A 72089-nucleotide genomic window follows, 5' to 3' on the forward strand; every position below is an offset into this window, starting at 1 on the left:
TCTGCAGCAGAATATTATGGACGCCCATTTGGTGCCAGAAAGAAATGGCTTTCGCAAATGGCACAAATAGCCTGATCACACTAACGGCTTACTTCGAGCTCCACAAAAACAAATACATGCACACCACTGCGAAGCCGTTAGCCTTTCTTCGGCTAGTGCGTACGAGGTTTCTAGGCAGTTTATACCCCTCGGACATGATGTATCACGACGTTTCCGACAAGAAGCATCGACATGAAACATGCCGTTTGTAGCAGGCTTATGGGCAAACGAATGAAGCTACAGCCATGCTAACTGTAGTTTGCCGCGAGGAAATGCGATAACTCCCTTTAGCTATAACGAAAACATTCCAAGGTATGACACGATACGCAACTACAATCCTGACCGTTTGCCTTAGAAAGGCGCTCATCTATCTGAATACCAGTTTTCTCGCTCCATTCTATGCAACCATGGCTGTTGTCCTAAAGCAACTCAGTATATTAGAGAGGTCGTAGTGGAGGGCTCCGGAAATGTCAACCACCTGTGCTTATTTAACGAGCACTGACATTGAACAGCACACGGAGGTCTTGTTTCTCGCCTCCATCAAAAAGCGGCCGCCGCGGCCGGGATTCACTCCCGCGTTCGTCGATTCCATAATCTCTGCACCACCGCAGCGGAACATTGTCTTAAGACGAAACCCTTTAATGGCTCAAACTGTCGGCGTTCGTTCGTCCGGTCCCAGTAGAGCTGTCAATCAAATGACGTCATCACCCGAAACCAAAACTAACGTCATCAGAAATATAAAAATCTGGTCTCCAGCTGGTATCTAACCTCCATCCCTGGGATTCCCAGCCGAGCCCTTCAACCAACTAGGCCACGCCTGTGGTCGTGAAACACATATCATAATTCTCCTTGTCCACAGTGAGGATAATAGTAGCGATGACAGTGACGCTGCAATTAGTGATAATGACAATGAAGACATTAGCAATGATAATGTTGGTTCATTTAGTTAATGATGATAATGAGAGCAAACATGATGCACCGTGTGCCGCTGTAACACTCCGTCTTTCGCATTTCTGCAGTGTAGATTCCACAGCGCTCTGGGAATTAAAAAAAAACAAAACGATGCAATCTCGGTACGTGAGGATGTACTTGACCGACATGATTTTACCCAGGAGGACCAGGTGGTACGCCACGCTGCCATAGAAGGCCACGATCCATTGCGCCAAACCTTGATTTCCACTCACCCAAAGTTTACGATGGTGTTCATGGTATGGAGCTCTTTTGACTATATTTTTTGCACCATTACGATACCAGATTTTTTTCAAAATAAAGGACGTTCAGAAGACTTAGAGCTTTTCCCTCTTTGTAGAACTTTCATGAGAGTGTGGCACGAGAGGGTTTTATAAGCAAGTAACGGTTTTTATTGCAGATGACGCGAATAGATTTAAGAGAATGCTAAATAGAGCTGAAAAAACAACAACACTCAGCTACGTCGCTGCCAGTGAAAAAAGTACTGTTCGTCTTCTTAAAATCAGGTCAGTGTATGATGTGGACTAATAAAATGTACATTATATGCAGGGATAATATATGATGTGCGTCGGTAATTCTGATCCTATAGAGCCACGGTCAGCCTGTATCAGCAAATATCTTGATTCTATCGTGGCTTATATTTTTCTGCAGCGCCGCTAATGCTTCCGCTCGATAAATATCGGTATTTCCAAGAGCGATGCTGGGATTGGTAAAATGAGATATTGAACCCCTGATAGGGAGTATTCTCTGGAATAAACATTAGAACACAATTATAAAAACAAATAAAATTTCTAACAGAGGCTGAAGGCGAACTATTGGTATATTTTACCATGGCAGAAATGAAAGTGCTGGCACACACACACACAAAAAAACGAACAGATTGAAATCAGTGATGGGCAAACGACTTTAACAAAGCGTAAATGAGCAAATAACACTGCTTCCAACGATTGTATCACTGCGCGAAATGTTGTAGAAGATAGTTCTCTCCAGAATGGCTTGTGGGTTAGTTGCCACATGTAGAAACAGGTGACGGAGGATGAGCATTTCAGATAATTTACATCAGTCCCTACGCATGTATTGCATGACTGTCTAAAACACGTGTCTCAGTGGGTGCATATATAGTTCAACCGTGAATATGAATGAGAGTAGTTCAGGAGGGTATTAAAAGCCTTAAGGTAACAATTTAAATATTTTATTAAAGCGTTTTACAAAATATCTTTTTTTTTTTCTGCAGCAAGCAATATTCTGCGGTGAAAGCAGCTCACCGGGCCCCTCAACATTGCCTCTCTCCAGGACTGAAGACTCAGCAATGTGACGCTATTAACAGCAGCAACTGTGCGTTTTCGTATATGTCAACGACACGTGCGAATAAATACGTCGACGAAAAACCTTTATGCTGCTGTCACTGTGCTTTAGACACGAAGAATGTGTCATGAAAAAGCACACATCACTAAAGTTTATACATTGTGGTGATAACGGATTAAGTTTAGTTCATTACACTTTTCTTGGAGAGGCTATGCTGGCCTAGAAAATGTCCGTGCGAAGCATCGGATATGACTTTGCTAAGAGCCTGCCAATAGCGCTGTGAAACCAAAATGGGTGAAGAAGTAAACGGCGCAGATTTAAAATAAATGCTCGCGCCTGTAAGGCAAGTAATTGCATAGCCCTCAGCGACAGATGCGTTCTAAGAAAAGACAAGCCGGAAGGGCCACGAAGAAAGAAGGAAAACTTTGATGAGGAAACTCATCAAAAATTTGAGTAATTGATCTTTTCCGGGGGGTTTTAATAAGAAAGAATGAGATTTCTGAGCTAGTGCGGATGTAGGCGTAATAACTAAGGCAGCCAGTAAGACCAGGGTTGATGTCAAGCAAGGCCGTGATCACAATAAAGCAGACAGAACACAAAGGGAATTTTACGAGCGTGGAGAGAAACACAGAAATGCCTCTAAAAAGCATGACTAAAGTGAACCGCGAGAGCGATGAGCTGGAGAGGAAGGGAGGAGTTGGGTACGAGGAGAAATATCCCCGTAATTTTTCAAGGGTGTGAGACGAATTGCCGCCACTCGTTGCTAGCGAAAATAATCCAAACTATCTATATTAATGTCTGAGTATATATTTGAGAGAAATGACATGGATCGAGATGTTTGGGGCCTAGACATGTTAGGTCCCCACTTCGGATAAGTAACTGAGGTTCTCATACGCTTGTGACAGGAAGGTTTTGTGAGTTAAGACAACGCAAAAACTCCCTTATTGTGGAACTACAGGTTGTCGCACATGAGTATTTCCGCTGTAGTGTGGTAATTTTCGTCTTCATAGCCACTGCCATGCATCGCGTGCTCGCGCGCTCGAGGACGAAGAAGTTGGTTGCTGCCTTGCTGATTCGCCACGCCTGACGCTCCGGTGCGAGTTCCTCCTGAGCGCCCCTTGACCTGCGTGTCGGGGGGTGGGTAGATCACCTTATCTGTTGTACATTAAAGTTTAGTACATCCATCCATCCTCCTGAGCGGCTATATCCATCTGAATAAACACATCCCTACAATTGGTGGAGGTGCGGGGTACGTTCCAATCCACCCTGGAACTTAGAAGCCGCACATTGACCTCTGCTTCCATCATGCCGGACGAGACCGCCTCGACATCGGTGCCCATACCAACCACAGTACTGTGCTCTGGCGTTCTACGGCCGCATGATCCATGCCTCTTCAGTGGCACGGCTGACCAAGACGTCGACGACTGGTTGTCGGCGTATAAACGTGTCAGCAGTTATAAGAGATGGGACGACACTATCAAGCTAAGTAACGTAATCTTTTACCTGACCGACGTGGCGAACCTCTGGTTTCGCAACCATGAGGCAGACCTGTCATCTTGGTCTGCATTTAAGAAGAATTTTGCGGAAGTGTTTGGCCGTCTTGCAGTTCGCAAGCTCCGAGCAGAACAACACGCTTGCGTGAGCGCACTCAGCATGCCGAAGAGTCATTCACAAGTTATATAAAGGACATCGTTGACCTGTGCAAACGTGTCGACCCACTAATGTCCGAAGCGGCTAAGATCGGACACATCTTGAAAGGTATTTCCAAGGACGCGTGTAAGATGCTTTGGGTGAACAATCCTGCCTCCGTCAGTGACATGATTAAACTTTGCCAGAGCTACGACGAGCTTCGAAAGCAGCGCGCTTCTATCCGGCGGCCCGGCGGTCCGGTGTTAGAGACGACACCATCTCTACACTAGCACTGGGTGGTTCTACTTCATCAGAGGACAGCCCTTTGATTCAACAGATCAAAGCCTTCGTTCGCGAAGAGGTCGCCCGCCAGCTATCCTTGGTCCCTCAATTACAAGACACTGGTCGCCTTGTTCCTGACATGGCTCCATCCTTGGCCCCTACCATACGGCATGTCGTGCAAGACAATATCGCTGATGTCCTTCCGCCTAGCCCCGTGCTCCCGACCAGCCCCGTGCTGCCGCCCAGCCCTGTGCAGGCGCAAGTAATGGCACCATTGACGTACGCCTAAGTTACAGCCAGGACGCTAATGCCAACCGCACCTGTTTCCTACCAGGCCGCCCCTTCCAACCATCCTTCGCCTTTGCCTGGGTCGGCGTTCCATGTCCCTATTCCAAGGGTACGCCAACGCCCTACGAACCCTTGGCGCACCGCAGATAACCGACCAATCTGCTACTCTTGCGGGCTGCCGGGCCATGTAGCCCGTTTTAGCCGCCAACGCCTTCCACCTTCTCACCCTGACCCCTGGAACTACTCGTACGACGCCGACCAGCCCTCGCCGAGAACTCAACCCGGTTCCGACTTCGTTTCTCGGGACAATCAAACGTATACCTCTCGCCGATCATCTTCCCCTCGTCGCCGTGCACCATCACCGCTTCCCCGACGTTCTACTGGCGCTGTTTAGGGAAACTAACAGTCGCAGTTCCCGGCGCAAGAACTGCGCTTGGTTCGAACTCTTCAAGCCCTCCGTCTTCTCCCGCTAACGTAATATACCGCAAAGATTTTGGCACTAAAGAAAATCTAGTGTTTTTCAGATGGAGCTCAGATACATTTTGAAAATACATTTATTCGAATGGCTTGATTATGAAGAATTAAACATTGCAAGGAGGAATTTGTTGAATATGTATCGTGGCGCACTTCTATCGATGTATCGATGATATTGCAAAGCTTTCCATGGCTGCTGCATAGGCTCATAAATCCTAGCCTTGTCAAGGCCGCATAGCTTGGTGAGGTTTACTGAACCTGTCGGAATTTCTACAGCAGTGCAGTGTGCTTTCGAAATGCATGAGTACGCGCAGATTTTCCTTAGAAACCATATAAACGAAAAGCGTCCATCTGTCGCTCTTTCTAGAAAGTCGCATTTCTAACGAAAGGGGGCTATCGTGAGGGTAAAAAACTTTGAAAGCACTGCAGTACCTAAATTGGAAAAAGGCAAAAGCTGGCGTTATTGCTGCTATTATTGCGGCCTAGATGCATCGCAATATATATTCTTTAAATCTGTTTAATCAAATAGTTTTTCTTAAGTTTTATTTAAGATTGGTTTAATTTATTTATTTAGTTGTTTTTTATGCTTTTATTTTTTCGTTCCCTTGAACGCCCTCCAGCGTCCTCCCGCTAGATAAGGATAATTATGGGCGCGTTCGCAGGGAGTCGGCGTCATAGAGTGGTTGCAAGAGAACGTTATTTTGTGCATTGAGGAGTCCTCTGTCTTGCGTGCGGAAATGATGAAACCGTTGCGTTCGTTTTCTTGGACTGTGAGGACGCAGTGCATATTTCTGGGACATCCTCCCTAGGAATCTGAAGAAGGATTATCCGCTTAACCCTCACAGAATCGGCTATCTTCCGATTGAAAACGAGGGTGGCATTCCACATGATCCTGTAATGGCTTGGCGCCTGCATTATAGTACAAGCAGAAGCAGGATGGCGGTGCGACACGCAGGTATTGATGCATGGCCAGTGAGATAATACTTTAACAAAGCCATTGCAAGATACGGTGAAGTTACTAATCTTGTGAACCTAGCACCTGACTGGCTCTCGCCTATTAAGAAATTATGATCATAACAACAATTTTAGCAATGTTATGTCAATGAAGTATGGCTCATGGACCTTGTGAATATAATGTATATTTTGAGTGCAACAAAGAAAGTGGGCGTGTAATAGTGGTAAACGCCCTCTGACTAGTAGGACATGGAAGGATGGTGGTTCGAGTGCTGGCATGGACAAGGTTTATTATTCTTAAGTGTAAGTTCTTGAGGCCACACTCTGCTGACACGCTTAGGTGCCACGAGTCATTCAAGCAGTCTCTCAAGGATTTCTCCTTAGCATATGACAGAAGAAATTGAGTCGTCCTCTATCAATATCTCACATGAAGATGCCTCCTTAGGTTCGGATATCTCCACCACCTATCCTGCCAAATATTCTACCACTTATCGAACTGCACCAACGGAATCGGTGTAGTAACCTGTTTCACCATCAAAAAATAAAATTATAGCACCGTTTCACCTGTTGAGAACATAGGGGAACCGACAGTACAGGCGATAACTATTTTGTTGGCAGTGGTTGTGTTTCATGCACGATGATGACAAAAAAGATAAATTATCACGAATCATGATATAGCAACCTTTGCACGAGATTTAGGATGGCTCCCGCCAACGACTAAGGAGACGGAACTTGCGTGCTGGCGCGAGCTCCGCAAATATATATGTCATTTTCAAGCTCAACACCTCCGGAGCTGGTCCTACCCTGTCCATTGCTCCGCCAATAGAAAAGGAGTAATGCTACCTCTTTTATGAAAGAAAGTTGGTTCATGTGTTTGCTGGGAGCGCTGCAACGCCAATTGCGAGTGCCACCTTTGACACCATTGCGCTCTCAGTACTAACTGGAACGCTGCATTTAAGAGCGATAGTCAGTCGAATTTGGTCGATACATATGAGGAGAATGAAGCGAACTGCCTGACAGCTTTCATATCACATGGGAACACTGCATCGTAAGCGCCTTAAAAATTCAAGGTGCAGGTCGACAGTGAACAAAATGATCTTCTTGACAGTGGCAGAATGTTACCAGCGGTTAAAATGGTTTTGGAGTTGTGCGTGGAAATCACCAGAAACTGTACTAGCCTTCGTGCAGGAAACAGCTAGTATCAAGTCACGGCAGAAAACCCAGCGAGAGGCCTGACCGGAAGGCACAAAATCAAGATGTGTGCCAAAGGTCATTCTTGTAATCCTCGCATAGAGAACTTCATACGGGAGGACTGCGATCTGCATGCATGCTCTAAGGTCCGACCACGATTAAAGACGTTTAACAGGATGGCTAAGTGGGCGAGTTGGTGATACATTTTCCAAAAAACAGCGCTAACAAACGGGGACGAAAGAAAGAAAACACAGGAACATGCGCTGACTCTCAACTAAAATTTAATCACAAGAAACACGCTTATAAGCGTGTTTAATGTGATTAAACTTCAGAGTCAGCGCTCGTTCCTGTGTTTTCTTTCTTTCGTCCCCGTTTGTTAGCGCTGTTTTTTGGAAAAAGGTTAAAGAAGAAATGACGGGCCCATTGAAAGCGGAATGGGCACGTACAGAAAACTGCGACTGACAAGCGAAACTTCATAAAAGGAAGATGTAATTACAGCGACACCAACCAGGGGGACTGCGGACAAATACAAAAAGACTCAGAAACAAATAATTTTGATATCTTGCTGACACAATTCGAACGCGGAATACAAAATGGTTCTTGCTTCTTGCCTTCTTGCCTTCAGCAGGTATGGAAACCTGGGAATGCATTACGAGCCACATAGTATCTCTCAGAAGTAGGCCCCATGGGCTGTAAACTTTTGATAACGGCTGTACATCCCTGGTGCCTGATACACCAAAATTACTTTCCGCCTTTTTTTATGATCGCGTTTTGAAATGTGAACATAGGTACGGAAACTACGAAATTGCTTGGTTGAGTTCTGATCAAAAACACTATCACAGTGACTTTTAACGTTTTGGTGAAAGATTTCTTATGTGAATAAGAATACCATAAGATTTCGCGGACTCAAAGAAGTGCCCACTTCTAGTCATACAAGTGAACTGAATCTCTAAGATGTGTTGCGAATTGCGTAATACACCAATAGCGTGGACATACCTTTCTCCAGAAACAGTCCTCACTTTGCGATGTCTTGTTGAATGCTGCTGGTGAACATTTTTGAGTGATATTGCTGCGGGCGAAGACTTGGCCCTCGAGAATACTTAAGGTAAAAAGTTTTAGGGTTCACGTAGAGCAACGTGCGGGTTGCGATTTTAAACTGTCGTGTCGCAACTATTTGTGAGCACGGATTGTTATAGGCGCCTCACCAACACACTTTATAATAAGAAGAATAATTAAAATTGGCTGCCAGAGAAAGTATAGAGCCCGCAACTTATCAGCCAAGACTTACCTGCCAGTTGATTCGTTAGAATTATTTTTTTTTCTAAATTATTAAACTCTACATATATGCAGCGTAATTCGACAGATATGCCACCACTATCACAAGCTCAATTAGTTCTTTATTTCGCCGCTAAGTTTAGTCTGCTTTGTTGTTAGCTTATACATTTGTGCACGTGGCTTTGGCCTCCTTGCTTCAAAAATGACTTACAAACTGCCAAGGGCAGCAGATGAATGAAGTCTAACCGTAAAGGCATTTAACATAACAAAAAACAAAACAAAAATAAAAGCACAATGTCCTCAAAAGAATTTTTTTCTTCGAAGTGGCTTGACACAGGTGATGTTGAAACAATGAAAAGCAATCCGTCAACCCGCCCCTGTGGCAGAAACGAATGGGAGGCAGCTTACTGATCTTGTATTGTTTGAAGTAACTGTTCAAAGCCAGTTAGGTTTAGCACGAGGTAATTTTATTACAAGTATAACCCAAGACAAAAATTGCGCTCGTTAATTATGATAACCTCTCAGCGACAAATGAGTTTAATAAACTTGAAGAAACTATGATAATAAGATCAGGTCTAGTTCATTTGGCGAATGTTCTATGATCATCAGCGTCAGTTTATCAGTGTACCTCAAATGTGCAGTATATTACAGTTGTATCTTGCTGATCTACTTGGCAGAAACGTCCAGAGTAATGCAAAAGGTTGAACATTGGTTTATGACAACAAAGAGACCTAAGACTTAATAGGAGTTCTTAAGGTGAAACGTTAGGAGACAGGAAACTAGTGGAGGGGTTCGGAAGCAAATGCAAATACACACTAGTCTCATCATCATCAAGAAGAAGAAATGAGCAAGGCAGGAATGTGCGCTAATCAATATAATCGACAGTCGCTGAGGATAACTGATCGAACTCTAATAAAAGGCAAACGTAGCGTGGAGTGGCAGATATATAGGTGCCCGGGAGAGATTAAGAAGTTTAGGGGAATTAAGTGGACTGCATTCACGAGAACAGATTAAATGCATGGTGATGGGAGAGACTTTGCCTTGCAGTGACTGTAGTATGTCATATGATTGCACAGAAAATGTCTCCATCAATTTCTTTAACTAATCATGTCTTGAAACAGTAATATCTTAATAGGTAAGCTGAATTTGTATCAGGTGGCCAATTTTTCGTGGTCTCTTACGCCCCTGCAGTTGACAATTGTTTTTCTCGCCCTTTTATAGTTTAAGTAGTAGTTTACTGTGGTTGTAATAACCTTGAATATTTGATGAACAAGCTAGCATTGACAAGTGTTTTCAAATGCATGTTCGACATTTGTAGTTTCTTTTATTTCACTTTTTTTTTTGTACCGCACGTTGTATGCTTGCTAGCAAAAAGCTATATCACAGGTGTTAGCTTCTTCAGCGGAGGAGCAGCTTCACTTGTGTTCTTTGCACGAAAGCACCGAATATAACAATGTAATGCACAGTTGAAGTCGGTACGCAGCGAACAATGCAGGACTAGCGGATCATTCCCGAAGATTCGCGCAAACACTCAGCGTTGCGGTATGAATGTTCGACATTTGTAATTTTTTTTATTTCACTTTTTTTTTGTAACGCACGTTGTATGCTTGCTTATTATATTTGTATTCTGTTCTAAACAATTGGATAAAAATATCGACATATGTTAATGAGTTAATAAATAGAATTGAGAATAATTTCAGTTTAATGCCGGAATTCATAAATATTGCTGGAAGACAGAATGCTCCTTCAACAATCAATTTAGAATAATTTTTGCGAATGACTACAATGGAAACATATCCTCTGCCGTTATGAGTGCTTATGTCGAAATAAGTTGCAAATAAAAAGTAAACTCCGGAATTTATAATTACGAATGTTTCGGGGCGCACTCCACAAATAGTTCCGGTCGCCAATAACTGTTTGCGATACTCTTCGCTGTATTTCAGACGCCTACACACGTTAAACATAGATCAACCATGTATTCCCTCCAGATTCTTGAATGAACAAGCTAGCATTGACAACTGTTTTTAAATGCATGTTCGACATTTCTAGTTTCTTTTATTTCATCTTTTTTTGTACCGCACGCTGTATGCTCGCCTAATATATCTGTATTCTGTTCTGAACAATCGTATAAAAATATCGACGTATGTTAATGAGTAAATAAAGGTAATTGAGAATAATTTCAGGGTAATGCCGGAATTCATTGATATTGCTGGAAGACAGAATGCTCCTTGAACAATCAATTTAGAATAATTTCTGCGACATGACCTCAATGGAAATATATTCTTTGCTATGTGTATTCAAGTGCAGAGAAAGAATTACTTCGCTATCGCAAGAACGAAAATCTGCAGCCGAATTCACTAGCGAGGGGGATCAGGTTCACGTGTCCTTATTCAACATAGCCAGGATCGATCGCCTAAGGTTGAATTGGCGTATGCTTTCTAGGCAAACATTTACGTAATATTTCAGGGTTAGTTTAATTCTTGAGAATATCAGGGTATCTTTGAGCGGTTCTAAATGATGCAAACATTCGCAGGAGGCTTCAAAGGGGGATTGAACTGAAGGCTTGCCAGCCCTGCAGACTCATTTCGAGAATAGGTCTCTTCTAAAACACAATGGTGTCTTTCTGCTGCTGCTCGACAAGGTCGCTGCAAGGGACCTTGTACGTTCTCGTGTTTTGACGACCGCAATAAATATTACGATAGATATAAATATTCAATGCATACACGCACATGTTGGTGACCGTGAACTATTTTAGCACCTGTGCGACTCGAAACCCTTTCGGAAGTATTGTTAACCACGCGCCTGCTATCTGCACAACTGTCATGATACTTTTGCGTACGAGAATACTCCCTGCGTAGTAATACTATTGAAGGACAGTTGGGCGTTCCAGAGAGTTAGGAAAAGGCACCGGCAAGAAAAAGATGAAGGGCCTCGCCCTTCTGAATACCTTGGTAATTCTAACGATACTCACGAAGCTTAATTATGGTAAGTGTCTGTCAGGAACTCCTAGTTGATCTTGCAAGCAACAGTGAATAGTAACCTGCCAAGATATAGCAGTTCCGGAATTGCCATACCATTTCGCTTCACATTTAGGAGACGTCTGCTAGTGATGTTGGTGGCATACGTTTGTGATAGGGACTCGAACCGTCGGCGTATATGCCTCCAAATGTATGCCGCAATAACCTTAACACAACACGTGACCTAGCACAGCGCGCGTAGCGAGAGGAGGCGGGTGAATTGAGAGGGCGCCGTCAGACAAGCAGACAGAGTACAAAAGTCATCCATCACATGTGAAGCACATCACAGGAGGAATCATGCGAAACGGCAGCTTCAGGCGTAGTCATACATACACGTGTCCTAAGTTTCTCTGATGGAGTTTTGGTTTTTCTATCTCAGAAAGGCCTACTTCCGACTGCAATGGTTTTCCTGCTATTATAGTGTGCTCTTTAATTTTGTGTGCTCGTGTAACGTCTTGGTTTGCCCTTTGTTCTCCCAGACTAGTTTAACAGAAAAATCCACAACACGTGCTGCAGACAGTGCGAACAGGGAAACATCTATTGACAAAGTAATGCACCGCATTCAAGCACAAGAGGCTCTTAAGAATCTATTTGAGATGAGGTCATGCTTGGTTGACATATACAGTAAACGCGTCGTTGCAAATTGTAACCTTGAATTACTGGGCTCTCAACTGAACTTTCCTTTCATACCTCTCTTATTTTTCTTCGATGAGCTGTACGAGATCTCAAACTGGAAACGGAAATGAAATGCTTGAATATTTTCTCCCTAAAGAGCGGATATAATCGAAACAGTTTCCGACCCCTCCTTCTATGGTGTTTATTCTGCTAAAGATGTTCCCCGATCTTCAGCGCAGGCCTCTGGCACCAAGCACCCAATGAGCTTGAGCATTATCGTTCCGAAAAGCTTCACTGCAGTATTTAAATTCTTTGCTAGTTCTTTTCACCGGAACAGGCCCTAGAAAAAATATTTTTATTGATGTCAATTTTATCCCTGTTACAGTAGGAAAAATGAAAGTTACAAAGAATCTGGTCGCTATTCTGTTAGCAATTTTTCTCAATTCTTTGTGCCATTTGCTTTCAGCACGCAAGATTTCAATTCTGGAAGAAAAAGGTCAACCAAATGAATATCGTGCGGGTGGAAGAGATACGAGGAGCATATTAGCAGGTAATATTCGATTTAACCGGATTAAATAGCGCATAACTTTATTCGAAGTGTATGTGCCTACTTCATAGGGGTAAAGGCGAAAAGGCGCATATGTCCGTGAAAGGTCCTCCTGCCAGTGGAAAGCATGATGCGTTGAGAAATTTGAAAATAGATAAATGAGAACACAAGTAGCGTAGCGCACAATTAAATAATTAGCGGCATGAAAAACAACGTATGGTCCAAAAGGAATGCGGTGAAAATGCCAAGAACATGTAATATTTATTTTTTTATCCGTCTCGAGATACTGTAAGACTTTAAAGGCTCATGAAAAAGTGGACCAAAAAGAAAAAAAAAAAGAGCAACTGTGAAAGAACTGCAAAATTTTAACACATTTCAGCAATTATCACGGAGCAAAGGACGTAATAATACAGGCAGAACAGAGAGCGCCAATGAAGCAGTGCCCAGAGCAACTAAAGAAGTAAAACGCGCTGAGTAAACGTTTAATGGAAGAGCCAAATACTCACAGGCATTCAAAAGTGGCCTAATATTAGTTGCCAATAAATTAACAGAATCATTCACAATTTCTTGTGGGACTTGATACTGCTGGGTTCTGCTGAGTCTGAATAATGTTTCTTTCACAAAAAAGAAATACAAAACCCGCACATACCACAGGTAGCAGAATTCCAACGTAATGCAAGCGTTTTAAAAATTATAATGTGAATAATACTTGCTTGCTGGTGCTTTTGTTAAAACAAAAGGCGTTATAGAGCAGTAAACGGCGAAACAAATGTATTCTCATGGACAGAGAACAGGTTCACTGAAATGCCGTAGGCCAGGTAAGTCCTGTCATGCTGTAACTCTTCAAGCAAGTTCCTATTGTACGTTACTCGCTTTTGGCTTGTATTCTTGCGATGCTGAAGGTAACTATTTTCGATCAGAAGCTCTAGAAACAGTGGCATCTTAAGGTACAGGGTCGTCCATTTCTAGCTATAACATGGTCACTGCTATCAAAGTGTCATTGCGTCCGACCCCTCCACGCAAGCTAAATGACAAGCCATGCGAAGCAACACGTCCGGTTCCCTCTGTACGTTAATGACTGCGACATTGCAACTAGCGTGAAAAAAAACACAAAGGACAGCGACAAAAGGTACCGACGGGAGAGCACGCTGTCCTTTGTGTTTTTTTTTTCACGCTAATTGCAATTTCGCAGTCATTAACGAATACACACCCACTAGCCCAACTGTCTTCCATGATCATACTCCTCTGTACGTGTACGGCTTTACTTAGATATGCGCATGAGTCGGATGCAATGCTACGTTAAGAGCAGTAACCGTGTAATAGTTAGAAGTGGATGACCCTGTACACAGTCATATGTGCTAAACCAGACTTATACAAATGCATTGGAATTTATGACTATGGTGACTGATTTAATCCTCTCATATGCGAGGCTCCAGCAATGCGAGACACACAATTTTGTTTTCAAAATGTGCCTTTTGAGGGGAATTGATTCGGAAATGACCCGGCCGTAAGTGTTAGTTCGATTTGTTAAATATTTCGTTTGGAAATAAAAACGTTTCTGGATATTATGCAGTTCAGCTCTTCAATGTGCCTTGAACTGCAGTCGGGTCTTTTTCAAAAGAAATGCTGGCAAATGAATTGTAGCTGTTTATCACTTAAGAAACTCGCTGCTTTTTTATTTATTTTATTTGACAATAATGCAGGCATCGTCGTTGCCCAAGCAGGGAGGTTACAGAAAGAGCGTCTTCACAGATAGCTCGAGCTTAACAATGTCTGCGTATTCAGAATTAGACGTGGTAACATTTGTGAAGACATGCTGTGTGGAAAGCCTAAAAAGTATATGTCCGGCGCATAAAGTGTCTGAAAACTGCAGAGCTGTAAGATTATAGCGCGAAGCCGTACGAAAAGTTTGAGTATGTTGTTTTGGACTTTTGCACAGGGCCCGGCACTGGCTCTGGAAGTGGCGGCTACAAGAGACATGCACGTTCGATCAGATCTGGATCGCCACTCATTTTTAATGGAGGTATAAATGAGGACGATGATTTAAGCAGGGAAATTAGCAGCAGCCGTTCAAGCAGGAGTGGTTATCGTCGCCGCTACGGAGGGCGTTCACGTTCTCGTAGCCGTTCCCGCTCCCGTGGCCGTTACCGAGGGGAAAGCGATGAGTCCATTGAAGAGGAAGAGGAGAGAAGGCGCCCATATAGAAGAAGAGGTAAACCGCACCGCATGGCTGCTCAATTTATGATTCCTGTTGTGGGATTCTTTTAACACGAGGAAGCCCGTAATGAAACTTGGAACTTCGAAAGCAGATGTCATGTCTGTAAAGAATCATGCACCGAGATATGTATTCTTGATGACAAAATACTAAAGTCATTGCTTGTGTTCTTTTTTAGTTTTCTTGGATATTTTAAGCATTTTTGTTTACAAAACGAAATAGCGAAGCATACGTCATTGACGTTGAGATTGCTTTCACTATCTCCATTTTTATGTGATTGCAGCAGCCAGCTATCGTTGGAAGGGACTCAGTACATCTGCACCATACTGCCCAATTTGGTTTGGTTTGGTTTGTGGGGTTTAACGTCCCAAAGCGACTTAGGCTGCAAAAGACTCCGTAATAGAGGACTGGAAATTTAAATAATCTGGGAGCCTCGCTTTTCTCCTGCATCGAAAATAATTTTTTAAAGTTTGCTCTGAGGTGATGCTTGTTTTTACTTTCACTACACTAAAGGTATCTAACACCTCAAAGCGCTCTTACTACAACGTGAGATGACTCTAAAGTGCTACGTTTTGACTTCGTCGGAATAATTTGTGCAGTTTGAAGGTATTCGCTAGCATTATTTATCCAACACTCCGAGCGTACGTTTTTGTTTATTATACGAATAAGAATAGAGAAAATGAAAAAAAAAAAAAGCGTACATTTCGCTTTAAGCTCTACTTCCTGCTATTGCTCCATGCACTTTGGAAAACGTTTAGGCATGAGGCAGAAATAGTGATAGGGCTGAGGATGTTCGAAATGTATTAAGAACCCAGTTCAGTTTTGTGGTGTTCATTTTTGTTTGTATTCCAAAAAGTTTGAGAACAGAACCGAGCTCGTGATATCTGTTTTTGTCAGATGATTATGTCTGCTGCATACGGTAAGCAACAAAACAGCCGTTTTTTACATACTATCCGTATGAACCATGAAACACAAACCCCTGTTGTTTTGTTTCCAGGGTTGAGGCTTTTCGGGCGCCGAAAAGGTTTAGGAAGACGATACTCACGAGAGGAACTGGAACGCCGGCGTAAGTTCTATGCGCACATTATATGTCCAGTCTGAAGAAGGCACACATACTAAAATGAATGACGCACTACATTACCTGATTTGGCTTTAAAATATAAATTCATCCCGCTCTTTTCGCACTGCCAAATGATTCTGTAAAACACACAAAATATTACGCTAAAGTATCGAACGAAGGTTTCCTAAGAAACGACAACAACATAAAAAAAAATTAGTCGATCAGCGAATTGCGTAAGCATGAAGTATGTGCGACAGCACGTCGAATAATAGACACGGAGCAGTAAAACGGTACACGGTTTTTAAGAGCACCAAATAGAATGAGTAATTACTCTCTTATTAAGAAGAGTGTGCGTCAGTGCATGGGCACAGCGTGGCCATTTATTTTCCTCCCTCGGCGCTCTTCTTAGGCCGTGTGCAGTAACTGGGGATCTTGGTGGTAGCGTTCTATACATCTCGGGAATCGCTTATGGCACCTTGAAAGGACAATGAGAAATAGATTTCTGCAACTATTGCAAAGGGATATAAGTTTATTTAAGAGAGTGGAAGTTAACCACGAACAGTGAAAGGTTGCACTGTTTTTAAGAATAACGTTTGCTTCGCTTGGTAGCTGAGATAAAAAAGAACCTTATGTACGTGGCGAAGGTTGCTATATTCATTTAAATAATTTAAGCAAGGGTAGCTTAAGCACAAGTGATGAATTACGGAATGCAAAAAAAGTATGTATTAGCACCTGAAAAGGTTGCCTCGAAAGTCCAGCATCTCCTATGAACCAAATGGTGTCAGAAACTACTGGAATTCTGAGCTTCGACCTCCACAGTGTGCGGATGTGATTCTGTGTACGGAACCTTGTCTTCGCATTTTTGAAGCACTTGTGAATTTAGAACACTGCCTTTTCTGCTTCCCCGTTGCCATTGAGCACCTTCCCTCCTATTTGTTGTACCTGTCTCTCCAAACTTGGCGGGCTTGGATAGCTTCGGATTTGCTGGCGAACCAGTTGGCCTTGCTGATTCTGGTCCACGCCATACTCGCTGCTTAATGTCACACTGAAAGAAATTTCTTTTTGTGGCGGCAGCTTCGCCTAATAAGAAGATAGTTAGGGTGCCACACATGTTAATATTATTTTGCCCCATCATCCGCCTCTTCTATCATAAGCACGATGCGCGTGATGGGCTTATTTACCTATGTGTCATTCTTCGAATATAGAATCCGACAGCTAAGCTATTTTCATCCTGAAAGGTTCTCTACTGTTTCTTTCGATAACCCGACTACGGGCCTCTCAAAGTAAGGGTTTTCGCTTGACTATAGTCTCCTATAGACCAACCGAGTTTTAACGTCGCCTAGGTAACAAAGAGTTATTGCACTTTAGAGCATAGGCATACATGGACACGGGTTGCTTACACTGCACGAATCACCAAGTTATATACATGTTATATACAAATAATACACCATGCTATATACAATGATGTTATTTACGAAACTTGTGAATAAACTTTCCGCGTAGACAAATGCTGAGAACAAAGAGGAACAGACGTGCGGTAATCCGTCACCAGTTGCAAGTGCTGTGAATGAAAATGCAATTATGCCGCAGCAGTGCTCACGCATAGCTGCGTTTTTTCCACTGTCCGTCGACGTGTCCTATGTATCTATGTTGTTCTACACTGTTTTATTGTTGTTGACTTTACAGGAGTAACATTATCCACGCTGTGCGCTCTCTATCCTTGGCGATCTATGCTCAACTATTTTGACAGGAAAATGGTGAAGTGTAATAACAATTGTGTTCTTTTTTCAATTTCTTTTTCGTACTTAAGGAGAGGTCAGATCGAAGGCAACTGCTGCATTGAGCGGAATCAGCGCCACTATGTCAACAATTAGTGCGCTTACCAACTTGGGGCAAACCTTCCGTGGAATGAGAGAACGTGAGTATTTATTGGCAGGTGCGCTTAACAAAAACGGTTTGACACTTAAAGTAGGAGGGTGGTAAGCCCTCGGAAAAAGAAGCTGGATGGTTATAGACGTGAAATTTCTTAAAATATGCGGATATATTACAGCTTCTTTTAATTTCAAGATAGATATTTGTTTAGGTTGTGATTAATTGTTGAAGGTTGGAGTGCGAATTTGCTTCAATCCTCAAATCTAATAAAAATGTTTCGCAGTGTTTAAAGGGGGTCGGAGAAATTTAGGTTAACGTATTCCTTTTCCGCGCTAAGGAAGCACTTGTTCGAATCTCGGTAATAACATTAAACTATATATGCACCATCCTGTACAAAATTTGTCTTACAATTGCAGTTAATTTTTTGGCCGATTTGCTATATAAAGAAGTGATATATAAAAAAGAAGACAAAAAACATAGCAACCACAGCCCATCCTAAAGCAGCAATTTTACTGCACAGTGTAAGTTGTGCGGCTCTGGGCCGTCCTTCAATTAAACAGGTAAAGACACCAAATGTGATCTCTATGTATTATGCGCAATTATGCAATTATGCACAAGTCATTAGCGAGCATGACTTACCACGCGAAATTACCTGAGGTCGATAACTATTATAAAATGAATTCCTTTCGTCACCCAGTTTTGGTTCCGGCATCAGATTTCCGAATGATGGTTGCGATGACAAATCAGTTTAGGATACCGTAAGCCCTACCAGGACTGCAAGGGTATGGTTATCTGGCTAGCGTCTGTCATACTGCCTTCTGATGACGGTTACCGTAAGAGTCGGTGCGCATTAAAAATGGAACGCAGCAAATATATTGTAGATTTTGTACGCGTCAATCGAGCAAATGATAATGTTGAGCCGTCGAAACGTTTGTTGGACGCCTGAAATCGAATATAATACTGCAGAATACAACATTTTTATCTAGAATATTATCTTGACGCTAGTTAGTTTCAAAGGATCATCAATGTTTGCTAATGTCATGCGCACAGTTCCAAAGTCACAGAAGTACGAAATAAACAGCTTAGATTTTGCGCATGCTGACTCCGATACAGTCTACAAGGGGTGAAAAATACTAATTCGAAGAACAAAGCATGGCGTCAGTAAAAAATGTTGAGCTACTGCTAAGCTCCGCCTTTAGGCATGTGACACGTTCAAGTTAACGGCCCCTGTCTGCGGACCTCCCTTCGTGCACATGCGCTTTATTAACCACTTATTCACTAACCCTTTCATTAACACATTTATTGTTTTACACATCTCGTTACATATACCCCTAAGCTACCAGATCAAATGAAAGACCAAACAGCATGGAATAAAACACCCGCTCTTACCAGCACGCATGAACGTGCATTCATGAAGCAGGTGTGGCGTGTCCAACTAAGGTTCTAGGGTCCCTGTGAGCTCGAGTGACATCTCAAAGTAGCTATAAACGTTAGCAGCTTCTGACATGTCACGTGGTAGTGTGACGTCACAAAACTCGTTGACAAATCAGTACCAGGGCATGTCACCTGCCAACTACTACCTACCACAGCCATCTTCGTTAAATTTCTCCCACAATGCCAGCAAGGCCGATGCCGGGAATGGAGGATTATCTGCAGAACGAGACTAATAAAGCTACAACCTTAAAAAACGTAGATGTCAAGATGTTATAATGAGGGCACTGGTTAGTGAGATGCAACAGATTTAGTTGTGAGCGAGCTTTAAAACTGTACCTGACCAGCCTCTAGTCAAAAACTTGCCATACCCTGGAGGTGGTCAGGCACCATCTTTAAAACGAGGTGCCGCATGAAACGTGTTTAAAAGGCCAATTCACAGCACAATGGAAGGGGCTGCTAGACAGCTAATTTGCCATGCTTCTCATTGCGTTCTCCTCTAGTCGATGTCCCCCATGTAGCTTTTAGGTGTAGTACTCGTAAGCAAAATTTTTGCCTTCTCCTTCGCTTTGCGGGTGAGATCAAGAGAGATGTGCCTGTAAATTGCTATATCGAAAATATCCGCCATTGGAAAACAGCCTTCGCGCTTAGTGTGTCTGTAGCAAATACTTCGCCTTTTGGGCATTTATTTTATTCCTGCCGTGCGATACACAGCAGTGTTGTGAAGATTGTGGTATTTAGAGAATGTGTGCTGGGACCATAGAGTAAACGAAAATCCAAAAGAAATGAAGGTTAATTAAGCGATATCCAGTAAACTGCCCTAGAGGTGGGATGCAGAATAAAGGGTGTAAATGGAAAGGCGTGGGGCAACGAAATGAGTTTGCTAAGTGCGCACAGACCACAACGATAAGGGAACAGAGGGCGCACACTTTATAGTCGGGAACTAAAGCACGAATCCTTTCAATACTTCAGACGCGCCTTCACCGCTTGCCTTTGTGATGAAGGTTTTGTCCAAGGCCTCTAATCTTTGCTGCTGTTAAAGAACGGGAGTCCAAGCGGTGGAGTGTAGATGCCAGGAAGGGCTCTCTCTCTCAAACCGTGGGCAGTCATTAAGTATGTGCTCAATCATTTTGTCACATATGCGCTGCTCACACTTTGGAGAGTGCGATGAGATGGGAATAGGCGTTTGTAAATGCCATTCCCAGGCGCCACACCAGCGTAGCTTGACAGCGATGTGGCCGAATGGCAGTTGAAGTATGGGTTCAAGAGTGGTGCGAACAGGATGCCTCCAGGGGTAGACCATGACTCATAGTCATATTTTGGCAGAGCAGTCGAAGGTGCCTTGCTGCGTCAGCTATTTTCAGTGGTATTTCTAAATGACATCATCCGAAGATTATTTGGTGCTTTTACTAGCTGTTGAAAGAGGCGGCAACGCTGGGCGCGGCGTTTATGGATCCTGTCTCACGGTTTACCCGACGAGCTTTTTCTTTTTTCAGGGAGATTTGGAGGCTTCGGCGGTCGCTTCCATTCACATAGATGTACGGTTTGCGCTAATGGCAGAAAGCGGCGATCTGTTTTTCCAAACCAAGCCAAGGTTTCAGGGGGACATCTTAACAGCGCTCCAGGTACGAATGAAGTCTCTGCTACGGCTGAAATATTGCGCATTTTCTCTGTGCAATTGAGCAATGATTGTTTAGCAGTGATAAAACCTCACAGATGTTGAATCGCCGCGCATTGTCATTGTTCTATCTACTCAAAGCATTCAACTGGAAGATAGAAAATGACAATATTCCAAAACGACGTGGCCTTTATTATACTAGAGTGCAGAAGATGAACATTCTTAAAGTGCACAAGTGACATGAGACGAGCAAACGTGCCAGTCCTGAGGATTGTTACGAGAATAACTAGTGCTGGTGCCAATATTTATAGTGGAGGCGTTGAAAAATTATCTATCTTAGTCCTGTCACACCTAAGAACACCAAAATTACGTGAAAGTATGACCTTATTGCGTAAAATTATGCTGTGAGTGGCTAGCAAGAAAGTACTGATTCACGTTTTTTTCTTTTTTTTTTTTCAAGCACGCCCGCCATTCAAGGATTTTAGGTTTGCCCAGTGGATGCGCGTTTCCGTAGTTAAATCGGAAAAAGAGTTGAACAATATGACGAGTATTCTCACGTTCGTTTCGTAGTTTTTTAAGGCTTAATGTTGCCCCTCCTCGACTGCTTAGTGGTTAGGCAATAAGGCTGATATCTCAGGTGCAGGAACAGCGTTTCGATGGAGGCGGAATGTGAGGCACTTGTATGTGCGATACCATTACATAAGGAACCCCGGGAGGTCAGATCTACTCAGGAGTACTCCACTATACGGTGGCCCACATAACCACTGTGATTCTAGTTCATTAAGTTCTGTATACCACACTATATCTAATACTATAAGGTTCATATTATATTATGTACCTATCTGAAAATATTTAGCGGGGAAGTAAAAAGTTTGTTCGTTGACTAATCAGCGCCTCTGTATTGCGCCGCAATGTTTAAGACTGTAACCTTTCTTGAAATAGGGGAAGATTTCTTGTCGGCAGAGGCCTTCGCTCGTGAGAACTAGGAGTTCGCAAAAGGTTTGAAATCATTTTTACTGCAGTTGCTAGAAAAAACTGAACATAACTCATCGAGGTTATGGTTACTTACACAATAACAATTTATGTTCAAAATCACAAGATCAGGGATAGATTTCTAAGAATTTAGTGCTTTTTTTACCCGACGTGGGTAATACAGTAACAGTGTAATACAGGTATATTCGCTCTTCATAAATGAAGCCGCTTGTCTAGCACATCATTTGGATCGTGTTTTTTGTTTTGCCGCATTGCTGGCTTTTGATCATCTGAGCCCACAAGTTTGGCGGCATTCGCGGGAATAAAACTGCGACGCGGACATAACCACATAGACAACAAAGACAAGAAAGGCTGCATTTTGCTAGAATAGATGTTATTGGTTACAGTAGCTGAGCATGTTACCTCTACCGAACACCGTTGCCAAACTGAGGTAACTAGTATTTGTAATTTTTGAAGTAGGGATCACATAAAGAATCGTTTAAAGTTTAAAACTTCCTCTGTAGGCTAGTCGTTCGTTAACTAGTAAAAAGCGCCAATCTGCTTTAGATGCGTGTGATGAAAACAAAGACGGTTGTGGTTTTCACGCAAGCATTAGCGCGAATGTGTTGGATATCCCATCTGGCACAGAACACGACGTTGTCATAACTCGGAAATAATGGTCGATCAAATTATGTACTTAGTATTCATTTTTAAAATATTTTAAACGTTTTCGCTATGACGTCATAACATGACACAGATATTGTTACGAAGCGTACTTAAACACTGAAAATAATTATGCTTAGATAAAAATTGAGCTTTTGAGGAGCAGTATTGCACTTCGGAGCCTTTGGTTACGAGACAGACATGATACACCTACTCCAGGTGTGCACAATCTTTAAGCACCACTATATGATGGTAAAAAAGTTCCTGATGCCTGAAGAACGATCGGCCAGGAGACCTTAGCGAGCACAACGGCTATTTACCTCTGTCTCGCTCAGCCCTCGTGGTGGTATTATTCGTCCCCACGTTTTTATAGTATTACCGCGGATGGTCAGGGCCAACCGCAATGTTTTGTGACGAAATTAATAAGAGCGTTATGATGTCCCAACCACATGACCTTGCACGAGTATTTCAAACATAATAAATAGTCCACGCAGTGTGGCAGCAAAGAGAGTGACACTACACAAGTCCACGCTAGACTACTCGAATTCGAGCTTATAAGAAATCGAAATTCGCTAGAATGACTAAGGCATCGGTTTTATTGGTTATAATTTTCAACATAATTGAAGCTTTATTGTGACGTGAATGGAGATTAAATATGCCGAAACGGAAATAGGAGGGATATAATAATCGAACCTCTGACCCTCCGGTCGCCAGGAAGACCAGTAATTTATGGACTATGCAAGTATATTCGTAAGAGTTGGTTAAAGGGGGACCTTTTGTGCGTTGCTACATGCAAAAAAAATATATATATATATAGAAAAAATAAAGGAAGAGCACGAAGCTCTGCCTTTAAAGGTATGAAGCGACAGAGTTTTAGACATTTTAGACGCATGCTTAGCTCATTGCGTTCCTATTGTAATCTCATACGCATAGCTGCCTAAAAACATCGGCGCACAACCAACCACAGCCGCCAACTGACGACAAGGCTGCCACCGCGCACTAGACGTTGTGCCACGTGGTAGCACAACATCAAACAGAACTCTGAGGCATCATCAAATGAATATGTCCTCATATTTCTTCACAGCACACAGCTCGTTGATCAATCAGTGAATTTTCCTCACGCGACGGAGGGCGCAACTTTTTTAGGCGGTAGGCCTTGTAACTTGACTATATCAATAAAACCAACATATGTCATGCTTGCAAATGGAATGCTGCTACTCCTAAATTCTAGTTGTACTAAGCCTGTACCAGAGTGGCAGTGCTATGGAAGTAAATGTTATAGAATGTGCGCAAAACATGTGCTTAGAGGTTACATAATAAAATTCTGAAACTGTTCATTTCTCCGTATTTTTCTCTTTTGCAGCGATCAGTTTGAAGAAATAAAACAGTCCAGTGGTGTTTTCCACAACTCGTGACTCCTGCACATTGAACTATAGGAAGTGACAACACAACTGTCAACAAGTTTGTGCTTTAGGGATGTAGGCAACACCTCGCAATAACAAATAAACGACCTACTCCTTGCATGCAGCGTGTGCACTCTTTCATAAGTGTGTTGCGCGATGTGACTATTCCACCTATTCGCTTAAGCTATTTTTTAACCACGTTCAAACGCTGTCCTACATAAGATTGTTCAAATCAGATTGCATATTTTGTGGCTTGAATAGACTCCGGCAGGATGTGTAACGCAAATAAAGGTAGTTAGCGTTTCACATTCTATTAAACCCTTTAACGCCCTGAACATCAGTTGCAGACGGTAAAAATTCGCTTTGAATAAATGCGATTCAGGGAGTATATACGAAAGAGCGTTAGATTTTTACGGGATATGCTGCAAGATTAAGTCATTATGAATGCAATAAAAGAAATGCATCGAATATAATTTGCGAATCATAAATTGCGACTCTTCAATTCTTCAGTTCGCATGGTTCACTTCGCCTGCATTTCGCGGCGTCGCAGTCGCCTTTGTCCCTCGTTACCAGGTTCGGCCCTGCGCATGCGCGCACCGCTGTAGGTCACACAAGTTCTGTGGACGTGTGACAGATACTGCGCCTTTCCATTAATCTGAGCTCGGATTTTCCAGGCACCGCATCGCAAACGCCGTGGGCTCTCGCTCTCTCTACATCTCTCTCTCTCTTTCTCTCGCTCTCTCTCTGATGTCGCGTCGTTCGTTCTATCATTGCAAGTACAGATGCAATGGAGGAGGAGGAGGAAAAAACTTTATTAAACGAGCGAGTTCAGACCCTTCAAGGGCCCAGGGCCACCGCACGGCCCTCACATTACGTGCATGTGTCCAGGTCACGTAGGGCCATGGCACTGGCACCCCGGTCCACACAGCGACGTTGTATGTCCAGGTCCTGCGACGTAAGGAGGGCCTCCCATTCCTCCCATGATCCGATGGCGGGCTGTCCCTGCGGGGGAGGATCGGCAGGGCAGCCGAAAAGAATGTGGTCCAAGGTGGCGTGCAACTCTCCACAGAGAGTGCACTCAGGGGAAACGGGTCGGTAGTAGGATAGGCGTTGAGGGGTGAGAAGCGTTCGGGTTTGAAGACGCCTCCAGAGGATTTGTTGGGAGTGCGACAGCTGGGAGTGGGGAGGGGAGTAGAGTCGACGGGCAAGGCGTGCTTGCTGTGTGAGCTCAGAAAATGTATGTGCCCGCTCCCTCGAGAAGTCCCGGCATGGGTCGTCATTTGCCCGGCTAATAAGTCCTCGGGCTATGTTATCGGCGGCCTCATTTCCGGGATTGCCAGAGTGAGCCGGCACCCATATAAGCTCAATACGCCTGTCAGAATTCAGGGTGCACATTCTCAATATTTGCCACGCGGGAGGATGGACGCGTCCGCGGGCAAAGTTAAGTATGGCTGTTTTGGAGTCGCTAAGTATGTAAGCCGCATCTGTTTGGGCGATTGCTAAGGCTATAGCCACTTCCTCTGCTTCTTCCGAGTTACAGGGAGGGTCTATGAAGTGAGTGAGTGGGGGGGCTGCTGGATTGTAGGCCACGGCTACCGAACGGTCTGAACCACATGCGGCGTCCACCCAGCGGACATCCTCTGCAGTCCCATAGTGTTTATGGAGAGCTTTGGCTCGCGCGACGCGGCGGGATTGATGGTGTTCTGGGTGGACGTTCTTAGGAAGAGGTTTGAGGATAAGCGCTGAATGCACGGCCTGAGGGAGAGGGTTTAACTCTTCAGCATGTGCGGGTATGCGAATGCCGAGAGTGTCCAGTATATGTCGTCCTGTTTGCGTGCCAGCCAACCGAAGGTACTGTGTGTACCGATGTGCCTCTATAAGTTCTTGTATATTGTTGTGCATTCCTAGTTTTAAGAGCCTGTCCGTGCTAGTGGTCTTCGGTAGGTTGAGCGCTGCTTTGGTAGCCATGCGGATTAAGGCGTTGATTTTATCTTTGTCTGCACAGGAGAGGTTCAGGTAAGGAGAGGTGTAAAGAATACGACTGAGCACAAAGGCATGTAGTACCTTTAAATTGTCAGCTTCATCTAGGCCGGCTCGTGAGTGTGAAACCCTTCTCAAAAGATGGATGACGGAGTAAGTAGACTGTTTTAGTGCCTTCAGGGTAAGGTCGTTTTTCCCCGTGTCCTGTAAGTTCATACCAAGAATGCGGAGGTTGGGGGTTTGTGGTATGGGAGTATCGTGCAAATAAATTGTTATGGGGGCGGTAGGAACACGCCGCGGCCGGAGTAGAAAGAGTGCTGACTTTGTCGGGGAGCATTCAAGGCCAATTTTTTCCGTGTGGGTAGATATAGCTGTGGCCGCTTCTTGAAGTGTAGATTCTATGTCTCCATCCGAGCCGTATGTGGTCCAAACCGTGATATCATCCGCGTAAATGGTGTGTCCCAAGTGTGGGATACTGCTTAAAGCCTTTGCCAGCGGGATCATGGTAATATTAAAAAGGAATGGCGACAACACTGCGCCTTGCGGGGTGCCAATGTTACCAAGTGTGAAAGAGGGGGTCTGTATATCATCTATATGCAGGGAGGCGGTGCGTCCGTTCAGGAAGGCCCTGATATAGTTATAGACCTTAGGCCCTAGCTGCAGCTCTTGAATGCTTTGCAGGATAGCACTGTGCGTGACCTTATCAAATGCTTTGGTGAGGTCTACTGCCAGTATTGCTCTGGTGTGGTGTGGCATATCATTGAGGATAGCATTTGAAATCTGTAGTAGGGCGTCCTGCGCCGATAAATGAGCTCGAAAACCTAGCATGCTATGGGGATACAGTCCATGGGATTCCATGTGTTGCGTAAGACGGTTGAGGATGACATGCTCAAAGAGTTTCCCCAGGCATGATGTCAGGGAGATGGGGCGGAGATTTTGGGCATTTATGGGCTTGTTTGGTTTAGGAATGAATATTATTTTACCGTGCTTCCATTCATCCGGTAGCTGCCCCGCTTCCCAGCACTCGTTAAAGTATTCAGTGAGCAGGGAAAGAGAACGGTCATCTAGGTTTCTGAGCATGACATTGGTGATTTTGTCCTCTCCAGGGGTTGAGTTGCGTAGCTTAAGGAGGGCTGATCTAACTTCGATCTCCATAATGGCGGCATCTAGGGAGGGTTGATCAGGGCCTATGTAGTTTGGATAGGATATTGCTTGGCCCACAGTAGTATAAGTTGATTGCAGTTGGGCTAAGAGCGATTGCTGACTACATCGATGTTTATGGATAAGCCTTTTGAGGGTAAGCCGAGTTTCCTTTTTAGTTTGTGTGGGGTCTATCATGTGTCGAAGAAGATGCCAGGCCCTGGAGGAGGAGAGATTACCTCGCAACCCATCGCATATTTGGTGCCAGTTATGTTTACTGAGGGCGGCGCTGTGCTCCTCTACTTGCTTTTGAATTTGCGCCAGTTTAAGTTTAAGCTTTCGATTATGCTTATGTTTTTTCCAGCGCGCAAGGATACTCTTCTGTGCTGCGAGAAGGTGCATTAACCTACTATCTGCAATGGGAGTCTCGGGGGTGGTGTCTAAAGTTTGCGTGAAAGCCTGGACATCCTCCTTGAGCTGTGTCATCCATGTGTGGAGGTTAAAGGGGGTCTTTAATGTTCTGGCCTCTCTATGCTTACGCAGATTATCCCAGCTAGTTTGCCGGACACGGTAGATTTTAGCTTTTTTGGCAAAGTCAAGCTCTATAGTTATTATATAATGGTCACTGCCCAGGGTCTCATTCGAGTTGCTCCATACCAGTGTTGGGAGGTTTCGGCCGAATGTAAGGTCTGGGCTAGTATCGGTGGTGACACTATTGCCGATTCTTGTAGGTGTGCTGAGATCATTATATATAGAGAGGCCCTGTATCTGAAGGGTGTTGTGTAATTCCGCTCCTCTCTTGTTGGTGCGCATGTAGCCCCAGTCTACATGTGCGCAGTTAAAGTCGCCTATAATAATGAGGGGGTCCTTTTTTGCCACTGTGGATGCAGCTTTAATGAGAGCAATTAATTCGGCGACCGGCTGCCTCGGAAGGAGGTAACAGTTAAGGATGAATAGGGGATAGGATTTCTGAGTAGACGGGATTAATTCTAAATATGTGTGAGCCACCGGGGAGTGTATTTCGTGACAAGTGTATGGAATTAAGTGTTGAACATACGTGGTAACCCTAGGGTTGGGAGTGATGTCAGAGGGTACCAGAGCGTAACCTGGTAGTGATACATTTGTTCCAGCATCCTGGAACGCTAATATATCGGGGTGTGTGGAAGAAGCAGATAGTAGTTGCTGCAGGGGGTCTCGTTTGCGGCGAAACCCCCTGCAGTTCCATTGCAAAATGCGTAGTCGGGGGTTACTGCCTCCTGTCGACAGGGCCATGCTGGAGGGTAGGAGGGCGAAGGATGGAAGTTGGTGTAGGGTTGTTAGCTGGGGTGTTCGAAGGCATTCCAGCTATCATTTTTGGAATCTGTTGCATAATGGCTGTGGTTACTTGTCTGATAATTGTTTCTGTAAGCCTAGCCATGGCGGTTTCAATGTACGTTTGAGTCTGAGCCAGAATCTTGGCTTCTAGGTTTTGGGCAAAGTCTTTGAATTTGGAGTCAATGTCTGGAACGTCTTCTGGTCTGCGTTTTTTTTGGGGAGGGGGTGTGAACGATTGGGGTGTTGGCGATTGAGGGGGTTGGTTGGATGTGGAAGGAATAGAGCTAACGGCTGCCCTTAAATGCCTTACCTCTTCCCGCAGGAGAGCTATCTCTTCCTCCCGCCGTGATGTTTGGGGTGTACTGCTGGCTTTGGTCCAGGCTGGCTGGCGATCCTGACGAGGCACTAGTGGTGGAAAGTCTTTTGCCGTGGGCACTGCTGTTTTGGGTTTCGGCGCTGTCCGTCGTCGATGCTGGGGGGTCCTGGCTTTGCATGAGCCTGTACCGGTAAGGTGGTTCCCACCACAAAGAATGCATTTCGGCGTGCAAGTGGCTTCTTGCCTGTCATGATTCTCTCCACATCGGGGGCAGAGTCCGCTTCTTGGGAGAGGGCACACATCGTACCTGTGACCAGGTTTCCGGCAGTTTGTACAAGCTTCAGGGCTGCCCTTGTATTTGGTGCATCGATGTACAACACACATGTACTTGATGGTGTGGGGTACCGGACCAGAAGCAAATGTTATTAGAATTGACGACGTTTTCCCCATGCGTCGAGCCGCTATGATATTGGCCTCCGGGTTGCGATACTGCAAGTCCTTCAGTATTTCATCTGGTGCTTCATTCCAGTATGCACGGGAAATAACACCCTTGACTGCCGCTGGAGGTGCCGCGATATACGCGGCTACCGGGAATTTCTTTCCATCTATAGTGATTTCCTGCATGTTCACTAAGGCGAGAGCTGTTGCCTCCGCCACCGTCGCTACCGTGAAGGTATTGTTTGTGGGATGAACTCTGATGTGCAGTTCGCCCATCACTGAGCAGCTCGGAGTTGCATGCAGTGCCTGCAAGAGACTTGGAGCTGGAAGCTTTTCCAGGGAGAGCCCGCCTCTCGGGCGAAATACGACTCGGATCGTGCCTGCCGGCAGCGCGGCAAGTTGTTTACTTTTGTGCACAACCGCGCGCGTCATGCGTAGTAAGTGCGGCGTCTCCTGGTGCGGGGCTCGAGAGGTTCCAGGCGCAGCGTCCGACGGCGCGCCGGCGTTGCTTCCGTTAGGGTTGACGTGAACTGAGGCCGTTGATGGGTTTTTTGAGGCCGCGTTTGAATCTGAGGTTTGAGCTCGATAAGCACGTAGGACAGTTTTCCACTCACCAGGGCGATAGTCTTGTGGGTTGGGTATGTCTGCATCCACTGGTTCCTCCATGGTTGTTGGGGACTGAGGAACGCGGCGCGCCGGACAGGGTCGCCTCGATGAGGCGAGGCCTAGTGCGGCGGCGTGGCTGTCAGAGGCGTTTTCACTGGATGATTCTCGAAGATCGCGGGGCACATCCAAAAGATGGCAGTGGTTAGGGTCCGTGTACCTTCCTGGATCCGTTGATCGTTTTGACGTGTCACAGGAAAGATTGGCTGGGCACAAGAGCCAGAAATTGGCTGAGCTGTTGCGAACCGCACCCGCTCCACAGCACACGGACGCTCTACAGATGCAATGATTTCACGTGAATATGCTCTATATAAATAGTTTATTTTCTGCCAGTTCTTTCTAAACCATGAGCGAGCCAACCGGTGGAAGTCCTTCGTCGGCCGCTGCGTGCACAGTTTCTCAGCCTATCGCCTTTTTCCTGTCGTAGCGAAGTCCACAGATGGGTTTAGATCAAGAACTGTTAGTGGAGTGTGCCTTGAATAAGATTTATGTGTTAAAAATAATAAAGTCTGTAACTGTATAAACATGTCTTGCTCGAATTATTTTCCTTAATGTATTGAAAATCTGATGAGCTGCGCTCAAATTTCGAATTAGGAAATAATGTGATCGACGGCAGATTTTTTTTTTTTTTTGTAAAGAAGCTCTTGCGGTAAACCTCTTGCGGTTGGAGGGCTGAGGAGAGCAAACACGGACGCTAAGGTCTTACTCTGCCCTAGCAATATCACTTAGTGTTTCTGTGGTGCAGAAATCCCGAGGTCTATTCGATCGAAACATTTGAACGGCACCACTCTTAACGACTTCCAAATTCACACTTTATAGGCGCACTCCATGGTCAAGAAATCTATGCTTGGCTTGAAGTTACAACGCTTTCAGGCCCAGTATCTGGCACACATAAATTGTACTCAGTTGTGGGATATTACAACGTGCTGTTTGTACACGTTGGAGGGAAATGTGTGAGCTACCGATTCGTGAAAATGTTTTGGTTTTGAAGTTTTCCTGCACTTGGAGCGAATAGCCTGTTCTACCATAGATAAATAATAAACAGCGTTGTTGAAACTTATTTAAAGGAACGTTGTAAGGTACCTTTTATGAAGCTATTGTCGCACTGGTGACGCTTTTTCAGTGCCACGATGTGGCCGTACCTTATCTTGGCGCGCTGCTCAGCGGTGTCTTCGTCTTTTGAGTGAACGCGCGGATAGGCGAGATTCGTCCCATTAGAAGGCTGTCCTATCCTGCTTCTGGCCTCGTTTATTCGTGACATTTGCTAGCGGTGGGGAATCCCATATACGCTGAATGCGACGCTACCCGTCGACAAAGCGCGACGTCGCCTTCGAGGCCTGCAACCCGAATTGGAGCCACTGACATCGCTTGACGGCTAGCCAGCTCACCCGATCGATCTGCCCCACCATTGTTCCTTTTTTTCACCTCGGTTACCACTACCAATTCACTGTGACTGGATCGACGATGCATAAGATTTGGAGGCCATTGTTGACCGTGTCACCGCATTCAGACGATAGAACGACGAGAGGAAGGTGACGAATGTGTATTTCGCGCTGCAAGACTCAGAGAAGACAGGGTTTGAAACCATAATGTACCGTTTTCAGAGTGAAAGCGCAAAAAATTAAAAAAATAAATTAAAAAAAGTGAACGCAGAAATTAACTTCGGTCCAGATCACAGCAGGCCAACCGTAGTTTGGCCATGTTTATAGATGACATGGCATGGCTCTTCAACCGAGCCGTCTTCAGCCTGCCTGCAGGAACGCCGCAAGAGCGGGGTGAAGAAGCAACTCTTTGGTGGCCTCATTCGTGACTTTTCAAAAACATTAACCAATTTCGCCAAGGCAGCCACGTGCACGAAAGGTTCCCTGCGAAAACGGAGAGCGCCATGCGGCCGCAAGGCAAGTTTAGAGGTCACTCACTACTGCGTCCCCGTGCCAGCCCTCCGAGACGCGGCGCTGCGAGAGCTTAGGCTTAGCATTATCCGTGAAGGGCTGCGAAACCTCCGCTCGGATGCTCCGCTCATAAGGATTATGTATAGAGAGAACGTCATCTGTGGCGGAAACCAGCGAGCGATGCAGCTACCACTATCATTACTATCATAGTCTTAAAGCAACACCCTGCGCCGGTCCTATACAAGGAAAGGACCACCTTAAAGCATCCAATGCCACGTTGAGCCGCAGCAGGACCTGCACTCTCTAATCAGCAAAGTGGACCTGCGATTTACGCCCAAAAATCAGCAGCTCTACTACAGCTGTAGGGAGACTAGACGTATTATTCGCAATTGCCCGTACCGGATGTCGAGTTTGAGAATATTCCCATCAGACAAGCCTTGAACTCACTGTGGTAAAATGTCATGAGTACCTGGCTGCTCTCATTCTCTCTCGCTGCAAAGACAGCCTGGATTACCATCACTGGGGTGCTTTGTTTCGCCCAATTTGCCCTCATCATCTTGTAAATTCAGAGGAAGGTTCCCTCACCAGGAAAACTGAAGAATACGACCTCCGGTGGTAGCTGCAGCGCTATTGCTCGGATTAAACAGTCTGCACCCAAATATATGACGCGATGGACCGATTAGTGACTGTCTCACCGACGCGCTGCAAAGACTGATTACTCCTAAAATTTCGGTAACCGCCAATGAGCAGCCAAATATCAACGTCTCCCCGTAAGATTCTGATGCCTTGGTATGGTCCATGATCCGCACCGACGGTGCCATGTTATGACGTTGATTGGCGTCGGCACCTGCCGAATACGCGGTCGTGCCTACTTCCATAGCTGTCATTCTCTGTACGGAGTTTCTTCAAAATCATGGTGTGGTTATTGACCTCCTAGAGGTCATGATATCGCTTTTGATCCAGCAAGCAGCTTATACTGACACAACCCGACAGAGCTATGTTGCGAGTATATGACGACCACATAACGACCTCTTCGCTGGCGAGTAAATTCGCCACAGTCGAATGTGATTATAGGATTCGCACCCGTGACATTGCACATGTCTACACAACTCGCTCGACGCGCTTGAGTATTTCACGGCCTTATCGAACTTATCAAAAGGTGAGCGGACTTCCAGTTCCAAACTTTAAGTGTCGACCCCAACATTTGTCGACGAAAGGTACGCTTGCTTTTTTTTTCGGGCTTGGAGAGTGTACCGTATCTGGAGAAAACAGCTCACCGTTAAGACACGGACGGAGAAAGATAGGACTACGAAGCACTGTTTTTCTTCAAAGGAAGAGGGCACATCTTAAATGGCACTGTACTAAAGTACATTTGTTTCCGACCAAAACGACTACGTAGTTGAACTCATCTTTTCTAGCGCTTCTTTAACACACAAGGGACATTAGATGAAGGAGGAACACATAAGAACAGGACGGACGCTAGTCTTCAACTGTCGTTTATTGAAGCAACATGTCGTATATACGATCCCAAAGTGCACATCACACATGCGTAGTGAGGGTGCCACGCTTAAGGTACGATAGCTTTTTATCAGATAAATACACAGATGGAGTGCTGACACAGTTTTGGCCTTCTTTATTTATACATAGGGCTTCGACAATTTCCCTTTGTGATTGAGCCTTATTGGTTGCTAGTACGCGCGTGTTCTGAAGGATCGGTGTGCAGGGTACGGGGTTTGGGTAGCCGGGGTGTTTTTTGATGAGGCACCGTTTGCAGTGATCAGCGAGATTCCCCCCAGCTGATATCGATCCCGCAGCCAAACGATGCTCTCTCAGCCTTTCATTTAGGCATCGACCTGACTGTCCAATATAAACCTTGCCACAAGTGAGCGGAATTTCATACACGACACCGACTTTGCACGGGACGAACTGCGTTTGGTGCTTTTTAGCACAAATCGACTGTCTTGCCGTACCGTTCACAAGAGGGCACAGCCGCACAAGCTTTCTTGGGGCAGTCAATACAAGATCGACGCCGCACTTTTTTGCTAACTTTTTAAAACGGTGCGACACGTTGTGCACATAGGGCATAGACACAAGTCGAGTACGCCGATGGGAATCTTCACGGTTTTGTCGCCGTCCGATTCTCACTTCTTTCAGAAGCTTCTCAGCCACATATGTAATGGTTTCTTCAGGAAACCCAGCGTTCTTTAGGCGAAGGTTTTGCAACGCCACGCTTTCAGGGATGCAATGTTGACAGGACTTGATGAGAGCAGCGCGGATGGCATTCATTGCGATACCTCTCTTAATCAGCTTAGAATGTGCTGACTGGTAGTTAAGAATTTCTTTTTTTGTCCTCGGCTGATACAACCAGCAAAGGCGTGCCCTTTCAAATCTTATGCATATGTCAAGGAACTGTAACCTATCGTCACTTGGCATTTCCGTTGTGAAGGTTAAACCCTGGCTACTGGAGTAGAATACATCAAGCACATTTCCCACCATCTCTTCCCTATTGTCAAACATTTCAAGATTCATTACCACAAGGTAGTCGTCAACATATCTAAAAATGCGCTTTACTTTGTCAGTGTTTATCCGCGCAAAAATACGTTGGTCACAATAGGCTAAAAATATATTGTCACGTGCTTCGGGGCGTCAGGAGAGGAAGAAGAGGCTAGGGAGAAGACGAAGAAACGGAAGACACAGTGGTGTGTGCTGGTGTTCCTTGCTTGACTCGCAGCGCTTTAGGTTACCAATAAACAATCTCGCTTAATGCTGAGTTGATGTCGGCCCTTGTAGAACCTCGTCGCTCGATTTAGGAGCGTTTTCTGTGTCTGAAGATACAGTTGTACCTGCGATGTCCGGAGAATTCATTCAAGTTATTTCATCTACAAATTTGAGCGAGAATTTCGACGCCGTAGTGGAACCTACAACGCTGGCCTGCGCAAAGAAGAGTGTCTTGGTGCCTCGTTGCATAGTTTCAGTCACCAGAGGCCACACCTTGCTGTGGACTGTAAACTATTCAGACGAGCCAGCCGTCTTGCCTCGTGGCATGAGGCTCGCTCATTACGAGGAAGGTGTGTCGAATTACGTGGCGGCACTAAGTAACCATGCTACTGAAGAGAAAACATCTCATTTTGCAGAGTCTCGAATCCAGGCAATGATAAACACAGCGTTGGGAGCACAGGAGCGCCGAATTTTGACAGACCTGCTCTCCAAGCATGTTTCGGTTTTCGACTTCGCCAGAGATCATCAGCCACCGATTCCAAATTCTCGCATCCATCATTCGATTGATACTGGAATTTCTCGCCCGATCAGACAGAAGTCATATCGTGTGTCTCCGGCCGAACGTCAGCTTATTGACGATCAAGTTCATGACATGCTCCAACGTGGCGTTATTCAGGAATCTTCAAGTCCTTGGGCGGCTCCAGTTATTCTCGTTAAAAAGACAGACAACACATGGCGTTTCTGTGTGGACTATCGTCGCCTTAACGCCGTCACCAAAAAAGATGTATATCCACTTCCACGTATTGACGATGCAATCGACTGTCTTCATTCGGCGTCATACTTCTCCTCGGTAGACTTGAGATCGGGGTACTGGCAGATACCGATGAAACCAAGTGACAAAGAAAAGACGGCATTTGTGACTCCCAATGGTCTCTATGAGTTCAACGTAATGCCCTTTGGATTGTGCAATGCGCCTGCCACGTTCGAACGATTCATGGACACCATTCTGCGCGGACTCAAGTGGAAAATTTGTTTGTGTTATTTGGACGACGTTGTGATCTTCGGCAAGACCTTTCAGGAACACAATAGCCGCCTCGCCATCGTTCTCGATTGCATTGAGAGAGCAGGCCTCGTCCTCAACTCTAAGAAGTGCCACTTTGGCGAACGCCAAACAATTGTTCTTGGTTACTTGGTTGATAAAGATGGTGTTCGGCCGGATCCTCAGAAGATTGCGGCTGTAACCAGCTTTACAGCACCGAAATCAGTGAAGCAGCTTCGGAGCTTTTTAGGACTATGCTCCTATTTTCGTCGTTTTGTGCCCAGATTCGCTGACATCGCATACCCGCTCACGTGCCTTTTGCACAAAGATGCACCGTTCAATTGGACTACTGACTGCGACTCTGCCTTCCGCCACCTCAAATTCCTTCTGACATCAGGACCTATCCTACGTCACTTCTGTCCTTCTGCCCCCATCGAGGTTCACACTGACGCTAGTGGCGTAGGTGTTGGTGCTGTGCTCATCCAGCGTCATGGCACCGATCAGCACGTGATAGCTTATGCTAGTCGTTCGTTGAGCAAGGCGGAGCGCAACTACACCGTTACTGAACAGGAGTGCCTCGCAGTGGTTTTTGCGGTGCAACGATTCCGTTCCTACCTATATGGCAATGTTTTTACCATCGTCACTGACCACCATTCGCTCTGTTGGCTCGTAAATCTTCGTGACCCTTGCGGCCGGCTCGCTCGATGGGCATTGCGGTTGCAAGAGTTTAACTTCACTGTGGCATACAAAAGCGGCCGCCAACATGCTGACGCTGACTGTCTGTCACGCTTGCCGCTTTCATCAACTGGTAGTGATGATGACAACTTTGATGACTACCTGGCGCCTATCTCGGCAACCTTTCCTGACCCTCAACTGTTCCAGACAGAACAACGCAACGATCAGACTTTGGCACCGCTCTTCTCTGCCGCTCATGATTCAAGAGATGCGCGTTTCTGCGTTCGTGCCGGCCTACTTTACAAGAAGAATTTCAACCCCGGAGGTGCACGTTTTCTCCTCGTCGTGCCGGAAAACCTCCGCATTCCCGTTCTTGAAATGATGCACGACGATACCACGTCGGGCCACTTGGGTGTCGCCCGGACCCTTCATCGCACACAGGAACGCTTTTACTGGCCGAAAATGCGTCAAGTCATTCAGCGCTATGTAGCCAGTTGTGTCAAGTGCCAGCAGTACAAGCTCCCTACTTCCAGTCCACCTGGACCGCTGCACCCTATTGCGCCTCCGAGCACACCCTTTGAGCAGGTGGGCATCGACCTCTTGGGTCCTTTTCCGCGATCTTCTAACGGTAACCGGTGGATAGTGGTATGTGTTGACCATCTCACTCAATATTCAGAAACAGCTGCAATACCCTCAGCCACTGCTTACGAAGTATCCCTATTTCTTCTGCGATTTATCGTCCTGCGCCATGGCCCTCCTCGAGTTCTGATCAGTGACCGTGGGCGCCAATTTACTGCTGAAGTTATTGAAGAACTCCTTCGTCTATGCACCTGCGATTACCGTCATACAACGCCGTATCACCCGCAATCGAATGGACTTGTTGAACGGACCAACCGCACTCTGACCACTATGTTGGCGATGTACGTGGACTCTCATCACAAGAACTGGGATGAAATCCTCCCTTTTATTACATTCGCTTATAACACTGCACAGCATGAGACGACTGGCTACAGTCCGTTTTACCTCCTGTATGCTCGAGTTCCCCGCAGTAGTCTTGACACCATCCTTCCTTTCTCCCTCCACAATGAGCCTTCTATCGCCACTACTTTATGTCGAGCCGAAGAAGCTCGCCGCGTTGCCCGCCTCCGCATCCTACACTCACAGGAACGTTCGAAGGAGCGTTATGACAACCGACGCCCACATGTCTTTTATGTGCCCGGTGATTTAGTGTTGCTGTGGACGCCGCTGCGCAAGCGTGGTTTAGCCCAAAAGCTGCTGTTTCGTTATAGCGGCCCTTTTGTCGTTTTGGAGCGCCTGAGTGACGTGAACTATGTAATTTCACGCCGCACCGAAAGTGGCCGATGCTCACGCCGGACCCAAGTGGTGCATGTCGCTCGACTAAAAAGGTTCCATCCCCGGCACCTTTCTTAAACTGCTTGTCCTGGGGCTTCGTCTGCGAGGGGGGAAGTGTCACGTGCTTCGGGGCTTCAGGAAAGGAAGAAGAGGCTAGGGAGAAGACGAAGAAACGGAAGACACAGTGGTGTGTGCTGGTGTTCCTTGCTTGACTCGCAGCGCTTTAGGTTACCAATAAACACCCCCGTTACGTACTGAGTACGTAACAATATCACCAAGTGCTGGGGCGATGCAGGAACCAATGCATATGCTGTCCTTCTGAACATATTCTGCATCTTCATGCTTAACAAGAGTCGATGAAAGATAAAACGATACAAGGTTTAAAAAGCTATCGATTGACATTCCAATATCATTCTGAAATGCAACTGGAGTTCCATTTTCAGTGCAGTCGCGCAAAGAAGTCATGATATCCCCTTGTGGTATAGAATAAAAAAGGTCTTTTATATCTATGAAAAAAGCAAAATTGAACTGCAAAGATTCTTGGTCAGTCTTAAGATAACTTACTAGCTCATTTGAGTTAGAAATCAAAAAAGGGTCCTTCACTTTCAGGAGACTTAATTTCGCTTGCAAGAATCTAGAAAGAACGCCTTGCCATGCCCCCCTTTCTGTTACAATTGTCCTCAGCGGTACGTCATCTATATGCGTTTTCGCGGTGAAGAAAACGCTTAGCGCCGTTTCCTTGCTGTCCCTGATCTTCTTGCCCAAGTTTTCCAATCCCATCTCTCTACACAACCTTAACGCCTGTCTTTTTGCTTTGTGGCTAGTCATAGTCGGGGTAATGAAATTCTTAGTTATTGCCCTATTTGCCTTCCTTCGTACAGATCATTTGACATGACCACAAAACCACCTTCTTTATGTGCTACTAGTAGCTTAAGATTGTTCGTGCGTAGATATTGAACAGCATCTTTGACGCGGCCACTCACACTTTTTTGAGTTATTTTTCAGAAGACGCCTTCGGAGATGCACCTTCCCTTGTCTTCTTCGTCGGCTTTACTTGAAATCCTTTTCACTACGGACAGTAGCTCCACAGAAGCCATCCTGGGCTCTGTACAGAACTTGGGGCCGAAGCTGAGCACCCTTTCCACTTCCTTGGGTACCGACGTGTCGAGGCATAAAACCTGGCCTTGCTTGCATGAATTCTTTTGTTTGGTCCTTTTCCATTCACACAGTTGTGAAACACTTGTGGCCCACAGGTACTCCGTCTTGGATGACGCTTCGCGGTTCCATGATTTGACCATCTCTTTCCTGGCTCCTGCATATGGCTCCATAGTTGCCGCATGCGCGCAGAACACCTTGCAGGTGACGCACCTGCCTCCACATTTCAGCTCGCATAATTTTCATAATCCTAATCGCATGCCTTGGAGATGGGGACGCCGGAAAGAAAAGGAACGAACTTCTGGTAGTATGAGCCGATTCCTGAGCGCAAATGAAAACGTTCTTGCGTGGCACGTTGCTACAGCGATGTGGTTGATGATAACGCTTGAGAAATTATGAGGTAACACAGGACACAAGACAGGGCCCATTGTACTAGAAATGATACTTAATAAGGCGGAAACTTGGGCGAGTTGGAAAGCATGTGAACTCATCTTTTCTAGCGCTTCTTTAACACACAAGGGACATTAGATGAAGGAGGAACACATAAGAACAGGACGGACGCTAGTCTTCAACAGTCGTTTATTGAAGCAACATGTCATATATACGATCCCAAAGTGCACATCACACATGCGTAGTGAGGGTGCCACGCTTAAGGTACGATAGCTTTTTATCAGACAAATACACAGATGGAGTGCTGACACAGTTTTGGCCTTCTTTATTTATACATAGGGCTTCGACAATTTCCCTTTGTGATTGAGCCTTATTGGTTGCTAGTACGCGCGTGTTCTGAAGGATCGGTGTGCAGGGTACGGGGTTTGGGTAGCCGGGGTGTTTTTTGATGAGGCACCGTTTGCAGTGATCAGCGAGATTCCCCCCAGCTGATATCGATCCCGCAGCCAAACGATGCTCTCTCAGCCTTTCATTTAGGCATCGACCTGACTGTCCAATATAAACCTTGCCACAAGTGAGCGGAATTTCATACACGACACCGACTTTGCACGGGACGAACTGCGTTTGGTGCTTTTTAGCACAAATCGACTGTCTTGCCGCCGTACCGTTCACAAGAGGGCACAGCCACACAAGCTTTCTTGGGGCAGTCAATACAAACCTTCGCCTAAAAACCTTCCCCTACGCTGGGTTTCCTGAAGAAACCATTACATATGTGGCTGAGAAGCTTCTGAAAGAAGTGAGAATCGGACGGCGACAAAACCGTGAAGATCCCCATCGGCGTACTCGACTTGTGTCTATGCCCTATGTGCACAACGTGTCGCACCGTTTTAAAAAGTCGGCAAAAAAGTGCGGCGTCGATCTTGTATTGACTGCCCCAAGAAAGCTTGTGTGGCTGTGCCCTCTTGTGAACGGTACGGCAAGACAGTCGATTTGTGCTAAAAAGCACCAAACGCAGTTCGTCCCGTGCAAAGTCGGTGTCGTGTATGAAATTCCGCTCACTTGTGGCAAGGTTTATATTGGACAGTCAGGTCGATGCCTAAATGAAAGGCTGAGAGAGCATCGTTTGGCTGCGGGATCGATATCAGCTGGGGGGAATCTCGCTGATCACTGCAAACGGTGCCTCATCAAAAAACACCCCGGCGACCCAAACCCCGTACCCTGCACACCGATCCTTTAGAACACGCGCGTACTAGCAACCAATAAGGCTCAATCACAAAGGGAAATTGTCGAAGCCCTATGTATAAATAAACAAGGCCAAAACTGTGTCAGCACACCATCTGTGTATTTATCTGATAAAGAGCTATCGTACCTTAAGCGTGGCACCCTCACTACGCATGTGTGATGTGCACTTTGGGATCGTATATATGACATGTTGCTTCAATAAACGACAGTTAAAGACTAGCGTCCGTCCTGTTCTTATGTGTTCCTCCTTCATCTAATGTCCCTTGTGTGTTAAAGAAGCGCTAGAAAAGATGAGTTCAAATGCTTTCCAACTCGCCCAAGTTTCCGCCTTATCGACTATGTAGTCATCGACGAATCTGAAAACATTTGCAGCTACTCACAGCATAAAGCTGTGTTGTCCTATCTTCCTCCGCCCGTGTCTTAAAGGGGCGGTGTTCATTCCAGATATGAATTACCAACTAGCCCCTTCTACCATCCTTGAGAGATTTTACCGGGCAGTGCACTTTATCCAACACATCAGACATTCACCTACCCACGCCTACAACAATTACCATCGACGTGAACGCGCGCGCATCTTTGCAAAACTGCTGCATGGAATGCCTTATCTTTGCATTCTGACATTGTTCTGCATCAACTTCCAGACCCCGCCTGATGCCCCTTACCAAGCAGCAAATTATATTTTTGACGATCAAAGACCACTTTGTCAGCGCCCTTACGGCGTATTGAAAAGAACGCGATAACAATCGTCGTCAAATTACATAAATATGCGAGGACGACACCATCCGCCGTTGACGAGTCCTTGGGCATCGCCTGTTGTCCTCGTCGCGAAGAATGGTAGTCTAAGACTCTGCTTCCAATACAGATGCCCCAACAACATCATGAAAAAAGATGTGAACCCCTTGATGCAGATGAATGATTCTGCCAGCGTCCGCCAATTATTCTTCGTGACTTGACCTCCATACTGCGTATCGTCAAACAGGTGTCGACGAACCCGAATGACAACATACCGCCTTTAATACGTCTGAGATTTGTATGCGTTTAGGAGCTCCCTTTTGCCTCGAGCATGGACACCATGCTTTTTGGTCTCACGTGGCAGTCGTACTTAGTACATCTAGATGGCTTTTGATTTTCTCCGACACCTTATAAGAACATCTGAAACGCTTGTGAACTGCTTTCTAAGCAATCTTTTCAGACGGTTTCTTTCTCAGACCCGAATAATATCCCTTTGCATATAATGAGGTGAAGTTTCTTGGCCACATTTTAGGTGCCCAGGCCCCGAAAAGACGGCCGCCGTAGCTGCACTCCCCAAGCCAACGGGTAATCGGGATCTGGACGGTTTGTTGCTATTTTCTTCATGCTCGCTGAGTTCTTGACAGGCCTGGCGAAGGACGCCGAACCTTTATTCTGTTGCCAAGAGCAGGTAAAAGTCTTTACGGAACTCAAGTCCAGTTTCCTATATGCGCCTATACTTGGACACTTCGATGAGGTTGCCGACACGGAACTGCACAAGAGGCTAGTAATGTTGGCTTCAGTGCGGTCCTTGTTCAGTGGCAGGCGAGTATAGATCCTGTGATCGCTTACGTGATTTGCACTTCGCCCCATTCTGAGGTCAATTATTCAACATCGAAAAAAGACGGCCTCGCTGCTGTGTACGCCGTCAAAAAAGCTCGTCGGAGTGACTACTGTTATCGAGCTCAGCTGCCGTGATTGCATATCGCGCGTCATGTGGTTAGATTAGGAGTCACGGGATCAGACAAGCGGCGAGGCCCAGCAGAGACGGCGGCCGGCACAGCACTGGCGATTCAGGTGGTATGTCGACAGGCCATTCCTCCGGCTTAGAGGTCACGTGCAACATTCACGACATACAAGGTTTCGGTGCTATGAGTAAGAGCCGCTCGTAAAATTATCTGTGCTTTCGACAGGTAGCAGAATATTAAAGCTATAGCGTTAAAGGACCCAGAAAATGCGGCGTCGGCGGTCTTGTGGGTGCGAAATTGTGGGCATGACTCTGATATATTTGGTAGATGGCAGGTGACATTGCCGACCCCTTATTGGCCTATGCATAGCGTGACTTAACGAGACCACATGATACCTTAAAGTTTAGAGAAGCTGTCAACTATGGTCGCCCATTTAAGGAAGGTGGAATAAAAATGAACCTCCCAGTTCTCTTGGATGCCCAGTCAAATACACTATTCTTAGACCACGCAGGAAAGTTCGTACGGATTGGCTAAAAAGGGACTTTTAATCAATGTCGGATGATATAACATAACCGCCGTAGCTGGAATTGACATGATTGTTTACGTTTTGACTGAAGGATGGGCTATGTATTAAATACATAAGACAAGGGATAGATAAATAAACGACCAGAGATTTTATGTGGAATTGAAGTCGCAAGTGAAGCTACAGGCGGGACCCATTGAGGCTCCCGTGTCATACCCTTTCCCGACGAAGGAGAGGGCAGAGACTGATAAAAGATCGCGGCGAATGTACTCATTCCAAGTTTGTCACGTGCGTTCTTCGGCCATTCATAAAACTTGGTAACAAAACTTGGTAACAAAAAAAGACAGCCTGTCCGACCTGAAACCAGCATACACGAAGAGTGGGAAATCGGTCGCATGCACGGGCAGCTCTACAGGACAAGGCGGCGACATAAGTGCCTTCGATGTGGGTATATTACCGACTAGCCTAATTGGTTGTCTGGCCTGTTGGATAGCAGGGATATAGTGGCCTGTATGTGAGGGAGTCCGGGCAACACAAGAAAGAGCCACGGCTTGGGGCCTGAAATAATATTTGCGCTTGTACTTTTCTGTTATTCTTCCCGTTATACTCCTATCTGCACGCTCCTTGTTGCTCCTGTTGCTGTTGTAAAGTGCGAACTAGATAGCTGTGGATATTGGCTGAGACATGTGCGGCACATTGTTACGGTCAAAAATAATTATTTCGCAGAGGACGCGCCCTATGTGAGGCGCAGCAGGCACCGTGAAAAAGTCGAGGACGCATCACAACGCTGGCCATATCTCCTACCTAATTTCTTCTGACCACCCTTGCAGCAACACCCATGCGCAAGTGTTTACCCCTCGTCACCAAGAAGCTTTCGCTTGCACTGCACTCGCCCTCTAGGGATATCATTTCTAAATAATTGTAAATATGTTTACTGTAAAGGAAATACGCAGTATCTGTCACACTCCTAGAAGGACGCCTGAACCGCACCATAATCGAAGAGAGGAAGTTGGAATTTAAAGTAAAGAGAAAGAGGTGGCGGTAGTGGAATCCTACGAGAGTAATTTAGACCACCTGGGGATCTTTAACGTGCACTGACATCCCACACCGAGGCCTTTTCGGATAGCTCCATCGTAATGGGACTGTCGCACACGGGTTCCCAACACGCCGTTTTGATCGTAGCGTCACGCCGCCCCTTCTATCAGTGCGTACGTTTCGTAGTGTCTGCCAGCGCCACTGTGGGGGCCTGCGGCCTTCGATAAACCCTTTCTCTCCTCATTCTCACGGACGGTCAGTCACGCTCCTACTAAAAGGGCGTGTTACCAGTGCACTGTACCCTGTCGGCGAAATGAGCAAGTAGCGAAGCAGTCACGTAAACCGACGAACTTCGCTATGCAGGTCAGTAAGCCGTACAGCATTTTTTACGATGTCCAACAACTATGGTTTCCAGCAGTTTTCGAACCCATACTGGCAACTCTATATAGGGCTGCGGGAATACAGGATGAATGTTGGCCACAAGAGGTGCAAACGTACTGCGACTAGCGCAGGATTGTGCTACATACAAATCCCTTTAGCAGAAAAACGAAAACAAAAAAATGGCTGCCTCCTTTACATACAGGAGAAGTGAAGCTTCTCAATACTTAATCTAAATAAAGCCAGTATTGGATAGAGTAAAATTTAAATATTACGTTTTTCATAACGTTTAGGCGAACATTTGCGGGTTATGTCAGGCTTAGATTCGTTTCGGCCTAGTCAGAAGACCTTCGTTTGATTAAAATAATGTTAGCATCCGTCGAGTAAGTCTTCAACGTTTCCATAAATTGAAATGTGTTGCGAGAGCAACAACACATGTTAAAAATACATCTCTATACAATGGAGACTTTAGGCAGCTGCTCATGAAGGCCACGAAATAGAACCGATGGGGTATTTTTTGTCGACGTTTTTGGCCAGTTTAAAAATATTTCAATAAATATAAATGTGCAATAAATAAGCAAGCATGATGCTGGTCGTGAGACGCTGGAGAGACTATGCAACTTGAGCTTCTTTAGAAGCATTGTCAAGCACGGGCCTGCCATCTGCACAACAAACATGACGCGTATTGCGTAAGAGCATAATCCTTTCATAGTAAAACATTTGAAGGAATGTCAGGCGTTCCTTTGAGTTCGGAGAAAGTGCGAGCAAGAACATGAACGGCCGCGCCCTTTTGAATGCCTTCCTAATCCTAGTGGTACTGACGCAATTTAACTGTGGTAAGTGTCTGCCAGTGCCTCCTTATTGACCACGCAAGTCACTATTAAGAGTAACCGGCCAGGGAGCAGGTAAAGAATAATGTATGCACTGACGTCAAATACAATGGTATGGGAAGGTGTATGGTGATCCCAGTTCTCATCGGGGGGATTTGTCGTTTAGACTTCAATCTATGAGATAGTGCATATACAGAGGATATTCGCGGAAAGCCACGCTGGTGAACGTTTTTCGCTTGCCTCATCGTACTATAGCTGTTGCATTGTTGCAGATCTTTCGCGTCCCGTCGCGACGCCGTCTCTATGGTTCCCAGTAATGGGTGTCTTTAGTAAGTTAGACCATTTGGTATTCTTTAACTTCCACTGACATCACGCAGTGCACGGCCGCCTTGCATTTCGCCTTCATCGAAACGCGACCCTTGAGATCCACCGCTGGGCCATTGCATAGTGCTAGAGCTAAGTGGATTTCGTAAATTCAGTTATAAATATTTTACGCTGGCTTTAAAGAAGAACCCTGGCTTGTTTAGAAATAAAAACACAAGTTAGGCAACAAACACGTTTGTAGGGGAAAGCAGTCTTAGAAAGGAAAACAAGGACAACTCCGTCCGGCCAACACTTGTTCTCAATAAAAAAAAAAAAAGACTGAGTGGATCTTACTGCTACGCTGACACTTTTGCAGCCGCACGATAGGCATTTACAGCTGAGGAAATTTGATTTTATAATTTGTACACCTCTCAAAATATTTCGCATATGTTCTTAAACGCTAAACGATCTCCAGTTTTTTACATTGAATGGCGGAGTATTGTATGTTCTGAGATACAAGATAAGGAAGATAAGGTTTCGTACCCCGCATACTGCAATAGCATTGAGTGCTCCGTTATCTATAAATCCGGCGTACGTGCCATTGACGTCGGCGTTGTGAGTGAAAACCTGTGGTAGTTGGCAGGTGACATTTTTGAGCTCTGGCTGGTGGACGAGGCGTGTGACGTCAGAAGGCCACATGACATGACCCAGCTGGCAGCACCTGTATTCTTGGGCAGCCACTTTAAGATTGGATGGTCCTTTCAGGTCCCATGGATTATGGGCCAGGCACTCAAACTCTATGCCACTTGCAAGCATGTTCGTGCGGCTTGGTTGAAGCGCAGCTTAATATAGCCATCTAACATTGCCATGTGGCGTATGACTATATGTAAAAAGATGACAAAGTGTGCCTCTCTCGTTCACTTCTTGGGCTTCTGAAGTACCGTTTGGGCTGGCCGGCCCCCGGTATTAGCGCTCCTGCCCTTCGTATCAGGCCCCGAGCCATCGAGTACGTGCCAATATCTAACTCGAGCGGTCTTGCGCATAATGTGGCAGGTTATTATATGTGAATATGTGCCCGAATATAGGCATGGTATAAGAAAGTATGTATTTTGGAGCAGCAAATTGTATGTACGCGAGCTATGGTCCGCGCTATTGGAGCCTGAGAAAGGAGCTATTTGTTTCAGTCGTGTCGTAGCTTTTGAAGCGTTGTGCCCCTCTTTTTTTTCTATCCGGTAAAATAAGGGCATGGACTTGCAACGCATTTATTTCGTTTTATGAATTTTGGTAGTTATCAAAAGCTTTGTATTCTACTATAGAGTTTTCTTGTGGATTAGAAAGGATGATTTACAGTTTTTACCGCCATTTCCCCTTCAATAAATTTCACCGCATTTTACGTATCTAGTTCCTATACTGTTTGGTACCGTACATTATAAGGTTTTGTTTCATTTATTTTTGCCCCCTTTCATTAGTCGTGGAATTCCAACTACTTTGTTCGTGCTGGGCGACTCTAAACATAGGAAACACAATTGAAATAGAGCTAACTCGAACCTTTAGAAGAACTGCCTCTAGTTAGTTTAGGAGCAATTTACTAAGGAGGTATAATAATGTTTGTATACATACTGACCCAATTAGTTTCCTTATCTTTAGAATGATATTGCGAGACATTGCCGTCGGTCCGCATTAGATATAAATTTCTATTAAGAAATCTATGCTGCATTCGTCACAACCCGGTTCCATCAATTTATTTTTGTTTCTGGACCTAATCAAATTATTAGGGGTTTTTCGCTGTAATTTAGATTTCATGTTATAATAAAGTGATTGACTTCACCTTGCCTAATTGCTAGTTTTGCCCAAACCTCCGCGTCCTGCTCTCTAAACGCTCTTCAGTAAAACTGAGAAATATTGCTTGCTCAAGTGACGTACTGCCTTTAGAAACTGTGCGTGTTCAAGAAATTGTTTTTCGAAACTGACAGAGGGGTAATTGCTTCGTTACGGCATACGGCAAAATTATCGTTGCATGTTGTAACCTTCAGGTGTCAGTTATCAACAATCTAACCTTTCCATCTCCTTCCTATCTCCCCTTTCCCGATCTCCAGCACAGGACCTAGCACCTAGCAGTACACCTGCGCTTTAGCTGTGTGTTTCAGAAAAGCATCACTGCACTTTTCAAATTTTCAATTACCAATTGAAGCGTGGTGGAATAAACCATGAGAAATATTTTTATATAGATGTGTAGTTTTCCGCTAGACAAAAAATACAGAAACTTACAATTTATGTTGCCATTACTTTATTAGTAGAAGAACGGCTGATTGGGCGAGTAGGTGAACCATGATGGACAGAAATATACGTGCGCAAAAAGACGAGACAAAGAGGAGAAGTGGACAACGACGGCGCAGAACTGACAACTGAAATCAGTTGTCAGTTCTGCGCCGCGTTGTCCACTTCTCCTCTCTGTCTCGTCTTTTTGCGCACGTATATTACTGTCCATCATACTTTATTAGTACTTTCTCTTAATCCACGTGTGCTACTTGCTTTCAGCTCAGAGGCTCCATAATGCGGAAGAAACAGCGGAACTAGGTGAAAATATTGCTGGTGGAAGAGGCCGTGAGAATTTATCAGCAGGTAATGTTTGCTTTGATCACAAGGAACAACCTTTATACCAAGTGCATGTGCATACAAGGTAAAGGGGCAAAGTACCTGACAAAGGCCTTCCGTTTCATAGTTGGCGCGATGCATTCAGCAAGTCAGGAACAGGTAACAGCTAAATCAAAAACGGAAGCACCGTAATGTATATTAACCGACATTTGTCGCCACAATGACAAATATCAAGGGCTTTTGGGCAAAACAGAATGCGTGTTGAAGCTCGCTCTCTTTTCTGCTTTGCGCATCTCAATCTTGGCTTTCAGGCTTATAATGTAAAAGGTTGCCATTAATATATATATATATATGCTTCGAAAAAGCGGTGCATTAAGGCTCGTAATCGTGTGCGCTGAACCGAGCGTATACACAGGCAACATGGAGGCAATTAACTGCGAATATATTTGCTGTAGTAGGTATTCTATGGGTCTGTAGTCACTTCCCCATTTCATGTTTTGACTACATAGCATCTAATAAGAATAGTTCTATTTCAGAAGATGTATCCTTTAGGTCAGCACAAGTTTTGGACATATTTCATGGTTTCTTACTCTTTAAATTAAGCAAATTATTTAAATTGGTAGCTTACTAGGAATTGAAGCTCTGTCAGAAAAAAGGAAGTTAATGACATTTACGCCCAAATCAAGAAGAAAAATATAGAAGAGCAGGCCAACTATTGCGATAGCAAAAAAGAAAAAAACAACAGATAACCGAAGTCCGCTTTGGGTAATGTAGAGCATTTTAATGAAAAGCGAACCCACAAACTTTATATGAATGTCGGAGCGTTTAAAAATTCCGGCTCCCAGCCTTTGAAAAATACGCCTATGTTTTTTTGAACCTCTGCGCAGGACCTCGCTATGGCTCTGAAAGTGGCGGTGACAGGAGAAGCATTGCTTCGGTCGGATCTGGTGTGCCAGGCGCCATTGCGGCTGGCAGTGGAAGTCGCGGCGATTATTTAGGTGGCGATGATTTAGGCAGTGGTCGTAGGAGCGGGAGTGATTCTCGTCGCCGTTCCCGAACCAGGTCACGTCACCGTGGTCGTTCCCACATGCGTGGCCGCTACGGAGAGGAAAACACTGAAAGCGACGACTACAGTGAAAGGGAAGAGAGAAGAAGCCCCCACCGACGAAGAGGTGAAGCGCATTGCATGGCTGATTAACTTAATATTCCTTTTGTATCACCGTTTTCGCGTAAGGCTGGATACAATGAGATGACATAAACATGAGAGAGAGCTAGCGCTGCGTTCTGAAATGAATGAAAAAGTCACTTGCATGGTTAGGTCCTAGCAAATTAATCAGATGAAATGTTTAAAAAATTGTGTAGCCATAAATTCCACAAATATGATCACACACTGGTATTGAGAGTATCGTAGAATGCTCGCCACATGATCTCATGGGCTGGATATGCTCGGTGCAAAGTACCTGCCTACTTCGTAAGCAGTTGTGATGTCCGTCCAAGATCCTCCAGCCAATATATGCATCGCTGACAACTACTGAAGACAATTTGTTTGTGGTTTTCCAAATTTTCTTACATATTTCACACATTTATACTTAAAAAAAAAAAATAACGAAACGTATGTAACTGGAGTCACCTGCTTTTACTTTTAGTAGCTGAAGATATTATTTGGGTGCAGCAACCAGCTGTTAGTGCAGACGACCGCAGTATAACTTAGTAGTGGTTTGCGCTTGGGCCGTGCGAAGCCGACGAACGTCCAACCGTGGCCGGAAAAATGGCGAGGAACCGGAACCAAAATGCTCTTTTTTTTTTTTTTTTTGCGACCACAGCAGCCATGAAACCCCAGGTGACCACAATTTGCCCTGAGCCGGTGTTTGTTTTTACAGTGTGTTTATTTCGACGGGGTGTTTGTTTCCACGACAATGTAGGTATGGGATGCCTTGAAGTGCTTCTACTGCAGTGTCTGACGACTGTAAAGAGTTGCATATGGACTTGTGATCCATAATAATGTGGCCAGTATAGCCTCATCTGCTAACATAATTTATGCGATATTCGAGCATACCGTTAATTTACTACAGGGAGGGAAGAACAAATACACAAAATATCTTGAGTTTAATGCACGTGTCTAATCCAAGCGATTAAGGAAATCTTTCTGTAGAGAGCGACGAAAGTCAGAGTGCTGAGGATGTTCGAGATGCAGTGAGGGTACAGTTGGAGAAGTAGTGTTTTTTTTTATCTGACTCAGACAACACAAATCCAAACACATCATAACTTTTTATATGATTATCAAGCAGCCGCTGCTATTTTGAGAACTTTTCAGTTCTAATAGTTTGTGCTTTAGCTCTGCGAAGCCTAGGAACGCCAAACCTAGTCAGAATGATGTCAAACCCAAAACTTCAAAAGTATTTTGTTTTCGAACACAGCAGCTATGAAACACAAATCAAGGTTGTTTTCTTTCCACTAGGGCAACAACAGCATGTGCCCCTAAGTGATATAAGAGGAAAACTGCTCCAAAATGATAAAGTGAGGCGGCTGGGTAAGTACTGTGCACATATTATACTTCCGCTCAAAACAAAGTACGCATATTAAATTGAACGATGTGCCCTACATGACTCGGCGGCAAAAATATAAATTTATTCCCCCTTCATAGCAATCTCAGCTCAGTCCTGCGGACATAAAAAAGAATAAGTCTGCGACTATGAGTTTCTTAGGCAACAAAAGAATACCGCTCCATCATCATCATCATCACCAGCCTGACTATACCCACTGCAGGGCGAAGGCCTCTGCCATATTTCTCAAATTAACTCGGTTCTGGGCTAGCTGCATCCACTTGACCCCTGCGAACTTCTTAACCTCATCCGCCCATCTAACTTTCTGCCGCCCCCTGCGACGCTTTCCTTCCCTTGGAATCCAGTTTGTTACCCTAAGCGACAATCGGTTATCCTTTCTTCGCACTACATGCCCTGCCCATGCCCATTTCATCTTCTTATTTTCCACTAGAATGTCGGTAACTTCAGTTATTTCTCTGACCCACTCAGCACGCTTCCTATCTCTTAATGTTATCCCTACCAGTTTTTGTTCCATAGCTCTCTGGGTCGTCCTCAACTTAAGTAGAACCCTCTTGGTTAGCCTCAACTTTTCAGCCCCATAGGTGAATACCGCTTAATACCGCTGAATACCGCTTATTCAGCTTAAATGGGCAACCGCGAAGTATGTGTGCCACCATATATCATGTAACATACCTGAAACAGCACAACTGCAAACGGCCCAAGAAGACAGCAAAGGCAACAGTGTTGGTTAGTGAACAGATAAAGCGTGTTCATTTATACTGCCCCTCTGCTCTCTTCTTGGGTCGTGTGCTGTTAGGCTCTTTCAGGTCTATTATATAAACCAACCAGCCCGGCAGTTCGTGATTCCAGCATGCCGCTTTACGTTTCCATTTCTGCTGGAGGTTGTCAAAATAGTGACTGGGGACCTTAGTGGTAAATTTTCGGAGAGATTAGTGCATTATTAGAGGGCAATGGGAAAGCGGTGTGTTCTGGATTCTTTGCACACGGATATAATTTGACGAAGAGAACTTGCAGTAGGCATGGCAAGAAAATAGACGTCAAACACGCTGGGGATCGGCTGCGGCTGTAGCATAGTGCACTCGTGCAGTGGTCAGTGAAGCTGATATTTTCACGCTAGTACGAGTTCTAAACACAAGATCGGTAGTATTCTATCGTGTTTATTTTAGTTCCTTCTTTGCGTTTATACGGCTTCAGACAAACGCTGGAAGCGTGTTTTACTGTGGGAGTTTGAGCCCTACTACTAACGCATTAAAAGGTAACCAATAAATAGCCCTCCTCGGATTTGCAGCAAGCTGCCAGAAAGGGAGTAACGCTGAGAGGGAGTAACCCTCTAACGGTGAGGTAGAGTCCTGGAGGCAGAGAGCGAAGAATAAGGCAAATAGTTTTAGCGAGGAAAACTGGATCTCGTTTTCGGACGCTCAAATGGGTCGCTGAACGATATTTTACGCAAGCTCACTCCTTACGATGTCACCCAAGTATCACCGATATGTGCACTGGGATAGGCGTACGGCAATATTCGCGCTGATGAGAAGAAAGAAGTAAAACAAAAATATGCAGCTGACTTCGGTGGTTTCTACAGAGCGAAGCATGTGAGAAATCAGGTAACGTTTCATTCCCTTTCGGTCCCAAGCAAGGGTTTCAAGGTCAGGCTTTAGGCAGAGATCCGTGGCAACATTGGATACGCACCTTAGGTGTGGCGAAATTAAACAAGGGCATTGCGATAGCGGTATGTTAGAAGCCATTGCTCAGAGGTGGGAAAAGGTAATGAAAGTAATGCATAGCGCGTGATAATGACAGTTAAAGACGTTGGATGATCGGATGCGGTGACAGGTATGACTATCCGGTCTCTGTTCCCATGGGGAGTTCCTGAGTTGAGATAAGGTTTCAATTGTGTATTTTTTTTTAGGAAGAGCGAACGGTGATGGCTTCCTTACAGTTCACGGTTTTCTCATCTGCCTTGTGGTATCCCACTAAAAGAAGGAGCAATATTTCAAGGACACTCTATCGCGACAGGAGAGCGACAAAGTTCTAATTAAACTGCCGATAAAACGAAGGTACTGTCCTTACCGAGAAGTTCTATACGAGCTCATTTTTCAACCAGGTGTTTTTCATAGAATGAAAATTACTCATTTTTAACAATTACTCCGTTGTTTCCATTATACGCGCTTTTTGACATATCGTAAGGGTCTTACTTTAAAAATCAGATCTTCCTTCGGCAGGCTGGTAGTTTCTTGCTAATGGTGGTTTTAATATTGTCAGAAAGGTTTCCTATTGCAGTCCTAAGTATTCGTTGCGCCCGAACAACAAACTGAAACAAAATACCTTCTGTGCGACGAAAAATAAGCCCATTTCATCAGATAGTTATTTAAAGTTATCTTGCGATATCAAATAGCCACCTTGAAATTAAAATTGATGTCGAAGAAAGCAGGACTTCGTTACTAAGCAGCATAATTGCTGGTGTTACGAAAATCCTTATCTACACTACAACATAAATTCATGGGTATGCATGACACGAGTGCAGACGTACCACATGCATCTTGAAGTAGTCCCTATGTTATTACAAAAGAGTGACGTATACAGTCTAACTACGCGTAACTGTGTGCTTTCTTTTTTTTTTTGTTCGTAGTGCCGACGAAACGCGGGCTTATAATTTTGCAGCGCGAAACACGACCAGATTCGCTTTTTGAGCTATTTTAAGAACGTGCAGTATTTTTCATGACGTTCAAGGCTGGTGTATATGTTTTAGGAGTTTATCCTTATTAAACATCATGAACAGTTTCAATTATTTGCAAGCAAATATTTTGGACCATAATAAAAACATTTGTGCGCAAAGAATTCAGTTCTTAGTTTTGCATGGCGAAGCACTAGTGCCTAGCATATTAGCGCACATAAAATATCCTGGACACTGCCAAAATATCTACACCTTCTTTGAACGCATCCTTCTTTGATATATGGTTTGATCCGCTCGCAAACAGTTATAAAAACGCAAGTTATTTTCATGGTGAAGAACGCAAAGTTCGCTCGAAAAAAAGAAAACAGCGATAGCTGCAGCGCACGTTGAAGAAAAGCTGTGAGTTTTCGGAGAACTCAATGATGTGTAAAGCACTTAAAAGGTTTCCTCAAGTGTTCGTGATCGCCTATGCAATAAACGCGCCCAACTACGACTGGAATTCTGGTCTTCGACGTCTAACAGGTGAGGTGGGTGCTGTCACCGGAAGGAAGTTGTACACGATGGTAATTCTTCCAGGTTATCATTCGCACTCCTCACTTTTCATACGCTGCTCCCCAATTCGGCGTTCTTGGATAATACAGGGAAATCTCGAAGACCAGTTGCTTTGCTTACTTTGTCCCACAACATACTCGGTGTTAGGTGTTTTCCCTGTGGCTACAGCTTTTCTCAGGTGTTAGCTTGGGTGCCACACCTGTTATTTATTCTTTCCGATATGTTCCGTGCCTTTCATAGTGAGCACATGGCGAAATAAAAAAAGAGGACCGGACAAATCGAGTAAGTTTCATCCCGAAAGGCACTAGGGAATTGCCAAGCTGCATTCTTCGAGGTATCAGTTGCGTCTGCACAACGGAGCTCAGAATCCAAGGGTTCTTGCTTAACTAGCACCGCTGGAGACCAACCATGGTTTATCGTTGCCTTGTCAAGGAAACAGTAAACACCAAAAGCAAAGCGCAAAAGTGCAATAGCAAACTCGGATAGGGGTCGCCTCCACACAGATCCACATAAATTCTAAAGAAGCTAAAGAAGTATGTCCCGCCGCGGTGGTGCAGTGGTTAAGATGCCCAACTACTGTGCTGGAGAACCCGGGTTCGATCTTTTCCGCCGCCGGCTGCGTTTCGATGGAGTCGAAACGAATAGGCGTCCGTCTGCTGTACGATGTCAGAGCACGTTAAAGACTCGCAGGTGGTCGAAATTACTCCGGAGTCATCCACTAAGGCGTCTCTTTCCCACTTTCACTACCACCTTCCTCCATTCCCTTACGGCGCGTTTTAATGTCCATAGAGTCAAGTGTGCCATATACTGCGCCTTTCCGTTCTCGTGAACTTATTATTATGATTTTAACTTTAAACTTTATTTTCAAATCTTACTGTCCCACGTTCGATTCTGTTTATTGTATTTCCCTGTATTTCTAGCCTGTGTTTTAAGTACCACGCACTTGTTGCGCCTGGAATGGTTTTTTTATTTTATGCATATTTATATTACTATATTCAATTTCAGTTATTTGTTTCTTTTTCTCGATCTATTTTTTTTCGTGATGTGCTCAACAATTCTCTCACTGTGTATATAAGACATGCTACTCGTTGTCTTCTTTCTTTCCATGGCACTTTTCGTCTCAGTTTCATTTCATGTGTTATTTGTTTCTTCTTTTGTGTTCTATCTGTGTGTGTAAAACTTGTGTGTGCATTATCTTTTTTTTTTTTTTGTGCTGCAGCACGAAGACCACATGGTTGTTCCTGCGCACATTAAATAAAGATTTAGTGATTGATTAAAGGTTGATTGATTATTATTGTTATTAAGCTGATGAAGTAGAGCTATTGGCTGCCTCTTTGGAATGTGTAAGCGTCTATATTACAACTTCAGCTAGAAAGGAATGAAAGCGTGGCGCGGTAAATCGTCACCGACTGCACGTGCTGTCGGAGCGAAGGCAGTTTACGCCAAAGCATCACCTATGCACTGTTTCGTGGGTTGGTGTCCTGGACGCGTTCACGTTTGCCCTGATGATTTACGCTGTGTAGTGCTAATCGCACTTGAAGAAATTTACAAGCACCGTAAGCTCTGTCTGCGTGGTGATTGACGCTAAGTGTTTTGCCACAAAATCATGTAGAAGTAATACATTTTGTTCTTTTTTTTTTGTTTTATATCCTGTTTGCACTTCAGCACAGGCCGCATTGCGGGCGACAGCTCTTTACAAGGCCGGTTTGTCAAGCATTGCCAGCACCGGGAATCTGATTCGTAGAATGAAAGTCGGTAAGTAACGTCTAACTAGCTCACTTAGCAAAAACTGTTTGGTGAGCAGTGGAAAGAATGTTCTAAGCATTCGGGAAAATATCTGAATGCAATATAGACGTGAAACTTCTCAGTGTATGCAGAGATATATGCCAGCTTCTCCTGACTTCAGACGAGTGAGTTCATGTGGTTGTGACTATTTGTCGAAGACTATAGTGTGATTTGTCTTTAACCCTCAAATTATAACAAAAAAGTAAAAAAAGAACGGTCACAGTGTTTGAAGGGTCAAGCAGAAATCTATTTTCAGTCCTAAATCTTTTCCTCTCTAAGGACGTGTTTGCGCAAAGAAGCTAGAGCCATTTTGCAAAAGAATTATTGGAGGAATTTCTGTACACTTGTGGCCTATTTCATAGGTGAGAAACAGAGATGTGGTTTAATGATAATATCAGAGAAATGGAGTTCTCTCACCACTCCCTTTAAAGCCGCAATTTCAAATTAAAGCGGCAGAGACAAACTTTTTTGTTCTCAGTGCATTGCTGCCTTCGAGGTATTGGTGCGACATTAATGAACACGAAGCAGAGTGTGAAATCGGCCCACCCCCACTAAATAATTCATTACTCAATTTCTTCGGTCACACAGTTTCTCTTTCGGTTTCAGCTTGCCGAACGCGGTTACGACATCACAAGTGAGTTTAAGATCACGTGATGCTCACAAAAACTGCAATATTAGACTTCTTAGTAGCTCTCAATCCGACTTCTGAAACAGCTTAAATACCATGAGAATGGGCGAATTAACAGTTCAAAGCAGTGAATACATTGCAGTCTTTGTATGCGTGAGGTGATCTCACACTCACGATGAACGTCGAAACCTCTGCTGGGCAACCCGAAAACGAAGCTTAATCCAACAGAAGAAAAAAATACGTAGAAGGTGTTTAGTGAACTCCGTTGAATTTGAAGTTGTGATTCGAGTGTCACACGCCACTTACAAAGAAAAAATTGTCATAGGAAAACGTTTTTTTGACAATTTTATTGGGACATTTATTTCACGAAAAGATCCAGCGCGAAAAAGAAATTTCTGATGCATTGGTGATATATCTTTTGGGCAGGGAATTGTTAGAGCCAGCTTTGTCCTGAGCTGTGGTGGAAGTAACGTATCTTAACGATGGCGTAATAAAGACAACATATGTCGCAATGACGAATGTAATGCAATGTAGACAACGTACTTTAGCTCAGTTCACTTCTGTCGTTCAGTCTTGTCCGACTCTTCGTGACTCTGTGGACCATGTCACGCCGCGCTTTCCGGTCTCTCACTACCTTCCTAACGTACTACATTCTTCTTGAATCGCCTCGTTTGACACGCCTGCGTATTATTGGTCTCTTTTAGCACTTATCTTAATAAACGCCGCACTTGCACCTCTCTCTACTTCGAGCCACAGATATGACATAATTAACCATCGCGTAGCTTGAAACTACTACCATTTCATTCAGATTACTGTCAATATGAAACTGAAAGTGATGTAACGAAAAATAAAAAAGGAAAACCTTCGTTTTCGACAGAATTAAGAAGCGAGAGATGAAACAAAACCAATTTTGCTGTTCAAATGCAGTGGTACGACAATGGTGTGCCTTCCGCGCTTTCATACTTTGGAGGTAAAATAGGCGTGGGTAATTGCGGGGGCCTAAAGCAAGGTACATAAATGTAGATATTTGAAGGATAAAGTAAACACTTGAGACTTGGCAGATGTTTACTCCCGCAAACTCTAAAAGAAGTGAACAAGCAGGTTAACTACTAATTCAAACAAAAACAACTTGCGTCAATAACATTTTTTGTACCAATACCAAGTTCCGCTTTTTAAGCATATGAAACGTCAGTTACTGAGTACTGCCCGCAGATCTTCTTTCGTGGACATCTGGTTTGCAACTGGCTCATTCACTAATTTCATTATTTGTGTCAATTGTATCTCACAGATCTCATTAGCATAGTACCGTGGGTTATCAAATACTGTGGAGCATCGACGATATAGAATTGAGCCCCCGCTTTAACCAAGTCGCACGAACGGGCATTCAATGCCCTCGAGTAACATCCCTTAGTCGGGATCGAATGGCTCCTGCTTGTGGTTACCAGTGGCTAGAAAGAATGAAAGACTGCTGTTTGAGAGCGAGCTTTAGCAGGTGTGCCTGACCAGCCATTTAAATTCGTTAAATTTAAATTGTTAAATATTTTGATGTGAAGGATACCTGTGATTTTATTACCAGCTGTGGAAAGACAACCCCGCTGCCGTTCGCTGTATTCATGGACCATTGATTATCAATTTACCTGACATTCGTTTTCTTTTCAGAGGGAGTAGCAAGAGTTGCAGAGGGTGTGCTGGCATCGAGCCGTGCGGCTTCCGGAGTTAACAGAAGGCGGCGCTCTGTTTTTCCAAACTAGTTCAAAGTTTAGAGAAGCTTCTGAACAGGGCTCGAGGTACGAAGGCAGGGTTTGTAAGGGCTGGCCATTTATTGTTTATTTCCTCTGTGCTGTTAAGAAACCACTTTTAAGTCGTGATAAATACTTACTGATGTGAAATTTCCACATTTTCTTGTTGTTCTATCTCTTAAAAGCTTTTGGAAGGAAGAGAGAAAATGTCCATATCCTAAATTTGCAGCATTTATATAGTAGAGCGCAAGGAATGAGCACCTGACAGAAGCTCGGCAAACGTGCTAGTCCTGTGACTAAAACAGGAATAAGTAATGCCTCCCGCAATATTTATCAATGCGGAAATGGCAAGAATGTTTATGCTAGCATTGTAACATCAAAAAATAAGATAAAGTACCTTAAACTATGAAGAATTGTCTGTGCCCTGAATAATGGTAGCATTATTCTGCGACAGGGTTACAAAACAAGACACTAAAGCACCTCTTTGTTTTTGTTTTTCAGGCACGCTTGCCCTTCTAGGATTGCTTGCCGACTGTGTTTTTCCGTAAATAAAACTGGAAAATCAATTGAACACTAACCTGTGCATTCATCTTTTATATTCGTCTTTTTTAAAGCTATAACTTCTAACTTTCAATAACTTGATATTCATCTTTTTTAATAACTGAGCAGCCCTTCATGGTGGCTCAGTGGCTAGGCACTGATACCGAGATGACAGCGGCTGGAAACGCGTTTCGATGCATGCTTAATACAATGTGATCATATACTGGGTGATAAGATCATGCTTTAAAAAACCCCAAAAGGTCAGAACTGCCAAGGAGCTCTGCAATGCGATGTTCCGCATAGCCACGGTCACTTTGAGAGGTAGAGTCGCTTATACCACATTCCATGATATAATTTCAGTTTCAGTTTAGATTATGCAAAGGGTTGCTAAACTCAGGGGCGGGAAAATCAAAATTTGGTTGGATAACCAATCAAAGCTTCTTTATTGTGCTTGTATCTGGAAAATTTCAAATTGTTGAACTATGCGATCCAGATTACTGGCCCATGCCGCGAGTTTGGAAAGAAGAGCATGAGTTAGGAAAGAAAGCAAAAAATAAATACAACATTTGCTACAAAAAACTTTAAAAACATTCTTCGGGATAATGGTTACCCAACTGGCAGCAGGTCATATACACCGCCACATCAATAATTGTTTTGTAAGCATATCATTTTATGTTAGCTAACGTCTAATGCAGTAAACTCTGCGTTAGTACTCTTCGGAAAAGAAGTCAATTGTCCTAATACATCATTTGGTGGCGCCCTTATTTTGTCCAATTCATTTTTGCCCCCTTGTGGTTCAGTGATTGGGATAATAAGCAGCACTTAAATTAAAGATAGAACTGCAGGTGCTCCATTTTCCGGACATTTGAACATCTTTAAACGTTTTATCGCTGTGATGGATGCATTGAAAAAAACTGCGGCGTGAACGTTACGCAGAGAACAAGATAAACACATATGACAAAAATGAGGCTTTCTTTGATTGATAATGGATGGCATTGGTTCTAGTAGTCGCTCATTTTTACTCTATCATGTATAATGAATTGTAACTAGGATTTGCCCACCAATTAATACCGTTCGCATCTTTCTTTGTACCTTTGTGGCATTAAACATTATTTTGGTTCAGAATCACTTAACTTCTCAAAAACACTCATCTACTTTACACGTGTGTGATAGAGGCTAAGGCGGGAGTGGTTCTCACGCGAGTATTAACACGAAGGTGCCGAATATTTTGTTCAGGACAACGCACGACGTAGGCGTCGTTAAATCTGCACAATCCTGGTAGATAGACCTGCTGCAATAGGATTCATTAATAAAATAATGTAAGGGTAGCCATTATAAGGTGAGAATACACAAGTTTAAAATGAACCTTAATTTGGCAGTGAAAGTAATTAGGTTAACAGGAATAGAGTTGTGAAGTGGTAGCATCGCGTCTTCGACGTTTTGATCACGTGTCAGACACGCTAACCCTACCTAAACGAGGAATGATAGTTACGCTGCGTTAAGGACTAATATATTATGGCAACAAGCTTCTTCACATCTGCGAGAAGTTTGGCCAGGGGGCCCAAAACGGACTGTTACGTCATAGCATTTTTCCCTTAAAGTGATCTTACGTCTCCTCGCGGTTTTTAATTTTATAGCATTACAACGTATGTTCGCAGATAACTCCAGGTTTTCGAAAAAATTGTGATTGCTAGAGAGATTTGAGGAATATGCAGATACGTCTTAAATGACCCTACGAAGGATTCATATACCACATAATATCTGCATTTAGGTGTATGACGAGAGAGCGTTATCGGCTCCCGTGGACGGCTCCCCTTGTGGATCATCACCCGCCTACATGCACTCTGTAGCATTTAATCAGTACTAAATTCTTAGTTTATGTTTCTATCATCTTTAGCCTACCGTCTTAACCTAACGTTTTACACAGTCATAAGCTACCATCACATGTGAAAGCCAATTCTACATAGATGTAAAATTTGCAAGGGATATCTCTGTAAAACCAATTATTGTTCGAAACCAGCCAAGCTGCAGTTTCAGATGTGCATGTGGTGCAATCTTGGAGCCACCGCATAAAATGACGGAGGTTTAACCATGGCCTCCACGGTGATCTCCGTGAAATGAAGCTCTTGATCCTGTAAGCTATGAGTTTAACCCTATTTCTAGCGCCATCTGGGAGCAGCCGCCTCAAATGACGGATGTATGGCCTTGCATTAAATCCGTTAAAACGAACGAAAGCACCCACCGCGGTGGCTCAGCGGTCAAGTCACTCGGCTACTGAACCCCTGTAAAAGTAACGGCACAAACACGAACGCTCGGGCAAGATTCTTGGTCGATGGATTTTTTATGCCTTCAACATCTGGTCATGTGACCGTACATTGATGGCCACATGACTAAGGGGCGATGACGGGTTATCCCATTTGGAGTTACGTCCGAATGACTGGCGTCCCTTACACGCCCTCGTACCCTGACATTGCAGAAATGTGTGCTCTGTCCCAGCCTGATATAGTTGCTTTTCAGGGGAGAAAAAAAAAGAAAAGGTAGTTTTTTTTTTTTTTTTTTGTACGCAAACTTGCCATAAGACATATTATATAAACTCATGTAAATGGTTTTCCGTGAGGAACCGGAGCAGGCTCCCGCTCTTAGCGTTGTCGGTGAGCCATTTAGAAAAGTCATCTTCCCTTGTTGTGGTTAGACCCACTTCGCGCAGAATCTTTGTCCTTGATTCCCTTGTCCCTGCACAAGTCCATAGCAGGTGGCGAACATAGGTAGTTGATGTGGTAGGTCGTTCACATTTATTATACATAGGCCGCACGGTTCAAAATGGCGTGATTTAATATAATTTCAACGAATGGGCGCTGATAGAAATGTTGGCCAGCTAAATGCTAGGAAAGTAAAAGTGGCAACCTATCAGTAGAGCTAACTTATAAAAGAATGCTGAGAAAGAACTTACTTTGGTTTTCTTCATCCCGCCTGTACTACTGCAGTAGGTCTGTGCGTCTGTGATCGTTTCCATTTCCTACAGCAAACAATACATGAATTCTTCAAAAACGATGTCTTGCTTTACACAGCCTGTACTATATAACGATTGTCTGAGAAAATTAAAACTGCCTTCGAAATAACATTTTGCACAGCAGAGCTTGAGCGCAGCACCTAAATGTAACATATAGGTGGCGCTACTAGCATGCTGCGTAGATTTTGAGTGCGGTTAGCTTTAACGATTGGATCAAAATCCTGGCCGCAAAGTATGTGAAATATGGAGCCTAAAAAACACAAACATTGTCGTGCACTTCAAGTCAAGAAAAGCTCCTAAAGAGGGTGTATAGTAGTTTGCGTAAATGCAGCGGTTTTTTTCCTTGCAGCGCTGCAGTTGCACTCTCTAGACGAAGCGCAGTCCCTTGATTTGTTTTTTGTTTCGCTGAGAGGTGCTGTTCTTCGACTCTGGAAAGTACGAACTCACTAATTTGACTCAATGATTGCACTGGTAAACAATCCTGATGGTGATTTCAGTTTACTTCACTGATGTAGATCTACTTCACACACAGCCGAAATTTCTTGCATGAAACACATGAGAAAGAACGCCTCAAAGACGCTGTTGCTGAAGTCCGTAGACAACCAGCCAGGGCCATGTAGCCAGCGCTGCAGCGACTGCGTCTTCTATTGTGGAAGTATCTCTCGGATCAACTGGACAGAAATGGAGAGGCGCGGTTTCTGCAGCGCTGGCACACCCGTTTCTTCGTCGTACGGGACGGCAGACTTGTTATGCCAGCTTTGCCAACTACCCCCCTCCCCCCCCCCCCTTTGTTACGTACCTCGAATCAGTGTTACGTACCACGAATCACGTGCCATATAAGATTTAATCATCTGTCATTAGGTTTCTTATTGTAATTCTTTTTGAGCTTTTGTTCTGTAGGTAATGATGAACACGGAATAACTGTTAATATGTGATTGTTGCTGGTATCGCACCTTTCGTTGTCCTCCCATGTATGTACTACAGTGCATGTTTGTGTATATGCAAGTACCTATGTGTGTGGAAGACAATAAATTCCCTCTACTCTTAACAGAAAATGACATAGGAGTTCGATTACTGAGGTGGAAGTGGCGGGTGTGATACCGGTTGCGACTGCCCTGTTTCGCCGACGGCGAAATTCAAAGACGCCCACCTACTGTTGTATCTCGGCACATGAAAATCTCATGTAAGTGAAGTTATTAAGGGCCCAACGCTGCAAGGCACGTTACAGCCTCAGACGCTTTTGTATGTAAAGTCCCACAAAGCCCAAAGATAGGTCCTTTGTGGAAGAAGGCTGTAGTTTAAAAAAAAAAAGCCTAAACACAAAGCAGCCAATATTAATCATTCGTAATTGTCTTAGGAAATCTCCTATGTTCCTCTCCGTTTTGTTTCCGCTAAGAAAAAAAGAACACGTCTGTTATCTTTTCCTAGAGATTTGTTTTCTTCCCGGCATTCATATATTTTGTCAGTGTCAGCGGTTTCTGCGTATGTTCGGCCGCATCATGAGCATTAGCCGTATGTGCCTGTTTTGCCGTAGGAATTAGAACTATTTGATAGAAATGATTAATTGTACGCCTCTGAACGCCTTCCGAATTCATACGTTAAGAGGCGCACTTAATTAATGGGCTAGAACATTCGCTTTATGCTTCAAAGCCATGATTATATATTGCACTTCTGACAATGCAGCCTATCATTGCGTTTAATTGTAAAAATAGTAAGGACATATTTTCAGCCAAAATTTCGAAATAAACTTGATATGTACAGGACATTTTTGCATTGACTCAGGAGTGTATGACCCGATTTCACATCTACAGTCAAGCATGGTGTTTTTTTACAGTGACTGCTAATATATGAATAATGCGGAATAATATGGATAGAATTCTGAAGCGCTGAAGTACTGAATATCGTGTTCAATACATGAGGGCTTTACAAAGAATGTAAGGATCACAGCTAATGAACTGCGCATCTTTTAAGGTTACGTAACGGGGTTGACTGGTTTCATTCAAAGATGAACGCTTTTTTATGTACGTTTTACGATGACGATTAGTCAATGCATAGTTCATTGGCATATTAACTGCTGCCACACATGTGCAGAAAAATGAGGCAACCTCTCGCATAATTATGGCGGGTGACCGCAGCCGTGGCCTAGTGGTTAGAGCGCCCGTCTCGGCTGTGGGAGGTGGTTAGTTCGAAACCCACCGCCGGACACCCACCGGTAAAAATGGGTACAAGCGTCCCCCGGCCTGGCGCTTGTACCCATACGACGTGTCACCACCAAATATTTGTAGTGAGCGCTCATACCCATGGAACAGCATGTAGAAGGACGCCCCTCTTTTCAATGCCTGGTGGGAGATGCCGCTCGACCTTCAGGTGAACGCACATGCGCATCACGGGTTGTCGCACCAGCGGCGAGCTGCCAGTACACCGGCCGGCGGCACATCTTTGCAGGAAGCGCGCCACTAGTGGGGTACACCATACGCTCACCACGGTTCAGCGGAGTTAGTCTCAGCCCGTTTTATATATTGAATGAACGACGCATCTAGCTAGTCGAATCCCCTTCTCGTTTTTTTATATCCGGGATCGGCTATGTATACACAGCCACTGACAAAGGTACTATAGACACGTGACTGACATAATATATCAGTGCACAATTATGTTAAACATGATATTCATGGGGTTCCGTCAATATCTCGCTAACCACAGGACGTCAGCAAAGGTAAGTGACTAGTGGGAAGCAGGTAGGTTGCGCAGTGCCCAAATGACTTGGTCATCAACACTTGGTCGATAAAGACAGTAAGCGGCCAGCACACAAACCAACCGACAAGTAAGTGGGAAACAAACCGCATGCACGAGCATTAGTGCAGGGTATTGAAAACGGCCGCAGTACCCGTTTCAGCTCTGCGCACATGACCGATTGATAGTGTTGATATCCTGGCCTGCTGGACAAAAGCTGCAAATTGGCCTGGTATGGTGGAGAGTCCGTGCGATCCTCTAGATCATGCGCTTCCTCCACTATGTGGTTCTACCTGTATACTCGTGACTGCACGCGTCTTCCTGCCATTGCTGCTAACCTGAATGTAAAAAAAAGCTGTAAGCATTGGCGAAATTATTAGCGCCTATTTGGGATGCTCCAATTTGTTACGTGGCAAAGAATGTGCCAAAAGTAAGGTGCAGCGAACACCGGGTAGAAGCCCCGGGTAAGCACCATGTGCTAGTGGTCATCTCAGATTGTTTCTTTCTGCACATAACTTACGGCTCAACCCTTCCCTCAACCCTCCCTTCAACCCTCCCTGAAACCTAAACCATGTCCACGGAGCAGAAATTTGACACACAACTGTCCTGATTCAAGCTTCATGAAAAGATTGCAAAAATACGCTACTCAAAATACAATAAAGGCTATGTCTTCGCCTCTCAAGTGACATACAAAAAGACTGCCTGGACATTGACAGACATTGTCTATTCTGCTCACTATGTCACGACTGGAAACTACTATTAACTATCCGAGTATTTGCTTGACGAGAGCTTCACTTGGCACCATTGTCGAGCACACGCCTGTCACTAGCATAACAAGGTTGATGCATTTGATGCAAAAATAACTATTTTTGCCTGGGGATAAATGTGTGGAGCAGATGGTTGCTGGGTTCCACCGTGCAAAGTTAAAGCGGGGGAAAATGAGACGACTTGCTCTTTTTAATAACCTCCTGATTCTATCGGTGCTTACGAGATATAATTATGGTAAGTAGTTCTAGCAAGTATTTCACGTTGACTACCTATGTGCATATGGGCATCTGCCCTAACAAAACAGTTGGCAAATGTGCATATAGAACTGACTCATGAAATGTCTGGGACTAATGTTTTTTTTTAAAGCGACTCTAGTACAAGTCAGGCAGTTGTCTATCGAACAGAATATGAACTGAGCAGTGACAGGTCAGATTTAACCGAAATGAAATCAATCCTTCGCACTAATTTTGATTCGTGCTGCCACAGTGTTGCAGAATATTTCTTACCTAAATGTAAATGTAGATGTAGTGATAGAAAATGAAAGGTGCAGTATCTCTCATACTTTTCGACGGACACCTGAACACCACCGTAAGTGAAGAAAGGCAGGTGGGAGTAACAGCAGAAAAAGATAAGGAAGCGCCGTAGTGGAGGGCTCTAGAATAATCACGACCACTTGAGGGCATTTAAGGGGCAGAGACCACGAACAGCGCACGGACGCACTTGTCTTTTGTCTCCATCGAACTTCGTCGCCGCGGTCGGGTTCGACCCGGGTAGACCGGTAGAGTATTCGAGACTTTTAACCCCTGCGATGCTACTGTGGGTATTTCTCACTAACGGGCTGTGCGAAAAATCAGGAAAGCGAGAGTGGCAGAATACACCATGGCGCTTAACTCTTAAAGTTCAGATATCCCTGCACAAAAGACGCAGCACGGTTATTTATTCGCTACACTATTTGCTTCCGTCTCTCGAACATATTTTACCGTATGTTATGTTCATCTGGCGAACACAAGTCATAGCCACTCCGCGTTGTTCCTTGCGTACGGCTGGGTTATATCTTCGCCGTAGCTTCTTGACTCAACTGCTGACTTCGGCTAATCCTATCATCTCGTTTGTCAGGGCGCAGGGGCCGGGAAGAGCCGCAATGCGGACAGATTGGGGATGGGATTGTGAGGTGGGGTCGCGCTGGTCACTGATATACTGCCGCAACGCTATCAGTAGCTCTGACTCTAAACCAGCAAGCAAACCATAAACACCAAGGACTAGCGCTATGTCTAGACAGAGCCTCAAAAGCGGCGTTGCCACGGGAGTGTCCTCAGTTCGCGCGCTCGTGATACTTCCCTATGGGAACGAATGGTTTTACCTGTGGCGGTAGTTCAGTCGATAACACACTCGTCTTCCGAGCCGAATTAACTATGTTGGAATGCGACCATGGCGGCCACGTTTCGATGGAGGCAAGTTGTAGTAGTAGCAAAACTTCATTGAAATAGAGGAGTTCGGGGCAGGCATGCTCCTGTGCCCCCGCACGTCCCCACTATACTGAAACGTTCATGTAGCCCAGTCTGTGGCGATCTTCTCCCAGTCGTCCCGGTGGTGAGGCACTCCATACCGCCGTATATTTGTGGAGCGCCTCTTGTCCACTTCGGTGGCGCAGCACGCAATGCTGGGGGCGCATGTTGCGAGGGAATGACTTGATGGGAATGTCTCGGTGGGCGGGCAATGTATAGAAGAAATGTAGGGTCATTCTCTGGGATGCGAATGTCTTAGGACTCCAGGATATGACGACCAGTGGACGCCTTGGTAAAGTATTGGGCTTGCGATGGGCATCCAAAAGCTTCCAAACTGTTTTGGCCTATTTCTTTGGACGCCTCTCCATTTCGCGTTCATCGAAGCACAGCCGCCGGCGGTCGGGATTATGCCAGAGTACTCTGGTTCGTTCCTGACCACCGGCGGCTGCGTTCAGATGGAAGTGCAACGGAGTGGCGTCTGTGTGCTGTTGTTGTTATTATTCGAAGCCAGTGCACGTTGAATTTAAAACCCCAGGAAGGAGGTGGTGAAGCGTGGCTGTTCTTGGCCCTACGAGGCTGGGACTGGTAGGTAAATGGCGCTTGCGACGGGGCTAGCCTGCTACTGAATTTTTATCTGTTGTAGGCCGTCATTGCAACCGCCACCCCTTAGGTGGTGGACGACGGCTGTTGTGGTGCGCGTCTTTCTTTCCGTTTTCTTTTTCTTTCTTCTTTACTTTTTCTCTTCTGTCCACATGAGGCAGCGGAGGTGGCGCAGCTACAGAGCCAGTAGCAGGCCCGTGTATTTTCTTTTCCTTCTTCCTAGAGTCACAACAACAACGCAGAACCCTAGGGCGTCGAAATTTCCGGAGTCCTCCACTGAGTCACTTTGGGACGTTAAACCATACAAACCCAACTTTTATTTTCACCTCGCTCCTCTTCCTTACGGTGTGGTTCAGAGGCCCACCACGAATTGTGATACGACTACGTCCCTTTCCTATAAACCCATTTACATTCACATCTCATGTCCGTTAAAACATCTGGCTCACAGGAAATGAAAGGCGCAGTATCTGTTACACTGTTTTGTGGACACCTGAACCGCGCCATATAGAAGGGTAAGAAGGTGCGAGCAATGTAGAAAGAAAGGATGGGGCGCAGTAGTGAAAGGCTACGGAGTAACTTCGACTACCTGGGGTTCCGTGCACTGACATTGCACAGCACACAGGCGCCTTGCTTTTCTCCTTAATAGAAAAGCAGCTGCCGTGGCCGGGAATTGATCCCGCATCCTCGTGCACAGTAGTCGAGTGATTGCGTACTTAAAGGAACAAAAAGGCGCTCGACTACTGTTACCAAGGGCGCGGGATTGCATCCCGGCCTCGGCGGCCGCTTTTCAATGGCGGCGAAAAGCAAGGCTCCTGTGTGCTGTGCGATGTCAGTGCACGTTAAAGGACCCCAGGTGGTTGAAATTTCCGGAGTCCTCCACTACGGCGTCTCTCATAGCCTGAGTCGCTCTGGGACGTTAAACCCCACAAACCAACCAAACCAACCAAAACGCTCTCCTCAGACCATGGTGGTGCAGTGGTTTTGGCGTTGGACTGCTCCGCCCGAGAATGAGATCGAATCCCGGCGTCGGAGGTCACTTTTCGATGGAGGCGAAAAGCTAGGCGCCCGTGTGTTGTGCGATGTCAGTGCACGTTAAAGAAGCCCAGGTGGTTGAAATTACCCCGTAGCTCTCCCCTAAGGCATCCCTCGAAGCCGGAGTCGCATTGGAACATTAAACGAAAAAAATCAAACCAAAGCAAATATTCTCTGGCACAGACCTTTGTTCATTCCATGCGCACCGAAAATACATGCGTGATATGGTACGACCCCGCATAGAATCTGTAGTTCTTGTTATTTGGTCGCACATTTGCTTTCATTACTGGTCTTCCGTGCCGCAGTTGTTTGATAAAATACGGACCAGCGTTCTGTTCTAGACTTACCGGATAGCTGATCGAATCTGCTTTTTGCGATACTTTGCTTTGTATTTTATTTTTTTTTCTCTAGTATTAGCACAGATATTGTCTTTCGCTTCTAAAGAGGTCGCATTCAGTGACACTCTCGAGCAACAACTTTTGCTTGAATCATACACTCAAGATTTACTTGCCAACTGCCGTTTTTTAACGTCTTCAAATCACAATATTATGCCCGCTATTTGTTTATCATTCCATCATAATCTACGGTATCTTTTAGGCTGCCTTCAGAGATATTTTGGAATAAAATTGTCTTTTTGAAATTTCTGCAGATTTGTAGGAGGCTAGAACCAAAATGCTGAATGTAAGATCGCACGCCGGTTGAATTCCAGTTCTTATATGAGATGTTTTCTTCGTTATGGAAATGCATCAAGGATAACATTTTCTGGAGAAACATTTGTGCATCCCAAATTTCTTCATAAAATAAAGCAATGTCTCCTAATAATTAGAAAAAGAGAGCTGCAGTGGTAAGAACAGGGTACCTCCAATCATCTATATTGAACCAGCGAAAGACACAGAAACACAAGAAAAGATGTACACAGGACCGCGCTGCTCTATCTTTCGTTAGATCAATACGTTAGATTCGCACCAACTAGCCCAAAAGATCACCATGTTAGAGTTCATACCTCCAATCAATTTCGAGATTTAGTTTCTAATTTTAGTGAGTGTTCTCGAAGTCCGAATTCACAATTAAAGCCTAAATATACCCTAATCGCAATCCGCTTCGCCGCTTAAATTTGCAAACCCACCAGGCGACACCTGTACGACGTTTCCGTGCTCGCCATGGAGCCAGACAATGTTGAGTGAAGAAGACGTCAATGATTGTTTGCTGGAACCTTGGTTTCAAGTGGCAAGATTTTAAGACACTGATGAAGTAAATGATTCATACTAGAATGTCACGGTTGAAAGTTACCCTCCTAAAGTCCTATGACGGAATCAATCCACTCGACCTTTCATATGTTTATTTTCTGGGTGCATCTCTCATATAAGCGCCCGTTCAACGGTTGAGCCGCGCTGCCTTTGTTACCATTGCCTGTGTAACCGAGCGCAAGGGAGGCGTAAGCCACAAGACAGCAACGAGCCAAAAAGAATTTCTCAGACGAAGCGAAAGAAGAACCGCCAGCTTTGCGACGCTTGAGAGTGGCTCTTCTTTCTCTTGTTCTCAGAAATTCTTTTTGCTCGTGAGAAAAATAAAGAGGGCTTTGGTTTGGTTTGGTTTGTGGGGTTTAACGTCCCAAAGCAACTCAGGCTATGAGAGACGCCGTCGTGGAGGACTCCGGAAATTTCGACCACCTTGTAATTGCACATACATACATACATACATACATACATACATACATACATACATACATACATACATACATACATACATACATACATACATACATACATACATACATACATACATACATACATACATACATACATACATACATACATACATACATACATACATACATACATACATACATACATACATACATACATACATACATACATACATACATACATACATACATACATACATACATACATACATACATACATACATACATACATACATACATACATACATACATACATACATACATACATACATACATACATACATACATACATACATACATACATACATACATACATACATACATACATACATACATACATACATACATACATACATACATACATACATACATACATACATACATACATACATACATACATACATACATACATACATACATACATACATACATACATACATACATACATACATACATACATACATACATACATACATACATACATACATACATACATACATACATACATACATACATACATACATACATACATACATACATACATACATACATACATACATACATACATACATAATAAATTATTTGCCTGAATATATCGTAAAAACGCTTAAACAGCTGCGCTAAAATTTCGCATTAGGGAGAATTATAATCGGGCTTAGAATGTTTTTCTTCCAAGAACCCCGCAGTACCATACAAAAACTGCAGAACCAAACATATATAAAACGAATGGTTGGTTGTTGTTCAATCACTTTTAGGAGCGCCGACTACGCTAGTAGAAGGCTTTGCCGCACTTGATGGCCACAACGCGCGTCACTCTGAGAGGCGTCATCTGAAGCCAGCGGAAACTTACCTTCACAACTTTCACTGTGGTATTTTTCTTGTCCAAAGCTTCAAAAGCAATAACACAATGAATTGGTGCTGTTTTTATTCTGGTCATTCCCCAGACCCAAAAATAAAGTATTGACGAACTGACGTGGTCACTGTTTTATTGTTTTACGTGCGTAAGTATCTGACAACTTATTTACCACCTCGCTTTCAGGCCAACAGGTTCCTGTGCCTCAGCAACAAATACAGCCATTAGGTGAGTTTGGTGGAAGCGGAAGGGGTAGCATAAGTGTTTCCGGGTATAATGTTTACTCGCTGCGGCAGGCTTGAACAGCTATGCACTATATCATAACTAAAGTAAGCTTCTGCATGAACCAGCCTTCGATTAACGCAGTATACAAAAATATAGGGGGACACTCAAGCTCCTCCTTTAAGGGTATGACGTGATAGCACAGGCGACCACTCGACATATAAAGCACTGCTTCAACAAACCCGTATACGAACGTGCCTGCGTGGCCTAGGAGTAGTGAGCCTGACTGGCATCTATAAGAGCAGTTTAAGGCTGATTGTTACTCTACCTTCCAATCTCAAATAAGCAACTCGACTTGGCGGCTCCTCCCACCTATTTGACGTCATGTTTTCTCGCCTAGTGGCATAGATGAATCGGTGCCCAGCCTTGCCAGACCCCAACCACCCCTGCCAGCGCCATACTTGCGATTTTTCAATCGATTTTTGTTCAATGGAACATTTAAAGATACAGCGGTGAAAGTCTGAGATTTTGTGTTTTATCCCTTAATGCATGTGCTATAATTGCTGAAAAATGCTTCCTTTTCGACGTTTTTAATACCAAAGGTGAAGACTGCCGATGCGAGATTTGGAGAGTACATGTTTTCATGTTTGTCAAGTTTTAGACAAATTGGACCCTGCTGCTTGCGAAAGTTCGAGCAATATTTCGCAAGCACATACCTTCATAAGACTAACGGTATAACACTGTAAAATAAAGAGTAGAGCAAAAATTAGAAAAGCCTCCGGCAATCTACCATGGTCATGCAGAATACAGATGTCTCGGACTGCGGGTTGAACGGCAGAGGATGGAATTTCGAGCGACCTGTTAACACCATTGCGTCCTACACTTACAGGCGAAGCTGGAGCGTTCCCTGGATTCAACCCAAGTATTCACGTTATTGTGAGAAATGTGAATAAGGAAAGCAGTGAAGGATGATAGGCAGTGGCCTTGGGCGCTGAGCTAAAATCACCTATAAGACTTTGGGACGCGGGTGTTGCCCCGTCTGTTTTATTTCAGGCATGGCGATGGTATATACAGCTACCTGAGTATCGAGCTGCCAACTCGGCAGCTATAAAATATTACGGTGATATGAGAGTTGAGCCCGAGATTCGTGCATCTCGAGTCAGGCATAAAAACCCTAGGCCACGCAGGGGAGTTCGGACGGCATGGATAAAACGACGCTTGACATAAACGTCGAGTGATATTTCACACAATTTGGCCGCTTACAACTGAAAGCTATGTTTGTGCGAGATGATGCTCTGCATCATATTAATAAGAGGGTAGTGAATATGTAGGAAAGTGCATGAAACGAAAAAATTAATCGTAACGTGGATCCGAAGACGGAAGCTATCAACCTGGTCGCATCCCGTCCTAATAGGTGGATCTAAAGGTGAGCGCCAACTATCCGCGGTGAAATATGCTTACGCTGAAGAGAAACGCGCCCACATCATCCACGCAACGCTAAATGCGAGTTTGTTGAAACATGACTGAGACGCTGGCAGATTTCATGGAAGTGGGTGTTTTATAACAATCCAGAAATGGAAAAAGGTTGAGTGCCAGTTGAAGGATGAGAAGGGGAGGGCATTGAATAGTGTGCTCAAACTGCATATATACAAAAACATGTCTCTCAGCTTCTTTACATCAGCATATTCCA

The 72089-nt window shown here is 44.6% G+C and overlaps 1 protein-coding gene and 2 long non-coding RNA genes across 3 annotated transcripts; 2 read left to right on the forward strand and 1 right to left on the reverse strand.

Annotated features, from left to right (window-relative positions):
• Window positions 1–9885: 9885 nt before the first annotated feature.
• LOC146172678 (uncharacterized) lies at window positions 9886–14773 on the forward strand. The gene is made up of 3 exons (XR_014701957.1): window positions 9886–9948; window positions 12505–12588; window positions 14525–14773. It is a non-coding gene; the product is annotated as an uncharacterized LOC146172678 (long non-coding RNA).
• Window positions 14774–15801: 1028 nt separating this feature from the next.
• On the forward strand, window positions 15802–23921 carry LOC146172679 (uncharacterized). Its single transcript, XR_014701955.1, has 4 exons — window positions 15802–15866; window positions 17671–17778; window positions 20660–20788; window positions 23780–23921. It is a non-coding gene; the product is annotated as an uncharacterized LOC146172679 (long non-coding RNA).
• Window positions 23922–28185: 4264 nt separating this feature from the next.
• On the reverse strand, window positions 28186–29936 carry LOC146172680 (uncharacterized). Its single transcript, XM_084584357.1, has one exon. It carries the CDS (start codon window positions 29671–29673, stop codon window positions 28186–28188), a length of 1488 nt encoding a protein of 495 aa, XP_084440483.1. The 5' UTR covers window positions 29674–29936.
• Between the last annotated feature and the right edge of the window lie 42153 nt (window positions 29937–72089).

Source organism: Amblyomma maculatum, chromosome 11, assembly GCF_055883805.1.
Source record: "Amblyomma maculatum isolate TAMU_Amacu chromosome 11, ASM5588380v1, whole genome shotgun sequence".
NCBI classification, from domain to species: Eukaryota; Metazoa; Arthropoda; class Arachnida; order Ixodida; family Ixodidae; genus Amblyomma; species Amblyomma maculatum.

Coding starts and splice junctions, on each gene's coding strand:
- LOC146172680 (XM_084584357.1), bottom strand. CDS start 29,673: ATGGAGGAACCAGTGGATGCAGACATACCCAACCCACAAGACTATCGC.